General features: G+C 40.1%; 2 protein-coding genes across 7 annotated transcripts; both read right to left on the minus strand.

Annotated features, from left to right (window-relative positions):
• Window positions 1-10,384: 10,384 nt before the first annotated feature.
• LOC131556767 (Y+L amino acid transporter 2-like) lies at window positions 10,385-33,886 on the minus strand. 2 transcript variants are annotated; one of them, XM_058803620.1, is made up of 10 exons: window positions 33,426-33,886; window positions 26,540-27,057; window positions 25,157-25,282; window positions 22,389-22,533; window positions 21,398-21,521; window positions 20,577-20,680; window positions 20,207-20,303; window positions 19,064-19,213; window positions 16,653-16,836; window positions 10,385-15,969 (listed from the first exon to the last, which is right to left on the minus strand). In XM_058803620.1, exons 2-10 carry the CDS (start codon window positions 27,039-27,041, stop codon window positions 15,878-15,880), a joined length of 1,524 nt encoding a protein of 507 aa, XP_058659603.1. In that variant the 5' UTR covers window positions 27,042-27,057; window positions 33,426-33,886; the 3' UTR covers window positions 10,385-15,877. The 2 variants fall into 2 exon arrangements, with proteins under 2 accessions (XP_058659603.1, XP_058659610.1); XM_058803627.1 differs by lacking the exon at window positions 33,426-33,886 and adding an exon at window positions 33,238-33,337.
• A 2,736-nt stretch (window positions 33,887-36,622) lies between these two features.
• On the minus strand, window positions 36,623-57,712 carry RIPK2 (receptor interacting serine/threonine kinase 2). Of its 5 annotated transcripts, none has more exons than XM_058802961.1 (11): window positions 57,488-57,712; window positions 53,721-53,874; window positions 52,393-52,548; window positions 49,963-50,120; window positions 46,906-46,955; window positions 46,430-46,591; window positions 44,953-45,038; window positions 44,663-44,752; window positions 43,729-43,834; window positions 39,653-39,832; window positions 36,623-38,527 (listed from the first exon to the last, which is right to left on the minus strand). In XM_058802961.1, exons 1-11 carry the CDS (start codon window positions 57,679-57,681, stop codon window positions 38,202-38,204), a joined length of 1,662 nt encoding a protein of 553 aa, XP_058658944.1. In that variant the 5' UTR covers window positions 57,682-57,712; the 3' UTR covers window positions 36,623-38,201. The 5 variants fall into 5 exon arrangements, with proteins under 5 accessions (XP_058658944.1, XP_058658980.1, XP_058658962.1 ...); XM_058802997.1 differs by having other exon boundaries at window positions 57,356-57,535; XM_058802979.1 differs by lacking the exon at window positions 57,488-57,712 and adding an exon at window positions 57,122-57,458.
• Window positions 57,713-72,089: the final 14,377 nt, after the last annotated feature.

Below are 72,089 nucleotides of genomic sequence, written 5' to 3' on the forward strand. Positions count from 1 at the left end.
GAATTACAGGCATCAGATTTGACTGTTAAAGCATATTTGTTGTGCTGGTAGTGGAGAGATGTTGGTTAAGTTTTGTACTTGTGAAGGGCCTAAATTCATTTAGTTTGTTTTGGCCACAGGCATCTTGCCTCTCCTAGTGAGTTTAGTGAGGCTGGGGCCTGTGCAATTGGAAGGCAGGATCTGGAGAGCCCTATTTCAAAAGAGGATTGTTTTCTAACACATCTTTCAATGTTTGTACGTGTGTTCCAGCACATGAAATTTCAAGTGGGAAAGATGTAAAAAGGCTTGGTGATGTGCTACTACTATGCTACTTCAACACTGTGCATGTCCAACAGTTAGACCTGTTTTTCTATTTGTAGCAGTCAGTCTAATAAAATATATTATTATAAATAGAAATGTGTATCAATAATTATAATACACACTTGCTTTTAAAAAATAAGTCCTAACATTAAAAAAAAGAGGATAAAAGAGGATAAATGATGCTAAGATTAGCTTTTGTACAGTCTGTGTTACCGTTTGCCAAGAATGTTGATTACACTGTAGTTAAAACACTTAATAATCACTCCGTGGGGGAGGATTTGCTTCTAGTGTTACATTTAATCTTTTCCCTAAATCTTTTTGTTTAGGAAGGAGTGCAACATGATGATCAGTGTGTATGAGCCTTGTTAACGTTTGTTAAGATGAGGTTAACATTTGTTAACCTCATCTTCATCGACCTTTTTCACTTCTGCTACCAATGCTCTTTCTTGGTGACAGTGGTGAAATACTGTGTCCATGCAGTTCAAGTGAATAGCCTACACTGTCCTGTTCACTGTAGGGCATCCAATCTGTGTCCAAATAACCAGAAAACTGTGCCTCCTCTATTTGAGTAATGATTTGCAATCCACTTCTCCCTGGTTTCCATTGTGCTGTCTCATGATATCTTCTCTTTCAGCCAAGTATTTTCCTCAAATCCTTGTTCCCCAAAGCTCCAGTTGTATATTCTGTCCCTACATGACCACGGGTTTCACAAGAGGGAAGTCTCTAGAGTTTCATCAAGTACATAGTATAGGTGGGTAATTGGCTTTTATGATGTATGTAACATAAGTATTTCAGCAAATAATACCAGCAACATTATTTAGTATTAAACATTAAAAAATGTACTGAAGTGATGCTATGAGTACTTGAATTTTTCAGGGTTTGGAGATGACAGTGCTTTTCAGGAAAACTTCTACAAAGCATCATATTTCTTAGGGGAGCAAAAGGGAAAAGAGCTTGTAATTATTTGGCAAAGGGCAGTGAAGATGTTCTCACTGTGTCCCATCTGAGAGAAGGATCTAAGAAACTTGCAGTTGGGGCGGAATTTTTTCTAAGGGTTCATTGGTTGAAAAGAGTGGAAAGGAGAGATTGCATCCAGGTAGACCATGTGTTTTGAGAAGATAAAGGTAGCACTTCTTCATGGGAAAATAAAATAATAAAAGTAAAAAAGGAGCACGGAGCGTTGCAGCAGTTCTTGATGTCCAGTGCTTCCTGAACTTGAAGCTGTTTCTCTCTCTACTTCTCACTAGAAGCCAGACACTTAGAAAGCAATTCATAGTGTGCAACTGTCTTATTTTGCAGCTAGAACAATATATTTCCTAAATGCCTTTCCTTTTTTTTTTTCATCATTCAAAATCACAGGAAACATGAAAAAACCTGCGGTTCTAATAATGGCATCATATGCTGGTGTTTTCAGCATTTAGAGGATACTAATTTAAGGATAAAGGCTCTTGTGACCTGTACTTCATAGTCTGATTGTAAAAGATTGAGCAGAAACCTTTTGTTTTAAAATCACCTTCTTTCATGTCAAAACTTCCCACAGTGTTTTCTACACCTTCCAGCTGGCTGTACCAGAATTGTTCCATTCTCTCCCAGTAGAGATATATTATGGAAAGCCATTTGTAATGGTGTATGTTCAATACAAAGTATAGTGTGAGATAAATTCTTAGTGCTTTGTGGAAGACTAAATGTCTGAATAGCAGCAGTCCTCAAGAACATACCTGCAGCTCTCCCTTGCAGGGTGACACCTTGAGGGTCCTCTCACACTTGCCCCCAGTCACCACCGTGCTCAAAAACCATCACCTCCCTGAGTGATATGTCTCTTCGGTCTATGAAATCATAATTCAGAATATGAAATCATTTTTCAGAATATGTCTGGGTCATTATATCCTACATGGGATGTAGAAAAATGGTTTCATTCCAGATGACCCCTTATAAGTTTATGAAGTATTAGGAGTTGTCATCTGTAAATGTTTTTCCCCATGTTTAGAAAACATGTAATTTTGTTATTAGCTGAGAATACTATGCAATTCTCCAGTAAAGCAACTGTTAAAAATTTATTTTCCAGAGAAATGCAATTTACACTAGCATTTTGCCATTATTAATTAATAATAATAAATAATAATTCTAAAGTAGAAAATGAAGTATTAATCAGCAAGGTTTAAAAGGATTTTGTACATTATAAACATAGAGGATTTAAAAAATAAGGAAAGATTTGTTCACTATTTTGTTTTTTGTGTTTGCAGCTGTAGACTACACATTCAAATATAGGTGAAACAAACTGCAAAACATCCTTGGTGACAAGATATCAGGGTAAGATTTTCACCACAGACACAAATTTTTCAAATGTTCTTTGACCCAGTTTAATCTTTGTTCATGAGAGAATGAGGTGGAGGTAGAGGGCATAAACTCAAGTGTACCATTTCTGTTTTACGTAGCTACATCCAAATTTAGCCGGCATTAATTTATTTCAATCAGCATGAATCTTGGCAGTTGTATTTAGTATATGTGGCTCATAACAATCTGTTTAAAGGCAGAAATCTTGAAGTGCACTGCAGCCACACTGTTCTGTCAACTGATTACCTGAAGAACAGAAGGCTGTTCAGACCTTTAAAGGCATAGCAAGCCATGGAAAACCTTATTTCATCAGTGTGCTTTGGGGAAGCTGATGACTCAGTATTTGACTTTCAACAGTGTTCATCCTGCACACCTCTGTGTGCAAATCCTTCACTCTCCCTGTTTCACCAAGCCAGTCTGGATTACCTGCACACAGCAACATTACTGCTGGGTATCTCAGTCACGGGTTTTCAGAGTCGTATTGCAACTTGTGTGTAAACAGCTTAAGGTCTGCTGCAACACAAAGTCTTCAGGGGACTTAGCCAGTCACCCTCTTTATGTTTATACACTGCTCACACTAATGTCAGTGACTAAATAAATACAACTGACACCTTTTTATGCGACACTTTATTTTTCAAAGGCTAAGAAATTAGCTTCTGTGTGTCTGACAAGTGGGAAGTTCTTGCCTTCACATTTACAACCTGGCAAAGAAAGTCAAACAGATCAAGTGTCTTGTCAAGGACACACCAGAAGAGAGTGAGGTAGCTGGGAAGAGCTATTTTTTGCTATTGAGTCCATGTGCTTTAACCCCAGGATCAGACAAATGAATGCAGGCAGAAGCCTGACCTGGAAATAGCAGACTTTCAGTTAAGTTCACTAATGAGGATTTTAATTAGTTGGGTAAGTCAGCATCAATACAATCAGTAAACCAAGCTCCATGACCTAGCAGCCTACTTCTTTCTGAAGGCAACTGTACTGTAGACAAGTGGATATCAGGCCTTTCTCAGCCACTTTTAACCATTTATTAGCACAAGTCCAGCTTCATGGCCATTCTTAGAGTGTAAATCCATTCTGAATGCTCTCATCTGGACTGGGATGGCCACCCATTCCCAACAAGGGCTGGTATGGCTCTGTGCCTCACTTGTGGGGACCTGCTAGCCCCATGTCTCCTTCTTCCCTGGCAGTTGGACTTTTGCCCTCCCACCTCTCCAGGCTGTCAATTCTTCTCTTCATCTGGTCCCAGCAGTGGCCCTCCCTGGGTTGCAAAGGGAACTTTCCACTCTGTGCCAGTGGTTGTAGGAGAGCTCCCTCCACAGCATTGCAGGACATGGCTGCTCCTTAGGTAAAAACAGCTAAAACTAATTTTCCAGCAGATTTCACTCCTCACTCTGATTCTTATTTTTTTAGCACATTACCCATTGTGAAAAGCTTGGCACAGTCTATACTATCACAGCTTGAAATTAATCTTGACAATGAGTCAACAGAACAGGGTCTCTGTCCTTTTAAAGTAGCATGACCACCAGTGGAAACAGTATTCTTCATCAGGGTGATTTCTTATGTCCCTGGGGTGAATTGATGCTTACAACAACAGTCAGGAATGCTTTTTAGCTGAAGGTTTGTGAATATGCAGCAACACAGTGAATTTTGAATTTGCAAATAGCTAAAGAAGACTGCCTGCATTATAAACAATCACAAGTGCAATGCAACAATCACAAGTGCAATGCTTTGTGGAAACCCTGAACTTCCACATCCCACAGAGCTTGTAAACAAGACTGGGTGAAAGGGGAGAGGAGGGCTGAAATACAGCTGGATAGAGAATGATGTGATGGCTGACAGGCATCAGGGCAAGGAGGAATTAGGAAACCAAGACAGGAATGGTAGGAGAAGCAGAGAGATTTCTTACAAGCTCCCTAGGAAGGGAGAATAGCTGCACAGAAAAGGAAATGTGGAAGGGAGAGCATGGTACTGCTTTGCTGAGCTCTGCTGGATGAGTTGCAGAATGTCTCTGTTATCATTGCACTGGGAAAGCTGCACTAGCCTGTGAATGCACCACATAAAACAGCCACAGGGCAGAGTTAGGGCTGGTACCAAGAACTATTTCACCAGTAGGATTAAATGGCTTGCTCAATAGCAGTGGCTGAAATGTATTTCTATATTTTATTTATATCTCTCTTTTATACAAACAGTACATATTAGTACTACATATCAATAGGAGTGTAGTTCTCACTTATCTTCTTTTATCATTTTATTTTTATTTTTACTTTTACATTTTTTTTATTTTTACATTTTACTTTTATTTTATGTATTGTATTTTAATTTGATGAAAATGGAACAGGCTGCCCAGGGAGGCTGTGGAGTCACCATCACTGGAGTTATTGAAGAGATGGAAGACATTGTTCTTAGGGACAGGGTTCAGTGGTAATGCTGGATTAACAGTTGGACTTGATGGTCTTAGTGATGTTTTCCAACATAAATGATTCTATGATTCTCTCATTCTAAGGAAGAAAAGCCCCATCTGTATCAAATCTGCACAGAACTAAATAAGAGAAACTTGGTGCTGGAAATAATGTGTTGGCAAGTGTTGCAGACATCTTTTTCACTAAAAAATCCTTTCTTTAGGATTGTCCTTTCTGGGAAGCTGAGGCTCCAGAAAAAGAATGTAAACAATGGTTATCTGCCTCTGTGGAATGCAACAGGTGGATTTCTGATTGGGCCATCTTGAATGTTTATTATTAATGGCCAATCAAGAAGGAGCTATCTCGGACAGAGTTTGAGAGAGCTGCCTTTTGTTATCATTCTTTTCTTTTCTATTCTTAGCTTAGCTAGCTTCTGAGGAAACCTTTTTCTTCTTTTTCTTTTTAGTATAGTTATAATGTAATATATATGTATATATCATAAAATAATAAATCAAGCCTTCTGAACATGGGGTCAACATTCTCGTCTCTTGCCTCATCCAAAAACCCTTGTGAACACCGTCACAGGCAAGGGCAATAGAAGGCCTTTGTAGCTCTCCATTCCACTGGCAAATCTGCATCTCCTAAGATTGAATACAGACAGAAATGTGAAACACCCTCAGGAATGAGAATGCAGGGCAAAATTGTCAGGCTAGCTTTGATAAAAGTTTGGAGTCAAATCAGATAGGTCAATGAAGATATAGATACAAAGTCAATAACATTTTAAAACCTTTAAGCTGGTACCTAAGTGCTCTTGTGAATGAAATGGTAATGCACAAGGGGTACAACAAGTAACCAAAGACAAAGCCAAAAAAAGTTATAAATTAAATCATTGTGTCTTGGTTTTACATACTGTTAGGTAGCAAGAGAATAATGTCAATTTGTATTGATTTCTGCCATTTGTAGCAGATGAAAATGGGCTCCTATTTTTACCCATCATCCGTGATGTGCTGGTAATTAAAAATATCACAGCCTAAAATAATTTTCTAATTCAGTAACTTTTCTTCTACCCTTTTACCCAAGTTCAGAGTGAATGAAAGAAAAAAAAAATCTTAAATGCTCACCAATTAAAACTTTAGCCAAATTCTGTGAAGATTACTTGATTAATTTTTCATGTCCTACACTTTTTACAGGAGCATGATTTTTATGAAAAGGAGTGGCAATTTTAATGGTGTTTGTCAACCAGTCTATTTTGACTGTTTCAGAGCCTTCTTTCACTTTTCTTTTCATCCTTTCCTTGCTAGACCAAACTCAGATCAATTTGTATTGATTTTTTTCTGCTTTGCAGAGCATTCCTACAGGTTCTTTAGCTCAGATCTCGTACAGTTCTCTTCATTATGTGGAAGATTTCAAGGAAGCTAAATTACTGAAAGAAGACCTGTACCATCCATCACTCATCTTTCAGTGAAAAGCACTGGATTTATCAATGCAGAAGGCAGGAATTTATCAATGCAGGAAGGCAGAGCTGTTTTTGAAAATATATTTTGTCAAGTTTTCAGGTAACATAGCTCATTTTGACCCCACAAACATTGGTTTGGTTTTTGGTCCATTTGTAATGTGCTCAGAAGTATTTTTTAAATTTCAAACTGTGGTCTAATTCTTACCATACCCAGATAGTACTCAACAGATTCTCTTTTTAATAGTTAATGATATTATATGAAAGCAATAAGCACTTGAAAGGCAAACATATTAACTTTTTTGTATCCTGTTTATTCTTAAAATGTAGCTGTTTTAGCTTCCCTGAGTGCAAAGATATCATGAAAGCTAAAAGGGAGGTTGCAGGTGCTAATTATAATAATCAGTCTGCATGGGTACCAAATCTGCAATTATAATTTACAGGTTAAGTGATCACACCACAGAAAATCTGGGAATATAATAAAGAATTTTTTCAAACTTAATTAGGACAAGTCATTAAAGCAAATCTTGAGGGGGAGGAGGGGAAAAAGGAGGCAATGAGAAGAAATTGCTGTCCTTAATACTTCTGTACAAAGTAAAATCACTCTCATGTGAATTCTAGTTATGGTAGTGAAACGGTAAGGAAAGGAAAAGTAAGGGAAAAGCAAGGGAAAGAAAAAAAGAATTAAACTGTTGGTATATGAAAGGAGGAAGGAAAAAAAACCCGGGCATATGGCATTCTAAAACTGTTGTGGGCTTTCTGCTGGCATAGCTGTTGCAGGAAGGTTGATGTTGTCCTTCCACACCAGTAGCTGCTTTCTTCCCTTGTTCCATATCAGCTCTCTGCATTCTGCAATTGTTAATTGCATTTCTGCTTTTAACTGCTCCGTATTTGTGGTTAAACCCGAACTTGAATCTTTTGATTCTATAGTACTTTTTCCTTTTAAAACCAAAAAGTAACTAATAAAAGAACAAACCTACCTGAACAAATGCCCTTTCCATGCCCCATTATTGCAGTGCAAGGTTTGAAATGCAGCTAAAGAATAAACAGAGAAACTAAAAGGCCTGACAGAAAAGAATTCAGCACTGCTCTGTTAGATCACAGGGGTTTTTTTAGGTTAATTAATTTGAGAGCCTGAATACCAGCTCTGTCCTCCCTTGCTCCCCACAGGCACTGCCCAGCCATGCTGGCTCTCACAGAGGGCTCTCACCACTTACAGGCTGACAACCTCCAGTCTATCAAAGCAGCAGCCACTTCATTAGGATTATTTATATCCTGGTAGATGTCAGGGTGTGGATATTCCTGCTCTGGCTGAAGGATGCTGAGTGTCTGTTCCCTTTGTGCAGAAAGCTACTTGTACCCCTCCTCACATCCTCAGCAATGCTATTGCTCTGTCTACCTGGCTGTCATCTTCAGCTCTGCTCAAGCCACTGTCATTTATCCTCAGATCTCCCTGGCACCACAGGACTGTTCTGATGCCTGTGCTCAGCCAGAGCACAACATTTCTCTGACAGTGCCAATTAGGGATGAGAAATATATATTGTGGCTCTACTTCACACAGAAATCATTCCTGGATGATTATTTCCTAGTGCCCATGTCTGTGTTACAGCCTATTTTGTTCTACCAAAGCAATGTGGTAGAGCCACAGAGCAGCTGAAAAGCAGCATGGCTTGAGCCCAGAGTGTTGAAGCCATGAAGATGATTTACTGTTGAAATCTTTTGCCCTATGTCCTGTTTCCAGGGAACCGATATTGCAAAAGCACCCTGCTTTGAACCATTAGTGGAAATTGATTGGCTGTGCTGTATTCAGGAAGCTGCACTGTGCCACCCTGGCCTGTGCTGATACATCTTCCCAGCCACTCAGGAGGCTGAGCTGACAGTCCCCATCCTTTCTCTAACCAGGAACTTAATAATTTATTGCCATGGATATCAACAGGACAAAAAACATTACAGTACAGGAGCTCCCTCTGCTCCAGTCAGCAATTCAGCCATAATGAAGAATCATAGACTCAGACTCATAGAATCATAAAATAATTTGGGTTGGAAAGGACCTTTTAAGAATCCTACCACCCTGCCATGGTCAGGGATATCTTCAACTGGATCAGGTTGCTAAGAGCCCCTGCAAGCTGCTCTTGAATGTTTCCAGGATGGGGCTTTCTTTGAGCTTCTTTTTCTGGCACACACACCTGCAGCAACCCTTTCATTTCCCTTTGCATCCCTTGCTAAATTCTGCTTCAGCTGCATCTTGACCTTCCTGACCTTGCCCATACAGAACTGACAAGCATCCCCCTACTCCTTCCATCTCTTTACCATCTGGATTTGTAGCAAGCAGTACAACTAATGCAGATACTCTGCCTGGGAGTAAAGTAAGCAAAATGAAGAAAAGAATATGAAATCTGCATACCCTTCCCCTTTTGCTCCCTTTTGCTGCCTACCTCTTACAGATATCTTGCCCACTTTGTGCCTATTGTTTACTTGCAGCTATTACTAGGAGGAGCTGATTGAGAGTACCTTCATGTATCAAGAGAATTACTGGCAGCAGATGAATATCATAAGCTGAGATGGAAGGTGAGGATGGCTTGGTATTCCACTAAGTGAGCAGAGCAAGGGGATTGCTCTAGAAGGCAGTTAAAGTGGAAGTGAATTCAACAGAGTGATACAGAAAAACAACAAATATAGAACAAAGGCTATAGCTGTCCATGTGCTGACATCATATTGGCAGCAGGTCAGCAGGCATCTGATACCAACATTGTATTTTCCAAAGAGTGACTTTATAAATATTTCTTCACTACCAAATAGCAGAGAGACTTGAATATTTCACAAGTTTTATCTGACAAAAAGATAGAGAAGAAAAAATGGGAGTATAAGGATGGAAAACTACTCAGACATTCAAGCAGAACAATTTTTTTCATTTCCATAAAATAGCTAATTTATTATCTCTTAGCTATGATTAGTTTGTTTATTATTTATGGTTAATGTAGAAATTCTGAAAAGTTATTGTAGAAATTCTGATGCTTTTCATTTATGCTGTGACATATTGAAAACAGCCAGAATGAAAAAAATCTGTCTGCTGCTGCAGACACCAAGGCAATCCTGTAAAGAAAGAGGAATGTTTGAACTTTAACCTCATCTTCATTGGACTTGCTGCAGGTTGTTATAGATACATATTAGTCAGAATATGTAGGTGACACTTTACATTGGAGTTAAGCCTTTACATCTCGGGACTTTTGCTGGGGGCAGGAATATGCACATGGCTCTGGTTCTGCTGCTCCGAGCAGAAGATGTGAAAAGAGCAAGCTCTTTTTCCTGAGAGCACCAGGCAGAGGAGTTCTCCCTCTTGTGGAGTCAAATGTGACTCCGTTGGCAATTTAAATTCTGCTTCCATGATCACCCGGTCTCAGAGACAGACAGGACATAAGTCCTAAGACAGCAAGAGAAAGATGGATGCAATTTGCAGGATTCCTCATATGATGGCACAATACAGGCAAGAGGAAGGTCTAATCAGAAATAAGGTAATATCACTATGAACACTGTATTCTGACCTGAACATACATTGTGCATTGCAATAGTTCTGAAATTCTTTTGCACATCAGGCATCTGGTTCAGCAGCTTGTCCTTAACTTATGACCATTACTGTCAAATTTGCCTTTCTTCTGTTTCTAAATTACTCTTTGCACTTGTACAGGGAGTAAGGATTTATTACAGTTTTAAACCAGTACATGCTCGTTTCCTTTTTCTTTCCCCCCCCTGCTCTGGTCTCTGCATGTAGGTAAAATGTTTTCAAATATCATCAAGCAGGTTTTCTTCCAGTGTAAACTCTTTTTGCCCTCCTTCCCTCCCTCCAGCAGGTGTGGCTAGTAAGAGCTTCAGACAAGAGATGCGGGACTTCAGGTGGCTCTTCAAAATGCAGTTTATTGTATCCAAGATGTTACAACAGTCCAGGGTCCTGGGTGACAGAGCCTGTGTCTACAGCTGTCAGCCCCAGCTATAGACAAGCCTGAAGACCCTTTTGTTTTGGCTACAATGCATTATATACTTTTATTTGCTGAGCATCTTAAAATATAAGAACCAATCTATACTTTTACTATTACCTGTAGCCTATCATAACTACTATCATTACCATATGATGGTCAATACTATCCAATCACAACATAGTATGTAACAGTTTAAGCTTAAAGTTGTTTTTCAGTTTTTCTTGCAGTGGAAAATTCTTAGACCTTTTTTATACTAGCCACATTGACATGTCTTGTTTGCCTGTGGTATCTTTCTGCTTGGTAAAAACATCCTTTTGTTTGTCGTCAGCTTATCCTTTGCTCTAAGTCATAAAATCTCTTTCCAACTTGTCATAACCTTTGCTTTCTTAGTTGTCCAGTAAGATCAGCTCAGCAAACCTCAATTTACACATCTATTATTCTTCTATATTGAAACTTGCTTCCATCCCTATTTCTTTCTCAGATTCTACATTCAGAGACCTTTCTGCCAAGCACACATACCTGTGAAATTTTCTTGTCAAATGTTCATCCTTTCCAACATCTCCCCCATTCTGATGAACAACAAAGATGCTAGAAACTGTCTTCTTATTCATCATTCTCTGCACACATTGAAGTGCAGAGGGCACCACTACTATAATTACAATTATCACCACTAAAACAATCAAGCCTACTTTACAAGGTTCCTTCAGCCAAGGTGCAAATCTCCAACCATCAAACAAACAGTCTAGCCAAGACTGTTTCATCTGCTGAAATTTGGTTAGCTAAATCTCTTAAGTTTTGCAGCTGTTTATGAATAGAAGTAGAATGATCAGACAAGTTCATACAACACAATCCTTCAAAATCTTCACAGCCATGCCCATGTGCTAGTAAAAGAAAGTCAATAGCAGCTCTATTTCGTAAAGTGGCATGTCTGACTTCATCTGTCAGCAAATCATTAATCATAGCAGAGTTTATTTCTTTACTGAGCCAACACCCTAATTTGTTTAACTGTTTCAGGGCAATTGAGGACAGCTGAAGCAAAAAAATGCTTGTAACAATTGATTTTCCAGAGTTCCAAGGGTGAAACTCACTATCACAGTTGCTGTCATAATGATGCCCCAAGGAAGATCTTATTTTTCTATTTTTCTTTTTGATTGCTTTTTTGACACTGGGAGCAATTATTGTAAGTTGTCCCAGGGCACAAGAGGCACCATCTGATTTTGAGGGAATACCTTGCCAAGCCCTGTCTCCACAGATAAGACAATTCCTTTAGGAAATTGAATAGGAAGTTTGTTAAAATGATTTGTGTGAGGTTCATTGTATGTAAGAAGCTTAGTTTGATGACACCAAGTCATTCCTATAAACTGGATGATAAGGAGTAACATTTAGATGAGGGCTGTTTTTTCCCACAAAATGAAACAAGTAACAAGTGTCCATTGTTAATGAGCCTAAAAATTCCAATTCTTGAATGTCAGATTTATCAACTTTATAATTACCAATATAAGTTTGGTGTCTCAGGCTGGGAGTTGGGGAAATGTCATGATTGTCATATGGCCAATATTTATCAAAAGTGACATTATCAAAAGTTTCTGGGAAAGGCACTCCAACCAAACAAGTTGAAAGAGTTTTATCAGGGGATTGTGTTGGATAAGCAGATGGTGTCGGAGCCTGTGGACTTGGCTAAAGAAACCCAAACATTTGTCTTTGGTTGAGTTACAGGTAAAGCTTCACTTTCACAAAATAAAAACAAAAGGGTAAAAGCTGCATTCACCCACGCAAATAATAATAAAACTCCATTATTTTCTTGAACTGTTTCTGGCAGACAATTTTCTCTGGGTGATTCTGCATAATTCATATTTGGGTGCTGGTTTCTCAGCTTCCACTCGCAGGGTCACTGCCTGGTGTGGAAGCATCCATGGGCTTTGATGGGTGGTGCAGTTTCACATTTTTTGCTGGCAGCCCCTTGAGTCCTATATCTGTAGAAATTCATGCAAAGCCCTTGCCCCATGTTATAAGATCATATGGTCCCTCTATTTGTCCTGATTCTAGATTTTTAATTAAAACTGGGGTCTACTCTTTCAGTTTTGCTTTTTTGTTGTACATGAAATATCTGTAAATGGGGGGGGAGATCAAGCTCTTCTGCAGAGCTATTCAAAGAAAGTTATAAACATACAAAGCTTTATTCAAACTTCCTTGAGGTGTATCCTGGGCTCCCCACCCTTTCTGATGATCTAAAATGTGTTTTAGAGTTTGATGTGTTCTTTCTACCATTCCCTGACCTGTGGGAGACTAGGGAATACCAAATGTATGGCAAACACCCCAGTCATTTAAAAATGTGGCAAATTCTTGTGAAGCATAAGAAAGACCATTTTCAGTTTTGATTTCTTGAGAGACATCCAGTGAGGAAAATGCTTGTGAAAAATGCTGGCAAACATGTTCAGCTGTTCCTCCTAAATGTGCAGACGCAAAAACTGCTTTTGAAAATGTATCAATAGAGACATGGATATTTTTAAATTTCCCAAAAGAAGGGTACTTTGTGACATCTGTTTGCCATTTTTGAAAGCTTTCCAACCCTCTTGGGTTGGTGGCATATGTAGAAAGGATAGGTTGGACAAGCTAGCAGTCAGGGCAAGCCCTTATAGTGGCTTGTGCTTGCTCTAGGGAAATATGAAAATCTCATCTGAGCGCCTCTGCATTTTGGTGAAAAAAGGCATGACTCAATTGAGCTTATTAACAATGTTAGGCAAGGTAGCTGCAGGAAGCACCAAAGTGGAATCTTCAGTGTCTCCTGCAGTTCCCCCACCACATGCTGCTGATGCCAATGCATCAGCTCGTGCATTCCCTTCTGCCATAAATCCTGGGAGACCAGAGTGAGCTCTAATGTGGGCAACAAAATACGGATTAGTTCTGTGTGACAAAATTTGATAAAGACAGGTGAGCCAAAGACAATTTGTTGTTCCTAACATCTTTTAAAACAGAGCCTTCAATTCTCCTAACAATGTTAGCAATGTATGCTGAATCAGTGACTAAGTTAAAAGGCTCTGGAAAGAGCTGAAATGCTCTTACCACGGCTGCCAATTCAACAGTCTGAGGACAACCTTTGACTGTCTGAACATCTGGTTCCCAGGATTTAGTATTTTTATTTTGCCATGTAACTACTGCCTTGTGTGTTTGTCCTGGCCCATAACTGAAGAGATTCTTAAGTTTCTTCACTGATAAGGGGTTTTTCTTTGTAGCATAATTTAGCTTTGATCAATTTGTGTGCTGGATAATGAATGGAGCAAACACCTGGAAAATCTAACAAGGCATACAACAAATCTGACTTTTGCATGGCCCAATCAAAATAGGATTTAATTATAGGTAAGTAGATGATAGTTAATTTGCAACCTGCTCTAGAAAGAAGCCTTGCTCTGTCTTTGATGATGATTTGAGAAATCATCTCTAAAGATGTAAAGATTGTCTTTGGTGACCTGTAAGAAAGAAACACCCATTCAGTTATTAGCAAAGGCAATTTTGAGAGGAGCCTCATTGAAAGATGAGACCATACAGTCTCAGTGTTTCTCCTAAAACTGCAAGGAAAAAAATGTTTATCTGAAACATAGAGATGTGCTGGTCTATTTGGCAGAGCATCAGTAATTTTCTCTAAAGCCTTGCAAGTTGCAGGCGTAAGGAATCTGGGGGATGATTTAGTGGGTCCCTCAGTGCTTCCTGCTGGCGGCAGCGACATGGTTAAAAGATCTCCTCCAGTCACAGCGGAAGTCCTGGGATTATTTGGAAACAAATCTGGTTGGTTTTTAGGGTTTGTTGGTGATGGATTTAAGGATTTGGTGTTGGATTTAAGGGATCCCCCTCATCCTTTGAGGTAGAGTAGCTTTTAGCTTGGTCTGCCTCTCTTACTGCAGCTGCATTTGGTGTTTTCCTCACCCTCTTCCTCCTCCCCTCTCTCGGCTGGAGAGGCGGCGCGGAGGGTTCAGGTGGAATGGTGGGGGGAAAGGGCACTGCAGCGGGAGTTTCTCAGAAAACATTTCTACAAGCACACAGCAAGTGGGGAGTAAATCTGCTGCTGTTTTGTCGTGGTGAGAAATAGCATTGTGTCATTTGACCCCCACAGAGTCCCAAAGGTCTCCGGTAAACACAGCCGTAGAATCGACATTTGGGAACTTGGTCTCAGTCCATGGTAGAAGCTTTTTAAGCTCTTGTTTTGGTAATTTACTTGGACTGGATTTAATTAGATATTTTAAATGCTGATACACATGTCTCTGATCAGCAGACACATTCTGCCCCATTGATTCCCCAGTGCTCACCTGCTGTCCTCCTTGCTGTACATTGAGCTCCAATCCAGGTACTGTCCTGCAGCAACACCTGTCCAGCCTCCGGTCACCTTCCTTTCAGGTGCCTGTTTCTCCTTGTGGGCTCTTCCTTCTGAGTTCACCAGGAGGTCTCTTACTGCTAAAAGTCCGAGTTTGCCTACTAAAATGTGGGCGCCATTAGTAAGAGCCTGAGACGAGAGATGCAGGACTTCAGGTGGCTCTTCAAAATGCTGTTTATTGTACACAAGATTTTAAAGCAGTCTTGGGTTGTGGGTGACAGAGCCATGCCTACAGCTGTCAGTTTCAGCTATAGACAAGACTGAAGACCCTTTAGTTTTGGTTATATGGCATTATATATTTTTCTTTGCTGAGCATCTTAATACATAACCAATTAATACCTTTACTATTACCTATAGCCTATCATAACTACTATCATTACCATATTATGGTCAATACTATCCAATCACATGAGTTAATATGTTACAGTTTAAGCTTAAAGTTGTTTTTCAGTTTTCTTGCAGTGAAAAATTCTTAGACATTTTTCCGACTTGCCACATTGGCATGCTTGTTTGCCTGTGCTGTCTTTCTGCTTTTCCTAAGACCTATTTCTGCTTGGTAAAAATATCTTTTTGTTTGTGGTCAACATATCCTTTGCTCTAGTCATAAAACACCCTTCCAACACGACTTAACCTTTACTTTGTTAGTTGTCCAGTAATGACTGGCTCAGCAGTTGTCAATTTAGACATCTATTGTTCTTCTGTATCAAAACTTGCTTTCCATCTCTATTTCATTCTCAGATTCTACATTCAAAGATCTTTCCGCCAAGCACACATATCTGTGAAACTTTCTTGTCAAACTTTCATCCTTTCCAACAAAGTGCTTTATAGTTTCAACATGTTACATGATAACTCAATATTAACAAACAGAATTTTAAAAAGAAACCCTGGAAAACAGAGTGTTTTATAAAACCATCACAACTTAACTGACATCAAACTGATGCACAGTACAGTGGTTGGCACTCTAGTATGACTGAACATGTGGGGAGAACTTCAGATGATAAAAATTGTTCCAGATAGGAGATGTCAAGGCACAATTCTCAATGTTGAGGCAACTCTATTTACTCTTGGCTGCGGTGGGTTCCACATCTATGTCCAGGTCTGACAGAGCACAGTAGAAGAGCATCTGAACATACTTCGTTGTTGTAGCTGTAGTGGCAAAAATGTGTGACAGAAATTTAAATGAATCTTAGACATACATCTGGATTTTGAGGATTTGAAAACATTACACAGATAGCAGAAAAATCTTGAAACACATTGATCAATAAAATTAGGCATAAGTTATAAATAGCTAAAAGCAAAAGAAGCCAATTATTAAACTGAAATTCTTGTTTGATCATGTTTTCATCAACATTTTCATTGCTGATACCTGAATTCAAAGTATAATAAACAAAAATATTAAAAATTTGTTTTTCCAGACTGTCTGAATTTGAGGACTAGCAACTACCCTTCAAGTGAATAATTAATTATTTCATTGTTTTTTAAAATCTGTGGACTCCTCTGATTTGGATTTTTGCATTCTTGGATGGAAAGTGAAGCAAAGATGTTCTGGTATTTCTGCCTTCCAGGGTATTAAAAAGATTAGGTTTAGTATTCACAATCCTACGTGGCTTTTATTGAGCCAACACAGTTATGACACCTACATATTGGCTTGTTTTGTACAGGTAAGCATGGTTTTGTGTTCAGGACCATGTGATAAAGCAGATGATCTCAGACATGCCACATACCAAAGCATAGCCAAACTTCATATAAATAAGGATTTCAGGAAAAATTGTTCTTTCCTTCTTCTGACCAAGGTTTTGACATGGTGACTGGGACATGATGTTGCTTACCAGAGAGCCAAAGTAGACATTTAGGTCGTTTTTCAACTGGCAGATAGACTCCCAAATAATATGCAGGAATGCCTGAGAGGGCAATCCCAACCCCAATAAGGGAATTGATTGTGTCACTGTAGAGAGGCACTATAATCAGGAATAGGGAACACAAGCAATATACTATAGGGAAGAAGAGGCTAAGCTGTGAAGACAAAAAAAAAATACAGCATTTGTTAAAAGATGCAACAAACACTCTATTGTAAAAATTCAGGCTTTGCAGATTAAAGTTAAACATGTCAATAATAAAAGTATGTACTGAATCTTTTTGACTGCTTACAGTCAGCATAATTTATTAACTTCTGTGTACACTGCTGAGAGTCTTATTTGGTATACATCTGAGCATCTTTTTTATTTTTTTCAGGCCTGCATAAACTCAGTTCCTTTACAATTAGTAAAAGATCAACCTTTGAAAGAAATACTTTAAGTAATGGGTAGCTTTCTCTCCAACTTCAGTTCAGAATTGTTACTTGTATTTTTGGTTGGGAACTACCTCTCTAGACCTTCAATTACATTCTTGATGTTGTAGAACTAAAGGACTGATTTACAACCCTTTTTGTGGGCACTTAACAAATATCATATCACAAATAAGGAAAGTTGGGCCATGAAGCTGATATGACTGGAGCACCTTCCCTATGACAGCAGGCTGAGAAAGCTGGGGCTGTTCAGCCAAGAGAAGAAAAGGTTGCATGGACACCTCACAGCAACCTTCCAGTGTCTTAGGGGGCCTACAGGGAAGCTGGAGAGGGATTCTTCACCAGGAAATGTAGTGATAGGATAAGGAACAATGGGTACAAACTGAAAGAGGAGAAATTTAGGTTAGGTATTAGGAAGAAATTCTCCACTGTGAAAGTGGCGAGACACTGGGACTGGTTGCCCAGGGAGGTTGTGGATACCCCAACTCTGGCAGTAGTTCAAGGCTAGGTTGGATAAATCCTTGAGCAACCTGGTCTGGTGGAAATTGTCCCTGCCTGTGACAGGGATGGTTAGGACTAGGTGATCTTTGAGGTCCCTTCCAAACCTTGACCTTTTATGATTCTATGAAGGTTTCAAAAACCTCTTTATAAATTTATTTTTCACTTTTTATTTTTCCTGTCTCTAGTAGTGAGCCTTCTCAAGGGTCCAGGAGTTGACATTTGAATTCCAGCTGAAATTGGTGAGAGTTTACTGTTATAAATACTTTTTTTCCCTTTTAAAGGATAAAAATATAAGTTGATGAAAACCAACTGCTGTATTTCAGAAAAGGAAATGGTGTATGTGGAGTTGTGGTGTTGACTAAGGTGGCAAATGCTGACAGGAATTAAACAGTCTTTGTGTAAAATCTGATTGTAATCCTTAGTAGAGTCAGAGGCAAAATTGCCAATAAGGCAAGATTTAATATTTATCTTCTACATATTTTGTGGGAAAGTTTGGAAATTGAGTGTGAACATGCTTCAGGAAAATTTGGTGTGCTGTGGAAAATTAGGAAGGTTTCTATCAGGAAGTGCTTAGAATATTTTATGCCTTTGTTTGAACTTTTTTAAAATTAATCAGGATGTTACACTTTAGTGGAAAGAAAATGTGTTTGTAAAAATGATGGAGGAGTTTAGGAAGAGAGATTGACAAAGAAGAAATATTTGGGGGGTGTTAATTTGTAATTCTCTTGATTTTTACTGCATCACTGCAGAGCCGAAATGCAGGTCATGGAGCCAACATACAGGAACCAGTGCATGGTTTTGTGTGCCTGCTGTGTGTTTCCATCCTTGCTTCCGGGACAATCACTGGATTAAAACTAGAAACAGGTTTTAGGCACACTTTGTTTCTGTGCACTCACCCTTGCCTAACTGATAGTCAAATGCTCTTCTAAGTCAATCATCAAACTTGCATTTTACTGTTTATGACCACTACCCAGTGGGAGGGAACATTCAAAATATATTTGATAATTTAAGCTAACTTCTGTGTGGGCAGAATTCTGGACATTTATGGGCTTTGGAAGGATTTTACTGTGCTTGTTAAATCATGTAGGTTTGATCAGAGTGTTAACCTCTCTGGAGCTTCCATCACCAGCTGAGTCTGCTCTTCTCCCAAGATGGGCTAAAACCCCAAGACATTTATTTATTCCTTATTTGTTTTGAAACAAAAATTATAACAAGTCTGAATGAAAGAAGAATAAATGGTGTATATCATTTCAATCTCTCAGCAAAACTACCAGAACAGATGTTCTTGTGGGCTCTTAATGGGTTTTGCTCCTTCATCTTGTATTTTGAAAGAATTTCTATGGCTAATAAATAATCTATAATATAACTGGTACTGTTATGGTTGTGATATTAAAAGTCATATAAACACATGCATTAGCTGGCTTTTAGAGCTTTGTTCCTGACTTTTTTACTTACTTTAACAGGCCGTGGTCTATGTGGCTGAGTATATCTCAGATAGATTAGTCCTGCAATAGATAGACCCACAAAGAGCCAGTAGTTGAAGCAGTAGTAATTAATAAGGAGGAAAACATCTTCCACAAGGAGATAAAGCAAAGTCATTAAGCCCTAGAAACAATAAAAGACAAAGACTTTTTAATGTGAAAACAAGGACAGAGTAAAATTATAAACTGACCGGTTTCCAACCTATTTGTATGAGCTTAGGATTTAAGTCCACTCATAAACTGAAACCATTAGAGAAAATTCTGTGCCCTGCAGGTGTGCTATACTGCCTGCACAGAAAGACCTAAACCACCAGGAATTCCATGTCTATTTTAACAGATGGGCAGAAAAACTTCCACTTTCCACATCAAAAATGTGAATGGTGGTATACCCAGAGAGTATAAATCAACTTGCTAGTGCAAACAGAGTCCCTGTGAGAAGAATCTTTATAATGAGATTATAATTTTTAGTAAATTATTTGATGTCAAGCAGGGTGAGTATGATAATCTATTCATAAACGAAATGTAACACATGGCAATGGCAGACATCAAATAAAATGCATGCTTAAATACATAGATTATTTATGAAAATAACTTCCAGTAATTCTATAACACAAGATCTCATCTGTATAGTGGCAACAGAAAAAAAGTCAATAGGACTATAGGCATCCAATGGTAGAAATTTAATTTTAAGAGCTTTGTCATTCCTGTTATAACTACAGTTGTAGAACATCAGCCTACAGCAGGGCCGAAGAGATGCTCCTGACATGTTCTCCTCCAGTGAAACTTTAAAAGCTCACATAAGAGATATAAACAGCTCTTGTCTATACCATTACATCTTTAGCCATTCTCTGTTTTCTCAGCAATACTATTGTACTTCTCACTAATATTGTTTGGAGAGCCCATGAACGAATCAAGCCATTCTCTTTCCACTGAAAAAAAACCCCTCAATCAAACAAAACAACACCCCTCCCACCCCCTCAATGAGTTTAAATTGTGGGCGTATGCAGAAGATGTCTCCAGGGCAGGAGAAGTGTGAGACGTCCAGGGCGGAGCAGAGATGTTTTACCCAGGCGCAGACCCCAAGTGCCAGGCAGGCGCGACGCGGGGTGTCACTTACGTTGAACAGGAGAGCGGGGACCGGTGTGAAGCACTTCACGTGAATCAAGCTCAGACTGACAGGGAGGTGTCCTTCCCTGGCTCCAACATAGAACAGCCTAAAAAAAGACTAGGGAAACTCAACCATAGGAAGAGCTTTTTGCTTCCTGACAAAGCAAAGAAACAATTCTTTTATTACTCTGTTGTAAGTGCTGTTCTCTTCTTAAGTGGCTTTAGTTTATCAAATGTTGCTAATCATGAGAAGACATCTGACTGTAACAACACCTCCGTCATAAATGTATGACTTGACATGGCAAAAATTACCAAACTAGTAAAGAAGGCAGATTATAGATTCCTCTTCAATTATTTAAAATAAATCTTCTATTCCATACCGAGATGCTGCAATAATTGATGAGTTTAAGCCACTATAGCAAGACATGGCCACTGCTATAGGAATTATCCACTTGGCATGACTAAGGGTTTCACCTGCAAATGTCTGTAACAGAAAAAAAGATAATGGTGAGGCCCACTGTGTTAGGAATATGGATAATTCTGAGAAACTCTCATGAAAACACATTATCCCAAATGTAGTGTCATAGCCCATGCTTTTTGATGGCACCCAAAAATGACTTAGGAAATTAGAATTTAGAAAAGCTGATCAGCATCAAAATAAAATTGGCAGATACATTAAAAATATTTTTTAAAAAATCTAAGCCTAGATTAATTCAGCGATGGAAAAGAGAATGATGTATTTGCTTTAAAGTATTCTGACAAATCCCAACTGTAGTAATCCATGAATTATTATTTTATTTTTGTATAAAATATTGATAAGGTTTAAAAAACATTTCAGTGCACATTTCTGCACTGAAAATATTGCTGTGGTTGTGCAGCATTAAACATTACATACTGTACATTAGAATGATAACAAAAAAAAAATGGTTCTCCAACAACCCAGACTTTCTATAGCTCTTTGGTCCTGGCAAAAGCATCTTTCCTATGATGTAGTGTTAAGAGCAGGATTTAGAGAGTATAAAAGACAATTTTTCAAGAGCATATTTATTTGATATATTCTTGATATGCACCTTCTGGTACTGTTACATGAAAAAAATGTTTTAAGCAGCCTTCAACATGATAGTATTTCATCTGTTTGCCAAGCATGCTACCTGAAATTTTCCTGCAGTGTCTTTGGTTTGAGTTATGTTCCACAACTTACCACAGCCACTGCATCACTTGTGAGGAGAGCTGACATGTCCAACACTACATAGTATGCTATATTAGTCAACAAGTAAATAATAGCTACAATAGGCATTGAAATTGCAATAGAAAGAGGTAAGTTCCTGCAAAAGGAAAATGGAAAAATTAGTCCATGTTATTTAAAAAAGAAATAATTAAATAGAAGATTGTTCCCAGAATGGATACCTCCATCACGTCTTGTAATCCATCATTTTGAATCATGGTGTTACAAAACAACAAGCAGCTATGTGTGAAACAATGCCATAAAGCCATAAAAAGCTTAGTTTGTTGCTTGTGTGTCTGTCACAAGTTTAAAAGAAAAAGCCTTAAAACATTCATACATGTAAATTTAATACACTGTCTGTTATATGCAGCAATGTAAGAGAGCTCTGAAACAATAAGATTTAAGCACAGACTTAGGTATTTTCTTGATTGTGGCATTTTTCCCTGACTGATAACCTATGCACGTCCCAAGACAAGATGGACTATATCAGCTTGAGTGGCTGACTCAAGCCAACTCCCACAGGGCTGGCGTCCCTACAGAAGGAGGGAGATGATATTTGCCCATAAACCATAATGCTGAAGATCACATCATAAAAGCCACAAATCGAACACAGTCTTACTCTACTGGTGGCAAAAAATGTCTTGGGAAAATAATTCTGCCTAACTGAAGAGATGCAGGGAATTTTAGAGGGCCAGATGCACCTTTGCTTTTCCTTGCTTTCAGCAGGGATTTGTTCTTCTTCTTTAAAAATTGTAGTCTGAAGTGGAAGATGTAAAATACACATATACAGGTAACTGATTCATTAGTGTGATATAACTGATAAATGAGCACAATAATCAGAAAGAGTTCTCCTACTTACTCCTTCATTTGAAGAGAAGAGAAAATAATTTGAGTAATCAGAAACAAATACAGAGTGGCTTGTCCTGCCATCACCTGTCAGAGGTTCAAAGGGAAAGCCTGTGTTTACCTCTCAGGATTCTGCATTTCCTCGGTGACATAGTTGAGCGTGTCCCATCCTGAGTAGGAGAAGAGGGCAGAGTAGAGAGCCAGGGCAATCATCCCTGGGTTTGTTGCTGAGCCCTCAAACGGAGCTCTCAGGTTTTCAGTTTCCCCTGTACAAATGGCAGGTGCCAATTGACTGTTACATTTCAAGGATTGCAACTTAGACGGGCACTACACCTCAAGTGCCAGCTAACCAAAAGGAAATAACACCCCACTGCATCTGGGTTTCATTACTGTTTCTAAAACTGCACAACTTACATTTTTAATTAACAAACAAGAGAGTTTCAACCAGATGTTCAGACAGCTATACTTGCACAGGGAGAAAATAGAACATTTTCACATGTTTGTTGATGTGACTTTTGTAATTCTACCAGAATTCACAGAGTCCCCTCCTGACATTACTGCTGACCCTTCCGAAGGAGGGAGCCATAGCGAGGGCATGCAGTGCCCTGTCAGCCAGGATGAGGCGCTTGGCAAACCCAGTTTCAGTTCCTGAATCTGTCTCATATTCCTTCCTAACAGCTGTGCTTTTATTTTCCCCAGATGAATTAGTGGCCACTAGAGGGGGACCTCCTTTACTTTTCAGTGGGATGCTCTGACCCACAAGGGGCTTCCCCAAAACTAAGGGATGAAATTAAAATTTTTTCCTTTAAAAATTCTGCTTTCGTTAAGCTCCATTAGTTGAGATGAGAACCTGCAGAGTGCTGCAAAATAGGCCAGATGTTAGTGAAACTGCACAAGCCTTCACTGCCGAGCTGGAAAGTGGAAGAAAGGCCTTACTGAGATTGCAGAAGGAAAGCCTGCCATCTAATGAAAATGGAAGCGGGTTAAGTATTAAGAGAGGACAGAAACATGCTGAAACTTCAATTAGAAAAAAAAGTAATGTCTTTTGGTAGTCTTTTTTTGTAAAATGAAAGCACTGATTCAACTAAGGAGTTTTTAGATACTACAAATGCAATTCAGTCACCGAAGAGCAGGAGACTGTTTGAACCAAAGAAGAGAAGATATGGGATGTACACATACTTTGGAGAAGAAAACGGTTGGAAGGTAAAAGAAAGAAAAATCCAAAATGTTCAAGAAGAGTTTTTTGAGTTGTTTTTTTGGTAAAGACAGTTCATATTCAGAATCAGTTATATTTACAGACCTTTAACACAAGAAGTGTATCTAAGCACATCAGAAAGAATAAGGCAGGGCTAAAACATCATAACTGTTCTTTTCATTAAAACAGCTGCTGAGTTTAAAAGGGTCATTGACCTGATCACAGCTTCCTCCAGAAATTGGCATCATTCCTCCTCCCAGACTTTCCCATATTTAAGTGCTCAGTTCTGCTTAAGCAAAGCAGAGATGAGACCTTTACTACCAGTAAAAGCCCTCAGCACTTCGTGTGCCTCACCATAATGTTCCCTTTATGCTTCAACCCTCCCTGAGCCCACAGAGCAATGCAGAGGAAACAAAATGGGCAGTATGTGGGGCCAGAGGGAGCAGCCCCTGCCCCCAGCAGCACAGCAGTGAGCAGGAGGGGAGGCAGTTTTGAAGGAGGCAATTTGAAAGCAGGGGCGGTGCTGCTACAGAGGTGACACCGCAGAATCACACTTTTGCAAAGCTGCAGCAGTTTCATGAGGGGAACTACTCCTTCATGCAACTGTGACCCTTAAGCAATGCTTCTTCTCGGAATGTTCACCTCTCTGCCCTTAGGGCTGGGTTTGGTTGTCCAGGTCCCTTTAGACTTCAACCAGCTGGTGACAACTGACATGCAGAGGTAAGGGCTAAACCAGAAAGCTTTCCTAAAGTCTAATGCAGCTTTATGGTGTAACACCTGATGCAACTGCAGCAAAGGAAAGGAGGAGGCCAGCAAACAGAAATGGAATAGAAAGCATGCTTGTTAGGTTTTATAAGTTAATTTAGCAGGAGAAAAAGATAATTCCTAAACTGGAGAGGGAAAACCACCTTTATTTCAATGGAATAAAGATAAAGGCTATGCAATTTAAGAATTTCAGAGAAAATGAAAATGAAAACCCTTAGTAATCTAAGCAGCAGAGCTAGAACTAGAGGAGAATTCACTGTACCAGAGGCCCAATTAATAAAATCAAATCTATTGCTATATACAGAGCTCTGAGGTAGCACCAGCATAAACTGCTCTCCAGCTTTGCAGTGTGTTCACTTCAGTCCAGTTACTGCTGATAGGAGGTGGCTCATCTGCCCTGTGATGCCTTACAGTAACACCATGCCACAGTGATTCACACAACTGCACTGTTGCAGTCTTCTCCTCTGTTTCTAGGAACAAAGATGCCCTCCCACAAATCCCACCTATGATTTACCCTCTCTGGTTCTCTTCCGGCAGGGTGCTGTGCCTGGGGGTGGTGCCAGTAGGGTGAGAATGGTGGTGGGGGGAACTGTGAGGAGCAATGCAAATTCTGTTCCCCTGTCCTGTTACAGGACAGGTAGTAATGCATGAGTCAGACACCGAGGCTGACTTTAACTAGTCAGCAGTAAAGTGATGTTAATTTAGCTGCTATTTGCTATTCAGACCAAGCAGCACAGGACTTGGCCTGAATAATTAACCCTCTATTGCTTAACAAGCCATGAAATACATCTGATCTTCCTATGGCAGACTTTTCTTTGCAGAATAAACAACACTTCATATATAAGTGTTAAAGATCTCCCTACATGGATTTGGAAATCATCATATATGATTAATTTCATAGAATTTAGGTAAATGAAAATTATTCTTACCTTTGCCAATTTTGTAAAGGCCAACAGATATCACCAAGATAAGAGCCATGACTTTGGCATATGTGAAAATATCTTGTACACGGGTACCCCACTTTACATTAACACAGTTAATAAATGTTAAGGAACCTGCAGAGAAATAGAATATGCATGAAAGGAGCCCTGGATGTTTAACATAATTTAAGTCATATTTCAAACCCATCTCTCCAGATACTACTACTCTTTCAAGGAGTAAAACTGAATTAAATTTCACCACTTCAGGACCACCCAGATTTACTAAAAAGAAATACCTGGTTTAAAATTTACACAATGATTTTCTGTTTTCATGACAGTGAGTAGGACAAAACACATCAATCTTTGAACTTTAGGACTAGCTCCTTCTCCTTTTAAATAATATTTAAATTTTACTGAACTCAACAAGAGCTATTTACATACAAATGATAGTATTTCTTTATATCCTGTATATCAAAAATTTCTTCCTGCTGAGTTAAGCTCCAGTTTTGGTATAGAATAAGGACAACTTCTGCACAAACATAGTTTGCATGCTGTGAGAAGATACTGAATTGAGCCAGGCCAGCATGCTATTACTCTGTGCTCGTGGTTTTGAAGTTTCCTCCTTTTCCCAAATTCTCTGCAGTCAGGCTTGTCCCTCAGCTGGCAGCAGGTCCAGCCAGGGCCTGAGCCATGTGCCCATCTCCTCTCACTCCAGCACACACAGGGCAACACAGCAAACTTCTCCCTCTTGCCACCCCCTGATTCAAAACAGAGATAGATGAGGAAAGGTGATGGTGTGCATTGGCACCAGGTATGAAGCCCAGCTGCTGGAAAAGAGAGCAGAACAAACATGGCATGGTCACATAGAGTGCTCTCAGGCATGGATCAAAGTGGGCTTTTTCTTATCTAGAAATCTTTTTGGTCTTTGCTTCTGTTTCCTTGACTTGCCTATAATCTATACTTCAGTTTTGAAAGGAAGAAAAAGGGTTTTGTAATTCTCAAAATGAAAATAATTTAGAAATCATTCTATATAGTTAGGGCACTAGCATGCAACCACACATGCTCAAAGAAATTCTTGCCTTCATTTTCATAAATGAATCTGTGCATGTGACAGTGTCCTGTCAGCCAGTTAGGCCAGTGAACCCATAGACATTTGTGTACCTTTAATCAGCAGTCACAATTTCTCTCTGCCAAATTGTTGTAATTCTCCTCTCCCCTCTAGTAATACCAGCTCCAAACACAATACATCTGAATAAAAGATTATTAGTTCTTAAGAACGTGTTTTTGATAGGTAATAATTATTTTCACAGAATACAAAGAAATAGAAATTTAGAAAAACCTTCTCTGACCATGCATAATTACAGTTCCTAACTTCTGGCAATCACTACTTACATATACAGGCAGCTGCAATCAGCCTGACTGCGTCATACGGCGGCTCACAGTGGGGAAAAATTGGCTGAACAATGTAGTTAGCAAATGTGATTGCTATCACTGCCTGAGTTGTTGGTTCGATAATTAGCAAGGAAGACCAGAGTCTGATGAAGGCCACAAAGGCCCCAAATGCCTCCAGAATATAGGCATAACTGCCTCCAGATTTTATGATGGATGTTCCCAGTTCCACGTAACACAAAGCTCCAAACAGGGAAAAAATCCCACCAAGTGCCCAGATGATCAGTGAGAGTCCATAGGAAGCACTATACATTAAAACCCCTCGGGGTGATACAAATATACCAGAGCCAATCATGTTCCCTACAATTAAAGAAACTCCATTTAGTAATGTGATTTCTTTTTTCATCTGCATTTTTTCACTTGTCTCTGCCATATTGTCCATTTCAGCTTTTGCATTCTCAGTTCTGGACTTTTTATTGCAGCATTTTTGCCAAGGGGCTGGCATCTTCAAGTCACGTTATCTGAAAACAAGAGGAGAAAACATTTTTGTATTATTATTATTATTATTGATGCATGTGGCATCAGAGACATGGATAATAAAATTAACATACAAGGCATAAATGATACAAAGAACAACTATTTTGCCTGATTTTATCTTGCAGTTCAGGAACAGCACACTAGTGAAGTTTTTTAACTTTCATGGTTACATACCTTTTTAATGCATAAATATGAGGCCACTGTCTTTGGTTATAGATTCTGAAGTTTTTGTTAACTCTCAGTTCACTATTATTATTTGTCTTGAATTGCAATTCTATGTTATGTTATTGAAAATATTTTAAGGAAGGAAGAGACACTGTATCCCGGGAAACATGTTCTAATACAGCTGGAGTATCTTCTACAAGAATACCTATTCCTAAAATTTGTTCTTATCTCACAAAGAATTTCAATTTCATTATTATTTGTTTTATCAAATGACATTCACTTGAAAACTGTTCTGCTGGAGAACACCAAAGACAGAAAAAGAGCCTCAAAACCTCTAATCTCACAAAATAAATGTTCATATGAGGGTAAAAAAATCTTTTACTGCGGCAGCGAATAATGCAGCTTGGTTAGCTATTAACCTCACTTAACTCAGGAGAAGCCACTAACATTCAGAGGGATTGAGTCTGGGACACTCTGTCCCTGGAATGCTTCTGCGTAAGAGAGTCCAACAAAACATGTCTGTAAAAGCATTTCCCTCTGCTGCTCACAGGACAAGATCCAAGTGTGCTGGGAGCTGGGAAGCAGGACCTGACTGCACAGGATCAGCCTGCCTTGTGCACACCTGCACAGCTCTGGGGCTGAGGAACCCAGGGCTGCAGGGACTGCCTCAGCTCTTGAGTCCTGCTGATGTATAAGGTGGCTTAGACCAATGGCTAATTTTTGGTATCTATCTCAAAAGACATCTGTTTCTCCTTCCCTTCTCTCCTCCACACACACTCAAAAGCACTTCTGAAGGTCATTTCCTTAAAATCCTATGATCTAGATCCAAGTTCCCTGAGTAGAACAAAGCTCATCCATGCAACACTGGCAAAACAAAACCCATTTGATTACAAATGTTTACACATTACATTTACACATTACATGTGATTCATAAATTTGTGTTGTTAAACGTGGGTCAATGGCCAATTTAAAACAATCGACCCTCCCCAAACTTCCTGAAAGGTTTGCTTTCCTGTTAAAGTATGGCTGGTTTAGCAACCTTGAATATATTATAATTCTATGTCTTCCTTCCCAGCTTTTTTGATGCAACTTACTTTCCTAATTGATCAAATAGTGAACAAGGCCTGATGAGTACTAAAAATTAAAAGATGCCAAACTCTCTTTAAAGATTAAATGCTTTTCTCATCCCAATGGCACTTTCCCTAACCACAGGAACACTGTGGGAACACAGGTATAAACTTAAACATTAACTCTTGTCAAAAGTGTCCAAGCATGACTGCAGTCTCCCTTTTGACTTTTTGGCCTCCTCCTCCTCACACACACAAGTGACTCCTGTTACTTGTCACATCATCCCTCTAGGAATAAAAAACATCATCCTGTTTTGCAGGGAGAAATTTCATGCATCCAATACACCATTCATATATCTTCCTTCAGATTCCTGATGAGCTTCACCTGTTACCTTCTGTGTGACAGAAAGGAGGAAAAAGTCACCCTCCCCACCCCAAAATACAGGCCAATAGGCCAATACTTCCAGAACCTCCTGTCTCCATTTCTGTTCTTGATGGCTACATAAAATATCAGCAGAAACCCTTCCCATGATGGCAGCTGTTTGGAGTGTTCATCATGATAGTAACATGCTAAAATCTGGACATATTTCTGTATTAATAGTCCTTTTCTAGCATAGCTGATTTAAAATGATTGTATGCTTCTTGTACTTGATGTATGATTTTTAATTTTTTTTTCAGATTTTTAAATGTGAGCTCTGGCTGGAAGCTGAAATGCCCAACTGTTTCAATCAGCACAGCTCAAAGGGTGTGGGAATTCAAAATTAACCTTTGTTACCCAGGTGATGTTAATGTGGAGCTATGCAAGCAGTGATCAAACCCAGGGGCTATCGCTTTTCCTGAAATGAAGTCTCCCTGGTAAGGAGGATACAGTTATTTTCCTGTAAAAAAGAATACATCAAGTAATTGGTAGCTATGGGTAACCTGCGTACATGGTATCAAACCTGAACTCGGATGTCTAGTACAGAGGGCCTGCTAGCTAAAGGAAATTTGATCATTTAAACTGGCAGTGCTACTGAAGCCTAGTAGTACTTTTACAATCTGCAGCTTTCATGAGAGCACTAAGGTAAAGTTTAAATTATATTCTTAAGTAACACAATGTTTTGCATATTTTCCTCTTATCTCTTGTGCTACCAAAAGTTTATTTCCAATTTCTAAAAATTTGTAACCGGAGCTGTGTAGGGAAGTATTTCTTCCATAAATAAGTGACTGCTGATTAAACCATTATGAAAGAAAAACAATTAGAAGAAACAGTTCAAAATTCAGTACTTTGAGACATGTCACATTAGCAGAACTTTTACCCAGACCCTCAAATAAGTCCTCAAATAGGTGTGGCCCGAGAATCAAAGGGAAAGAGATTCAGTTTCCATAACCAAGATGTGCAAGTTCACTGTAATTAATTTATATAATATGAAAGTACAAATTTTTGGACAAAATTTTTTCAACAGATTCTGCCTGTCCTTCTCCACCAAGACAATAGTAATATTTCTAGCAGCTTTGACAGTGCACTGATTTCATTCAGTGCCATCACATTGTTGGAGCAGTTACTGATTTCTTTATTCAGGACTATGTCCTTAAATAAACAAGATTCACTGAGTCGTGACTGATGCTAGTTCTCAGCAAAGTTTTCATGCTATTAAGAAAATTAGTGGGATATAGGACATAATCTGCTGTACAGATCTCCCTGTATAATAGCTTAAGAATAATTTTTTTGTCAAATGTTTAAAGAATGCTTTTACATTCCAGGCAATGATGAAAACTATTCAAAGATTTGCCCAGTGTCTGTTGTCTAATTCTTTACCTCATTATAGCTTCTGCTATTTTTTTCCTACTGAATCTGGTCAATAGTCCTGTCCTACTCTTGTCACTATCACCTCATCCTCATGCCACCATGTTCCCTTTCTGGGACCATCACCGTTGCTTCCGCCTTGAACTGGTGTGCCAAGAAACTTCAGCTGAGAAGCTTGCACGTTCAAGAATGCTTCAATAGCTCTTCTCCACCATTTTGAAGGTGCACCAATCCAAGTGAGAGACAGCAAAAGCTACTAACTGAGAGAGCTTATTGGGGACAACCATCAGACCTGTAATAAGGTGATTTCTTACAGAGGTGGCCATTTTCAGTCATAAAATCCTGCACTATAATAGATGAAAAATATTTATGGTGAATCATCTAGCATTCAAAGTGGCTTTCTGAGACCAGAAAGTTTTAATTTATGTAGTAATTAAAAAGCTGAGGTTCTTCGCATTCAGTTTTAACATGGTTGGGTGTTGTGATGATAAAACTTTATGGCAGCGAAATTACCAGTACAGGCATTTTAGTAACTCTTGAGTATGAAGTCTGAAGAGCAAAGCATAAAAGCTTTCTGATGCTAAAGAAGGTCCTTGGTGTCTTGGTTCCACAGAGTGGGACAAGCAGAAGGAGGTATTGCTTTCTGGAATCAATGTGCAGGCTGAATGACACAGCTGCCAGCACTTGCCTCTGCCTCGTGTCAGCAAGTGAGCTCTGCTACACAGCTTCAGAACCTATTTTCATTCAGATCTTCCTTTCTCTTAGGCACTCTCTCAATAAATGGAGGCAAATTTTCCTCTCAGGGAAATACAATGCCTTGAGAGTCCAGACAGCCATAATGGCCCTAAATCCTTTGGAGCTTCATGTTTATCTCACAGCTGGATATGTGAAGAGCAAGAGAAAGGACCTTGGAGACCAATGCCTGAGAAGTTAAGTTAATTACATACAGGTAATTCTTAAAAGGTCGTTTCTTACTTAAGCCACTGCCAAAAGTCATACACAAAAGTGAAGGAAGTGGCAAGTAGATAGTAGTTGAAAACTAAAGCTGAAATCAAACACAGTTCCTCCATAAATTACTGTAGGGCTGGTGTGGTAGGGCAGGATTTTCTCTTCCCATTCTTCAGGGGTCTACATTTCATGAAAGATTGCTTCCTTCTTAAGGAGGTAATTCAACTTTGCCAAATGATTCAAGAAGGCTTGGCCAGGGAAGTGCTTATGTACCTCCATAGGAACTTACGGACTTGTGCAGTCTTACAAACTGCTTCCAGAGGGACTGAGATGCCTCTGTTTAAGAGTATTTAGCAATTCTCATCTTTTAATTTAAGAAATATTAGTAAATCAATAAGATCTCAGAGATGAATTATTGCTGCCTTCAGCAGCTTCCGTTGGAAGCTGAGGAAAGTAATTTAAAAAGTCAACTGCTATGAAAGATGTTGGAACATGCTGGCCATCAGATTTACACCTCATTTCATGGTCTTTTGTTTTGGTGAATTTTGTCTACCTCCACAAAATTTCTCAATAATGAAAGCGCCACCAATGTACCAGGCAAAGTCAAACCAGCTAAGAAAACGGATAAACTCCCAATATTTTCTAGTTTCATTCAGAAAATTAGTGACATTAAGAATAACATTTAAAATTAAAATCTAGCACATTTTAATTATGTGTGTATTAGAAATCAATGTGCATGTAGAAAGCACATGTAAAAGTCATGAGCAATCTCTTATTTTCTCTAAGTACATTCTGGGCAATTTTCTCCTGCCTGTAAAAGTTAAAAAAATCCAAACATACACATTTATATTAATAGCTATTGGAACATGAAATCAGAGGAGCAAGCAGTTTTCAACATGACCAAAAATGTGTAGCTCAAACTTCAAAACTCTACTACTGAGTATGAGCATCAACAGGTCTCAAAGGGAGTATTCATAACAGCTTGTACTGTTGGACATTTCCCAATGAGGAAAGCAAACAAAACAAGATTATGCAGTATGAGGAAACAGCATAAAATAAAATACTCTCAGAAATTATAATACTAAAAACTCAAACAACAGCAACAAAAAATCCACTTTGATCTCATCTGAAGCAAACATTTCTCACTCAATAGGAAACAAGCATATTTCTTTTTGGATTTCAAATTCTATGTTTATAAAACATTTAATGAATTACTGCTTCACATGCATTACCAGGGACACGGACTGCCTTTCCCACAGAAGGGACTTGCTCCACCCCCAGCACTACATTCCTACCCCAAAACAAATCACAGAGGAGATTTGAGAGAAAAGCTACTGTAGCCCAAATCTAAGGAAAGTATTAAAAAGAGAAGCTAGCAGCTTACCAGAGGGTAGGTGACATGCTTGCTTCCTTTAGCAGAAGGGCTGCTGGAATAGAACAGTGCCTCTCTAGGGCTGCTGCTCTAAATAAACACCTCTGTTTAACCAGGATAGCTAAGTTAATACCCATATGAATAGCCACTTCTCTCACTCACTGCATTACCTGCTATTTTTATTACAGTAGCATGAATATTAAAATCAATGAGAGCTTTCAAGAAAGATCTCAGACTCTCCTGGAATGTGGTTTCCCCAAACAGCTTCAGCTGAGGTCATTAGCAGGCAGAAGCAGGCAACTGCTGCTCTCTATTCCTAAGAAAGTTGTGATAGAAGTAAAAAAAAAGAAAGTTGGGGTGGAAAAATCCTTCATCCATATGTCACTGAAACCATGAATAACTAATGCAGACTAATTCCTTCTTGCCGATTTAGAAAGCCTCAGTGGAATTTTTACTAACACTACACAAAGATGTTTATTCTGGTGGCATAACTTGCTAAATCAGAAAGTCTTTCAGAGGGATAGACTAGAAAGAGTTGTAAACTGAAATTAATAGACATTATTCAATTTCAAACTACTAAATGTTTTTCTGGGGTTTTTTTTCCAAATTTTCTTCTAAGTTTAATCTATGCTTTGTTAGATATTAATCAACTCGATTATTTTTCTTATTTTCAGAATTATAGATCTGTGTCTTTTATAGTAATTTATGACATGATGCATGAGACACAAAACAGGCTGATCTGGCATTAAGATCTTACTTTAATTAAATAAGCTTTAAAAAAAAACCCTAGGATAAGAATAAGCAAAGAAAGAAAGAAATTATTTACCCAGTGTATTCAGTTAGTCTTCTGAAGTAATAGGTTGTCCTGTGATGTCCTGTAGCAAAGCCAGTATGGTATACAGCATACAAGTAAACATCCAGAAAATAAAACTCTGCTTTTTTGGCAGAGTGAAAAGTTAATAAATGCAAGATTTAACCGGGATTTTTGTTTTCCGTGAAGAATGATGTACTCACGTGCCAAAGGGCATCAGGAAGGAGCTGATCCAGCAGGTCAAGAGTCTTGTCACTAGAGCTGAAGCACCAGATAACAGCACTTCCTCAGACTGGACCACTAATCACACAGAAAACTAAAACATTTGAATCCAAGCACAGATATTCCTCCAACACACCTGAGCAGCCCAACTAGAAAACAAGCAGGAGCATAAAATCTTGTTGTACATTCCACCCTGTAACCCATGGTGACCAAAAGGAATAATAAACACAATACAAATCTTTCTTTTTAAAGCCAGCGCTCCTCCTGCTTCTTCATTTTAAAGTAACATCTTGTATAAACATGCTTTTTATGGTAGATTGAGACAGCTATACAGTTAATGTTTACACAGAAATGGCTGTGTTTCTTTTAAACCCTATTCAAAGCAGGTGTAGGACAAATTCTTTGAATAAACAGTTTTCAAGTTGTTTTATCTACGAAGGATGAGAGCTCTCTAAGTCTGCCTGCCTGAAAAGATTGCACAATTCCAGCTGCCTGCAAGTCTGTGGTTACGTACATTATAATGTAGCAATTTTGGCAATGGGTATGTTTTGCAGGGATGTTTTTCCTTGTTGGACAGACAGAGGCTGAGCCCCACGTTCCTTAATCAGGGCCTCTGTCATCTTAAATTCTTTTTCTTCTGTCAGGGCAATTGTTCACAAACTAAAACCTGAAGCCCAGAATGTATATTTTCAAGAATGTATAATTATTTTCACTCTGAAATTTGAACTTGAGTTTGTCCTGTTTCTGATGTGGGGCACCAAACTGTTTTTCTGATTGTGTGTTATGTTGAGGGACTTTGCTATCAGACCACCTTTACACCGTCCATTTATCCCGCTCCTGAGCCAGCCTCAGCCCTTTGTTTCAAGTCTGTAGAAGCTGCATGTTCAAACACGAAACAGACTCTTTTCTTCATTAATGTCTCCCATATTTCTATTGGTCTGACCCTCTTGGTTACACACTACTGGACACTTGCCATAGATTTACAGGAACAGCACATAAATCAACATTGAGCAATCATAAAGCATGCACTGTGCACAAAAAGGATTTTTCCTGAACATTTATTCTGTAAACACAAAATCTAGTTCCTTTGCCAAGGAAGATTAAATGTAAATCTTGCATTTTAATGTAAAGAAGTGAATGTGAATGCCTTTGTAACAAGTTTTTCTTACTCATTTTTACAGTATTTCAGGACTTGATAAGAATGTTTGCACTGAAGCTTCTCCTGTACCAACTTACTGTTCACAGTAATTCTTCTGTGTGTCTCAGTTACATATAAACACACATTTCCTGATTGAACAGCAAAGTAAGGCATGCTTGCCTGACTAAACCTGTGGCATTTTCTGCCCACGCTTCCATTACTGTTCAGGAAAGCTTTTCATACTTGCACTGGAAACAAGGCCAGTTCAATTATTTCCAGAGCCCTCTTCATTCATGCCATTGCTCAGCTGCAGCAAACAGCTCAGTGGTGCCCTGCCAAGTGCTCTGCTTCCTCCTGTTCCATAACTCTGCCCTCTGTGCCTCAGCCAGCCCAGGCCCCTACAGTGCTCATCCACAACAGATGCACTTACACTGACCCCTGACTGAAAACACACTGCCAAACACCCTCTGCCATCAGCTGCAAGACTCTGAATGGCAAACAAAGGCCACCATTGGTGTCATCTTGGTAAAACCAGAGTTTTACTTACTTTGCCATGAAGTTGATGCAGGAGAGAATGTAGCTCACAGACCAACAAACTTCTTCCAACCATGTTAACTTCAGGTATGGCAGCAGAACACAAGGAGCAGCAACTACTCAGTGACAAGGTGCTAAAATACCATACAAAATCTAATGCCAACAAACACTAAATAATATGTGTACTCCCGTGTTTCTATTTTTCCCTGTCTACATATAAAAAGACATTTCTACGTGCACATTTTAAAAGGCTTTCAGTGAGCTGTTACAACTCAGAGAAAAGCTTTTACTGTCAGTCTGAAACATCAGCATCATTTCCCCTTGGAGTGAAAAAGCAGGAAAATCTGTTAGGAATTGCAATGAAGAAATGAGGAATGTACAAACTACTGTTAAAACAACAGTAAAACAACAGAAGTGTCAGACTGCGGCTCATACTGACTCTCACATGTGTCACCTCCATAAACCCTTTACTCTGTGTGAAGGCCAAGCACAAAACCTCCACCTCTCTTCCCCCATGCTGACCCCAAATCATTCTCATTATGTCCTTGTCTGTATCTCTTGAGCTCCAACTGTGGCTGCCTCCTCCTCCTCCCTTTCACTCAAGGAGATTTGTGTGTTAGAGGTGTTGTTGGAGAGGGCTGGTTGATGTTGCCCAGAGTGGTAGTGTCTGACACCCTGGAAACATTCAAGGTCACACTGGCTCTGAGCAACCTGATCCAGCTGAAGGTGTCCCTGACCATGGCAGAAGGGCTGTCTCCTTCTAACCAGAACTATTCCATGATTGTATTCCATCATGGGAATCAGGGTCCAAGGAAAGAGGAGGGAGATTGGCCTGAGTTTTCATACTGGGTAGCCTCAGGGTTTCCTTGGAGGGCTGGGTTTTGGCTGGAATGTTCATGGCCTTACAGACATGGGGGTATAATATATTCAGAGCTGGGGGTAGAAAATTACTCTTTCTGCAGCTCTGCCACCTCACAGGGAAGGCACACAAAGAGGAGCAGCCCATAGTGATTGCAGCAGTGTGACAGCACCATTCCTGAATGTGACTCCATAGGGCCACATTTAATTGTAATTAAGGGAAACCAAACTAGTTCTGTACTGACAGGCAGGAGTCAACAGGGAGACTTTGAAAGCTGCAGGATGCTCCTTTCCTTGACATAGCTGTCTTACAGTGGGTTCTCAGGAAAGTTCCTAATACATGAACAATTTTGGACACACATTGAAGAAATCTTACTTCCCAGCTTGCAAGACACAAATATTATTTTAAGGACCAATAATAATGAACAATGTGGCTTAAAATGTGATGTGCAGTGAAACACACAGTTTTGGCACCAGCTTTCCTCAGACCTCTCCCTGCTAGACATCATTAGGTCTACTCTGGGAAAAGCACAGCCACTCATTGCACCATAGCCCTGATTTCAGCTATTTAACGGGAATTTTTCAGCTTCCAGAGGGAAGCAGGATAAAAGGCAAATACCCAGTTTATGTCAAAAACTTTCTTTATTAAAAAAAAAAAAAATTAAACCTCTCCTATTCAATAAACTATACATTGTATTCTTGTGATTCAGTTCACAAAATCATAAAGATATTGAAAAAAGTAAGCTGTTGGCAACCACTAATGACACTGAAGCTTGAATCATTGAAATGGGGCAGGTCTCACATCTCCATAGGTTTTGAAACAACCATTCCTTAGGATTTTTCATTTATCTGCTCCTTTTTATGTGGTAATTTAGGTATATTTCACCATTCTTGTATGAATGGTGAAATACCATCCAATCTTGTGGAGATTGGATTTTCCCAAATTTTAAATAGCCTGAGCAGAAATTGTAATTATTTATTAGTGCTTGCAAAAATAATCTGCCTGTGCTGTGTTCTGACAAATTAAAACTAGTCATTTTTTACTAGTTTTGAAGTAATCTAGATAAAGTCACTAAGGTCTTGTGAAAGTAACTGAAAAAATACCACATACCTTTTCCTCTCAGGTGGCCCCACCTGTGCCTCAACATGTTACCATCCTTCAGACAAACAGAACAGCAGAGATGTGATCCAAAGGAGGTTAAGGCAGGTGATAGCAGAAGATACCCCTGCACATTACTTCCAGCATGGCAGAGCAGGACATGATTGATCTTTGTACAGACCCAACTACTTATGCAGCTCATCATGTAAATACCAAACATAAAATTGAGTTAGAAGTTTGATCTAGCAACATGACATGAGAAGTATTTATGGCAGATGACAAAGGTAAGGGGTGGTAAGATGGCAGGTGACAAAGGCAAGGCAGATGACCAAGGAAATGTTAAAAGGTATTAAGTGAGGATGCCCTTATGTAAGTTCTTCCTGGATCTCATCCTACAATGATTTCAAGAATAGCTGAAGTGTTTATAACCAAACAATGCAAAATGCTATAGCTGCAGCCTTTCTCCTATATCACTTCTGAGCAGAACAAAGATGACAAGCACAACGTCCCCCTTCCCCTTGGGCTCCTCTGTGGACTAAAATTCTTCTTATGCTGTGGTCTGAGGCACTTGCTCTGGCAACAAAATGGGAAAAACAAAACAAAACAATAAAAAATCCTGCAGAAATGCAATATAAACTTCCTCCCACCTACCACTCCTCTCCTGTATGCACATCAGCATGGCTTAAGGAAGGAAGTTTATTACACACACAGCAGAACAGCCCTGGAAAAGAGCACCTAGGTGTTTTTTTTCCCTCCTCTGTGAGAAAGAGCAGATGGAATGAGAAAAAAATGTTAAGATTACATGTCTCAATCCTGTGAGATGAAAGGAAAGGATGTGTATAAACAGCAAATATGTAAAATGGTGAACCTTTAATGTTTTTCTTTGTCATGTATAAACAAAATACTTTTACAAAATGAGTCAGCAACTGTCAAGTGTTTGGTTTTATGATTGCACTCCAAATTATTAATTGATTACTGACCAAATGCAGGCTAGAAGAACTCAGGGTCATTTCTGATAGTCTTACAAAGGCACAGCAAAGACAAAGCTAAACATAAATAAAATACTGTATTAGAAACAGGAATCATGTTGTAAGAAATATTCACATGGTTTCATAAAGAAAGAAAAATTTAAAGATGCAGTCTTTGAGAATTAGATACAACATCTGGATAAGGCTGAAGTCCTAGCTGTTTGTTATCTTTCAACTTCTGTACTATAATTCTGGCAAATTCCTCTCCTTGGCTGTCTGAAGTATCAAGCAGTTGTCGTACTTTTGATGTCCTTGTAGGTTTGGTGCTTATAAGTTCATAATCTTCTTTCATGAGTAAAAATCTTGATAGAAGAGCATCCAGTGATTGATTCAAACATGCTTCAGTCATCTGATCAATAATTTCTTCTCTTTTACTTTGGATCCACTGATGAGCTACATTCTTTTGTATGGTTTCCAATACAAAATCTGAGATTGGAAAGGATTAGAAAAAAGGAAGGGATGGTAACTGTCAACAGATATTGCCACAGAACAAAGAACAAGCTGAAAAAAACCTGTTAAAATGATCCAATTTGACAAATTTAATGGTTAGAGTATTTATTCTATCTGAATTACAGAATAATTTAGGTTAGAAGGGACCCTCAAGGAAGTGATCTGATGTAATGGCCTGCTCAAAGCTGAGCCAACTTCAAGGATAACTCAGGTTGCTCAGGGCCTTGTCCAGCTGAATTTTGAGCATCTCCAAGTGTTGGTACTTCTGCAGCCTCCATGGGCACCCTGTTCCAGTGTTCAACCCGACCTGGTACTAAAAAGAGACAGGTGGTAAATTCACTTTCCAGGGGGATTTTTATTGAAGATTACTGAAAACATCCCTGTGGTTTCCTGGAATTTTTCTTAAGGTGAGGTTTCACACAGTGAAAGGGTGTTGATTCTCATATTTTCAGGAGAGGGATGATGCAATAGATCTTTAAAAAGTTGCATGTTATTGTGTGGCCCCTCAAAAAATATACCTGAAAAATTACTCATTGAAGTTTCCTCTTGTTAAATTTTGTGTTAACTTTTAACAGGTATTTGATACATAAAAATACAATGTAGTGGGCTCCCAACTAACACGGAGTATCATTACAGGTAAGATGCTGACACAGTTGCTGCTTCTCTCAGCCCCACCATTGCTAAATGGAAGACTGGAAAGCCTAAAAAGTGAGAAGTGACAGGCAACAAAGTGACTAAGTTTGAGCTAAGTTTTCCTCCTGTTCTGCTGGACTGTAGCACTGCAACTGCAGTAGGAAATAGAAATACTATGAGCAGAGGGAATGGGATAAAGAAGACTGATGGCAGCAGGAATCTGATTAGGAGGAGAGAAAAAAAGCTAGAAGGTACAGGTACCTGTACTTGGCCACATTTTACACTGTTTTTTGCTTACTTTGTAATGTAAGTCTACAAGGACAGAATTACTTAATTTTGCACTCTTAATTTGCAATGTTTTGTTTTCATGTGCTGGTGGGTAACAGTTCCAGTTTCCATTTCATACAGACAGACATTCAATGTCAGAACATTTATTGTGGGTGTTGAGTCAAACAGTGTTTGCTGTACCTGGAGGAATCGGCGATGACCGCAGCACATGGGATGCAGAACTTGGGGCATCTGAAATACCCCTGGCAGGTGAGAGACCAGCACTGTATGGATGCACAAGCAATTTGGCACTCTGAGTTACAGAGAGATTTTCATCTGTGCTCTGGCTGCTAAGAGAGTGTAGACATCCAGAATTTCCATCTTAGACAAAAAAAAAAAAAAAAAAAAAAAAAGACAAAAAAAGACAAAAAAAGACAAAGAGAAAAAGAACAAGCTGTATTACTTCTGTGTACAAATAAAATACTCCCATCGGAGACTACTTAGAGCAGTTTCACAGAAGTCATAAACCAACTACTTTTATATCATATGCAACAGATTAGTCCTTATACTCAAATTCTGGATACATTATGTCCCTCGTATTTTACCAAGGCTTGACTATGTTATGGGGTCCTGCTTTATTTTAAAGAAATAGGAGTATATGGGAGTATAAATCTGGTAGATGTGAACTTCAACAAAAAAGCTCTTCATAGGGACTAGAAGAATAAAATAAATCCTTTGAGTATTTGGAAAGGTCACTAAAAGTCAGCAGGAAAGCAGACTAATTTATTTTGATGAAGTTTGGCAATGTAACAAAGATGAAAATATTAAAATAAAGATTCAGATGGGGGAAAAGGACATGAAGAGCAGTGGGAGAAGGTAACATTCAGTGGGAGGCCAATGGAAGCTTTTTGTAGTCCATCAAAACAGGATATGACTTCATGAAAGCTTCATGTAAACTTTTGCAAAGAAAAGTAAAAAGGATTTCTATTGGGGGGAAGTTGAACAGTTTCTAGCTTTACAATTTTTTATAGTGGAAATGGTGATGGATATGAAAGCAGCAGTTGCAATAACACAAGGAGCAGGTAACAAAGAGCTGGTGAGAAACGAACTACAGGACATGTGCCTAGCTCTGCAAATAGCTCTGATTAGACTTTCACAGTGTCACTTGATAAAGATACAGTAACTAAGACGTTAACCAAGAACCAGAGATGCAAAAATTCACATGAGCATCTAAACACAGTGAGGTAGCCCCATGGACAACTCGAGATTACCTGTCCAATGGGGATATCTGAAGTTGTATTCCCAGCTCTTTCTTGACCTGTAGAAGAATATGTCTGTAAGTACACAGAGCAGGAATAGGAAAATGTGGAAGAAACTCCATTCCCAGTATTTTAAAATGATGGACTAGAACTCATAGTAACTAGTATTTTATTTCATGAACAAGGCAGAAAGTTGGGCAGAGCTATGTACTGTGAAGCAGCAGATATTATCTACAGCATGAAAAAGGGATTAGGAGACAACACTGTGAGTGAAAGATCATTTCAGGAAAGAATCCCAAGCAGCTGTGCTGGCATGGTATACATTTTTAGACGCACAAATTTAATTTCATAACATAAAGACAAAACTACAGGGTTTGTACTGGTATGAGAGAATGAGACCAGTGAACACAGCATAAGAAAATGCAATCATAAAATCACACCATCGTTTCCATTGGAAAGACCCTGAGATCATTGAGTCCAGCACTGCCAAGTCCACCACTGCCCCATGTCCTGAATGCCATCCAAAAGGATGTCTATACATCCTTTAATACCTCCAGGGCTGGTGACTCAACCACTTCCCTGGGCAGCCTGTTCCAATGCTTGACAACTCTTTCCATGAAGAAATTTTTTCTAATATCCAATCTAAACCTCCCTGGCACAACTCAGGGCATTTCCTCTTAGCCTACTGCTTGCTGCTGTTGCTTGTCAGTTAAGAGGCCCCCACCAGGCCATAATCTTCTCTCAGGTAGTTGCAGAGAGCAAAGGGGCAAAATTTCCTCTCTGAGCCTCCTTTTCTCCATTCTAAACAACTCCCTCAAAAAAAATGCTATTGAGAGTTAGTCAAATGTTATTCAGAAAAATCCAGATTGACTCAAGTTACTCAAAAAGAACCTACATGACCTAGAAGAATGGAGTAACAGAAATAGAAAAAGAAGGAAAAATATGAGATAAAGACTTTCTGTTTCAAGCTGGGGCAAATGATTAGAAGTGAGATGAGGAATAAAAACAACCCCTAAGTAGATTATTCTGTAATGAAGGGTCTTGTGAGAAAGGAAAAATAAAATTCTTAGGTACAGTAAGTAAGGGGGATTTTGAAGACAAAAAAAGTTTGTCATGTCTCTCATAATACTACGTAGCCTTAATTCACTTAAGTCAGAACATTTACCAGGACTAGTTAGGATATTGCACGAATAAAGAAGTTTATTTTACAAAAGGATTTCAAAAGAGTGCATCCTGTTCATCTAGCAAAACAAACTATATTAAAGGATTACTCTGTATCAGAAATGAAATGGGAAGAGGGAAAAGAGCTGTTTAAGGAAATACCCAAGAAAAGCTCACTAGGGAAGGGGGAAAAAAAAGTAAAATTGAAAAGAAAGGCTGAAGGCTAGAAGACAAGTCTTAACTCTGAAGAAGCAATATTCTGAAAAAGTATTCTAAATGTATTGATGGAAAAAACAAGAATCTATAGTCATTAACTCAGCTAGACTCCATAGTCATTAACTTCTGCCTTCATGCCATGCCAAACTCCTCTCTTGCTAACAGCTACCTGGAATAGAATTTTCACCTAAAACAATTGCAGGTGAGTTTGAAAAGCAAGATGAATGTCAGTCTTGCTTCCCACTACAACACTACCTGCTGCAGCTATTGGCAAAGTAATAACAAACTCTCCTGCAGTAGAGTTTTGTAGGCACCATTTTTACAAGCTTTATAGTATCTATACATAAACACAATAAAGTGTGAGCAATGATTCTATAAAACAACCACCAGCTGACCAATCAGATTAATTGTACCAATAAATCAATAAATTTTCATTGATTCCCTCCACAGGCAGACACAACAATTCATAAAAGGAACCAGCAGCAAGAAAGGCTGATATTTATCATTATCTTATGTAATTACCCTTACAGTCCATGCTCATGCTCAAAGTAATATTCCATGTTCTAAAATTCATCACAACACACTTATTAAGCTAGGTAAATATGAGTTATTCTTCATCTTTGAGGTTTTTATGCTGTATAGATAAATGCTTAAGTTGAGGTACAGCCAAAGGACCCTGCTCTTGCTTTCTGCAGTAACTGGAAGTCTTCAAGGCTCCTGTAATTTTTTCACCCAAGTTCCTCCTGTATTTATACCTTTCTAGTACTCTGAGCAGAAGTTGAAAAATGTGTATGTGTTCAAACAGGAGCTGAAACAGGAACTGCCCGTGCTCTCCTACCTCTACCAGAGTATCTCTGGATCTCTGGTTTTGCAGCACTTCAGAATACTTTTTGATGACCTTTTTTTTAGCAGTGAAGTGAAAAGTCTTGTCTGCTTTCATACCCTTGGTCCCTGTAATGCCAGAGAACACTCTATTCTTTTGAAATATGTTTACATTCTGTCAAGGGAAGAAACTTAAATGCAGTTTTAGTTTCACAATGTGTTGCTATTCCACCTGGGTTCTATTGTATGCTTCTGATATCAGCAAAACCTCAAAACTGAGTTTTCTCAGGGAATTTTGCCAACTTTTATTCATTAAAGGGGACATCTACAAAAGGTCTGTGCAGATACTTTTGCAAAGCAGTCTATTAAAGACAGTTTTACTTACTGAATTAAAAATTATCTAGAAACTTGCACTAGAAACTTTGAGTTTACTCAGCTTCTAGAATGCCTTAAAATGTGTAGCCTTTTTTATATTCAGAACTAGTTAAAACAAAACAGAAACACCAAATAAGAACAAAAACAAACAAACCCAGTTAACTAAACTGCCAAGAGCCTGAAGAGACAAGAAAATGTTAGCTCTGCACTCACAACTCTGAATAGGAAAACTGAACCTGTGAGCTCTAAAGACTTCTCAGGTGACAGAAACAGAAAATCAGAGCTTAAAAGGGCTAGTTTTTTAACCAGAGAACAAAGTTTACAAAAGACATTTTTTTCCTGACATACAGAGACCAAATTTTCTACTACACAAATGCAATGTCACAGAGTGAATGTAAAGCTGCAATGGCAACTTAAATTTACACAAAGTCAAGAGTATCTCACCTGATGAGAGGATATTACACTGGGGAATAGACTTGAATTTTGATGTATCTGGAGGGATGCTCCGAAGGGGAAGTGCATCACACTCTATGGAGCTAGAATATGTTGGCTGAAAGAAATCCAGGTGTATATTGAACAGGCACATTAAACAAATATGAAGTTGCAATGTTTTTACAGAGATCTTTTCCATCACCATGTTTTCCCTGCTATCTAAATGCTCAATAGACAGCACAATTAAGATATGCTAAATCGGAAGAAAGAATGTAATCCCAATACTTATATATTTTCAAATATGACAGCAATTTTTTATACAAGGTTAACTACTAGTAAGAACCAAAAGCAACAGCATTAGGAATCAAAATATAAATACAAATCTATATTACCCTTTACAAGCAAGCTCCATAGAGGTGTAAAGGAGTAGCAGACAATCTCTTACTATTGGCAGGCATTGTGTGCATTCCTCTTTGAGGGGATCACAGACTCACAGAATATGTGGAGTGGGAAGACACCCACAAGGATCATCAAGTCCAACTGGTGGAGCACCCCAAGAATCATTTGCCCAATGGCACTGTGCAAACACTTAAACTCTGCTGGGCTTGGTGCTGTGACGAATTCCCTAGGGAGCCAGTTCCAGTACCTGTTTGCCCTCTGGGTGAAGAACCTTTTCCAGATATCCAACCTAAACCTCCCCTGGACAGCTCCATGCCATATTTAGAGCTTTCCCATATTTAGATGCCCTTCTAATTTCTGCATACTCACCCTTTTCTATCTTCAAATATATGGCTTTGCATTTGTTACACGCTGGCTCAAGTAATGTATTTTATGCCTTTCCTGACTGTACAGGAAGCTAAGTGCAGAACAGCTCCCCTTACCACCTTAAACTTCCTTTAACCTCTCAGGATGCTGACATTCCAAATGCAACACGCAAAGTATTTACCTTTTCAGGATTCAGAGGTATATTTAGAGGTATCTGCTCCACATTTGCTTTCTTTCCACTCTTGTAAATACTTTGTGATTCATATAGTGACTGGAAGAGAAATATTTTCCTGTATTAAATTTCTGCTGTAAGACGACAACCCCACACAAATGCATGTTTCAACGAGATACAAGATTAGAAAAAGGAAACTCACAAGAAATGACAAAGGAGATAAGACTCCTTTTAGAAAGTGAAAGTCACCAACTAACTTGACCAACTCAAGTTAGTTGACTGTGACAAAAGCCACTTACCTTTGATCTCTTTAAGAGAAGTACTGCTTCCAGCATAGCTATTTCATCAAATGTTCGCAGAACTGGCTCCAGGTCTATTAAACATTCTGAACAAAGCAAGAGTACTTGGTGAATGGTTTGAAGTAGAAATCAAGTTGTCACTGTACTGAAGTGTCTTTCTTACATTCACAAAAATAATTTTTCTATTGGCACATATCAAACCACTTATGCTGCTAAAACAGAAGCTGCTTGCTTCTCTTAGAACAGTTCACACCGCCAAAAGAAATGTGTACCACAAGAGATCCAGAATAATGCTGGCCTGGGATAATGCAAGTCTCACACTCATGGAATGGAGAGATTGGTGGTTTGCTGTGCTTTAAAGTAGCCCCATCACGCCTGATTAGCTGAATAGGACCCAAACACCATAAGACCTCAGAGTGGGCTGCTGTCTTCTCACTCCAGAGGAGGTGTTAAAGATTTATACCAGAAAAATAAACAAACACACCTCCAACACAGCAATATCCAGAACACATGCCTAAGGCATGAGGCAGGGCCAGAGAAGATGGGATAGTCAAAGCACTGACTTATCACACCCAGTGAAACCAAATGACACTGGCCTCAGTGTGTCTGTGTTCCTATGCTACAGTAATTGCTTAAGTTCCCCATCAGTGAGCTGCACTTCCCCTAATTTTGCAATAGTTTTGCAACTTCTTCTTTCCTTTTATGATAGTAAAGTAGTGGCAAAAGCAACATGGTTTTTTTTTTCAAAGACCATCTTACTACACACATGGCACTAAAAAGAGAATCCAAGTTAGCCCACACTATAGTACATAGGCCAGATAATTTTCCCTTCAGTATGACCACATACTTAAATTACTATTTTTTTTTGTTAATTGGCATAGGAAAACAAGAATGCATATGGAAATGTCAAAATGTGTCTATTTTTTATTTTAGAAAATATTGTATTAAGATACATTTCTTTGCTTAGAAAAAAAATCCAGTTCTTGCTTGATAAAGGAGATGCAACAATTAAAGTGTCAGTGAAAGATTTACACTGAGATGCAAATACAAGCTGAAGTCACTACAACTAATCTGATGTGCAGTGGTTCATTGGTCTTGGTTGGATGCTCATAAATCCCACAGTACTCATTTTATACTTCACTTCTCCCATCCCCTCTTAAAAAAACCCCAAATTATCTTCAACAATAAACAAAAACCTCCAAACACAAGTAGTTAAACAAAACATGCTCCTTTTTTACAAGTAAATTAAGAGATGGTAAATACAAAAGACTCCAACAGCCAATCTGGTTTTATGGCACACACATAATTCCATTCGTAAAAGTTTATTTACAGACATGAAGGAAGCAGCCAAGCACTTTATGATGTGCAGCAGGACCAAGCACATAGATCTCCTGACATCTTCAACACTTCCCTTTCAAGACTATAGTCTTGCACTATAAGTACTATGTTCAACATAAACCTGGCAAGGTAAACTCACTTGAGAAGGATGGTCTTTCATCAGGGTTTTGTGCCCATCCACTTTCCATCAGCCTTATGATCAGCCCTCGATGAGGAATGTCCATTGATAGACTTCCCTCACTCAAGTCTAGTCGCTGTCCTTGTGACACGCTGTACATTATCTGCAAGGGGTTTATAACTTCTGTCAAAACAGACATTGTGAAGTCATTAGAAATATATGCAATATAAAGACCTCACTGTATAGGAGAAGTAATTCCATTTGCACACACAGAATGTAAATAATAAGGTTACATTTCTTGATTAGGAAAAGGTATTCTTAATTTATGAAACAACACTGTAATTGAAAAAGATACTAAAAATATAGTCTAATTTGAAAGTGTTCTTCAATAAGTTTAAAAGTTGAATTATTAGAAAGTAACCCCTATAATTAAGTCCCCAGGTTTCATGTTTAACCTCTAGGTAAGGCATGAAAAATAAAGGAAGACATGGTCTTACCTTCAAATGGCTGTTTCCTTGACATCACTTCCCATATGATAACTGCATAGCTGTTTACAGTATAAAAAGTACAGAAGATGTTATTTTAGACTACAGACAGTTAACAACACAATATACTCAGCTTTACATTGTATTTAAAACATTTTGGTAAAATGATCCTGTAAGCATGCATGGGACTGACTATAGCTAACTAAAATGTTGACATGAATATATGAAAACTAGCAGGTGAACTCATCTTGAACTAAATAATACTATTAGGTACAGACAAAATCCATGGCATATAAAGTCCTATTCCAAATCTGTATCAACTTGGCTCTGCTAATATATTGTGAATTACGTACATGGAGTTTAAATCTCTGCACACAAATTAAAGTGAGCCCCAGAGAGCCAACTGCTCTGTCCTAACTGCAATATTCTGGCATCTTCCCAGTATGGACTGACATTCCCTGACATTCCCAAGGGAAGCTGGATATTAGCAGGGAGGATGGCTTTGAGCCACAGCTCTATCCCAACACATCCTCACAGAGGCAGGCAAGATACAAACTTGCACTTGGGACACCCACTCCAGCTTCTTCCCTCCCCATATATGCTTTCAACACCTGCAATCTTCTCCATAGGGAGAGATGTCACTTACACACAGCATTCACTTTCCAAAAAAGACACTTGGGAAGACTACTCTGAACTAATGCCACAAGGTGTAACACACATGTGGCTTACTCAGTGACCTTCTTTTCCATTCACACCAACAGGAATGGCAAGGGGTTCAGTGAACACAAACTTGCCCCATCTTTAGTAAACTAGTCACTTCAGTCATCAGGATATATTAGAAAGTGGTAACTTTAAACAACTTTGTAATTTAAATAAGGTTAGCAGATTTCATATAAAAGCAGCATTGAATTCTCAGTCCTTCTCTGCAACTTTTCCTTACAGACTCTACCATATCTGAATGAAGCTCTATTCCATGAAAAGATCCCAGTATTAATCACAGCACTGCATTCAAGTATCCGGTTCTGGATTTAGAAAGGACAATCCAGGCTAAAGCTTCAGTGCTTCCATAACTTCAGAATGCACTCAAGGTGCTGACAAGGGTGTATTTCCATGTTTTCAGTCCAAGTCTTTATAAGCACTGTGGCAGTGTCATTCCAGAAAATAACCACCATGATCAACTGCTGCTAAGGCTTGCTCCCCATCCTTGGTATGAATGTACTGAGCTTCCTTCCTACATCACTAAGAATACCAAATTTTGCATACAATTACATTAGTTACATGAACTGCCTTAAAGCACTGTACCATTTGACAGCTACCAAATAAGAATTCAAAAAAATAAAGCAAAAACAAATAACTGATGTCTAAAATCAAATCATATAAACGGATTTTTTCTATTTACCCTTTTTCTATTTACATTTTAACATTCTTCAGTGATAAAATTTACTTATGTAGCTTTTAACAAAAGCAGTCCTCCTTGTTAGAAAAGTCTGCTTTTGATGTATTCCTGGCAAATCCATGCAATTGGTATAGCAAATCATCCTTTTTGTAGAAGTTAAGGTGATTGATTGTTGTTTAAATAATTTGTTTCTTTAAGAAAGTTCCTTTCTCACAAGTTAGCTTCAGTATCTCAGCAACACTCAGCTATGATCAACTAATTTGACATCCAGAAAATATCCAGCTATTTAACAATATCTTTCATTCAGTTTGGAATCTCTCTACAGTTAAAGATTATTTTCTCAGTTCTACAACACTGCAGCATTCCCTTTTACACTATTCCTGTTTTCCTTTCTTATTTCTGCTTTGTAGCATCTCCTGCTCATAGTGAGCATGGAACCTCCTGTGTGGTGTTTCTGGTGGTTCTTCACTGTCTCTACACCTTCATGTCTTCCTGCCTTGAACACCTCTCTTTCTAATGTTGTCTCAGTCTCTCTTCTTTCCTCTCACATAATCTCTTTCCTTCCTAATTTATCTGGTTTTTATGCCCTTCTGATGTGTTCTTATATTTTCTCCAATTTGGTTGTTATTCCTCTGAAAATATTATTTTCTTTCTAAGAAATATTTGTCTTCTTCCTCTCCACCCATTCATTAAAGCTGTCAGTCACCCTTTCTTTCCTCTCAATACACCTTGTTTTCTTTTCAATGTTTTCCTTATCCATATCTTCTCATCAAAGGGTAAAGAAAGCAGGTGTGTTGTCATCTGGATGGGATGTCAAGGAACTTCATGTACTTCTTAGGGTTAAGGGATAATTAAGGGAAACAGTGGTTTCCCTGGAAGTCAGTAGGACCCTCTGAGCCTGAGTCATCTCTCACCAAGATATAACCATGTCAGAGATCAGTGAAGGTAAAGGTGGCAGACTGCACCAGAATGATGTGACAATATGACTTTGTCACAGTGATTGGCAAGTTCATGCCTTCTCAATCTTCCTTTACACATGATAATTCCTCCCACAATTCTTAACATAATCTCTGAGCTCCCCAAACCATTTTAGACCAGCCTATTTTAACTCCAATATCCTCAGAGAGATTTCCTTCTGTTACATGGGTCACCCCTACTCTATTTACTATTCTACTACTTGTACTCAGCCAACACAAAACTACCACAACTTTCACAAAGTAAATTATTCCTTAACAAGATTACTGTAACTGGTTTCTCCAACCCCACTATCCTGTTTTTATCTACCTCCTTTCCAAAAATACATTTTCTTCTTTCCCCCAAGTACATTCTGAAATTATGTTATTTGATTACACAAATTTTAAGCGTAACATTAACTTGATGGTGTGAATGGCTTTCTTCTTTTCTGATTTGTATGTGTATGTTCATTTACAGAAACTAGTCCCCCACCCATTTCTGTAGTCTCAGCTTAGTTTTGGAGCATTACACTTGTCACAGCACAAAAGTCTTTAAATCCAGCTATCACTCAATTCTTCATTTCCCAATTCATTCAGCCTATATAGCTGTGATATTATCATTGAAAATAATAGAATTGCTGAGAATATGCTAAAATCTAAGTTCAGTGAATCATATCTGAGCTCAGATTTCAAGCCCCACTAGAGATCAACAGGAGTTACCTGTAGATGTCATGTTTCACACTTGCCCGGGTTTTCAGACTGGGGTTGTAATCCTCAGGTGGCATGTAGACAATTGTCCCTCCTTCCGGCAAGGAGGACTCGCTTCGGGACTGGGATGTGGATATGACACGCCATTTGGACATGCCAAAATCTGCAATCTGCAAAGGTCAAATCAATTGTTCTGAGAAGAAAAACCGGTTTTATCTGATGACAGTTGCTAGAAATTCCTGAAATACACCCAAAAAAAGGGGTCACCCAAAGCTCTTAACCTGACACACAAAAAGTATGTGGTTCTCCTAGCAACAGGGAACATCAACTCCAGTCCATAAAGCATTCCCAGGTCCTGACTCATGCTATACCTATAGCACAGCCCTAACCTGCTCTTTTAAGGAAGGACTCGTGTACACTATGGATGAGGAATCTGCTGTAGATAGCTGTGCCATATGAAGAAAATCCCTTTCTTATGATAAAAAAAGCAAACAAAAAAATCATTGATTACTTGTAGCTCCCTGGTTGTGAAGAAAGCACAAGTTTAGTATAAATCGCAGTAGTTGTACATAAGTCAGCTTGCTAATATCCAAAGGCAGTTCTTCTCACAGAACAATTTTAGGGCACTTCACCTCACTCCCAAAACTATGTATTAATCCTGAATTAATAAATTTGATATTCTGAAATTCTGTGCTGCAAAAAGTTGCTGAATATTTTCTTTACTGTGCACTCTGGAGCCTTGCTCCTTTCTACACAATACAGTGCATCTACATGAAGAAGTAACTGACTTCCCTTTACATCCTCAGACATCCATAAGCCAGGGCACCAGATGTCTGATTAGGTTATGGATAAGGAGAGAGACACTTAGCAGAATGCCCCTGCTGACTGAGCTGCAGTGTCTGGCATACATGGGAGATAAGCACCCAGCTACCAGCTCTGCACTTGTCCAGCATCTGCACAACAGCAAAAACATTTTCAACAAAGACGCCTGTCAAGCACTAAGGCAGTTAAGACAACAGAAACAAGCTTTCTGAAGAGCATACATCAAAATCCACAATGAAAAGTAACCTTTCTTCTCTACAACTCATTCTCATCAAGCCTTCCTCATTGTAATTGGTCTTAAGTCTTGCTCATTCAGTAGATCAGAGACAGTCAGAAGCACCCTGCAAACGCTGTGACTTTTATACATATGCAGTATCTCTTCTGTGTGGCATGCATGATAAACCTTGTTTGCATTTCCTGTCACTGTACTGGCTTAGAGAATCTTGCTTCACTTAAAACCCCAAGGACACTCCTTACAGGAGGCAGGGCAGGTATGCAAGAGTTCACCTCTTCCCTTCCAGTGCCTCAGCAAAGAAACTGTTCAGATATGATCAGGCAGAGCACCAGGCCACACCAAAGCTGTTAGGGATTAAAAACAGAGTGGATAAAAAAATGACTTGTACTAGCTCCCTGATCAGGTTTATCAGGAAGCTCGGGAGATGGCAATACCAGCACAACTGAGTGGGAGGAAGCATGACCAGCTGAGGGTGTGAGCAGAGACAAAGTCATGTGAGGCACTTTGCTGCCAAGAAAAATTTCTGTGCAGTGGAGAAAGAAGAAACCAGCAGTGGATCTTTGCTCAAAGGAGTCATAAAGAGAGTCAACTTACAGTAGCAACTAAAACATTCACTTTTCAAGTATAAATTTAGTGCAAAATATCTTATTTCTATTTACTTGAGTAACATATTCTATCAGTTATAAAACCAGATCTTTTTAAAATAACAAGAAACAACAAAAACTCTTGCAATTATGGAAGCACCTAAACATTTTGTCAGAAGTACTTTCAGTCTCTTTTTCACACCACGACAGTGATATTTTTACATGCAGAATTAAAGTTTGTAATTACTGATACTTCTGCATGTATGTTTGCTTGTTCTAAGGAGCTTCACAAAAGCCACCTTGAAACATAGTAAGATTTCAAAGTTTTGCTCTGCATGTTCTGTTACTACCCCTACAGAACAGAAATGTCCATATTGCATGGTAAGTATCAAATGGAGCATTAACATTTGAACTTGACCTACTGCCTATCAGAAGTAACTTGTCAGAGCATCTCAGGCAAGAACACTTTCTGTTTTCTTCTCAGGAAGGGCCAGATACAGCTAGCCTTGGAAGGCCGACAAACAAGAGTGTCACCACTATTGAGTATCAGCTACTGCTACAGCAGAAACAGCCTAACTTCTGTCTTCCTGGTCTTTTCAGACAGATAAAATCCACAACTGAGTAATACAGAGTTTCCAGAAGAAATACTCCAAAGTTCTGTCTGCAAGGATAGAAATAAAAATCCACCATACAATTACATCCTCTCTGTAAGGCCACAACCTCACCCTTCCTCCTCTACAATAATAAAAACACTTTCACTCATTCTGCATGCCGAAGAACATAAGAATTAAATAATCCTACCTTGACATGAAACTCATCATCCAACAAAATGTTCTGTGTTTTTAAGTCATGGTGCAGCAATGGAGGATTCATGTTGTGCAAATAGTTTACTCCCAAAGCAATTTCATAAAGAATGCGGAATCTCAGGCACCAGGGAATGTCAGGATATATATCTTTCTGCCAAGATAAAACCACAAAACCAGAATATAATCCTCTCTTCTAACAGCACACACAAAGACTTCTTTTATAAAAAGAAGAAGAAAATTACTTGGGCAAACAATAATCTTTTAAAACATACAAACTCCTGAAAAAATTGTAATGCTCAAATTGTAATGGTCCATTAAGACTCATTAGCTGTTAAAGAAACATTATCAGCCTATTCAAAAAAATAATAATTATGCAGTGCTATGTTTCCGTTCCCTAGCATTCACATAGTAGTTCATGATGTTGAACATTTACTACACCACGCATTCCTATGGAAATATGAATTACAGATGAACTTCTGCATCAAACTTGTAACCCACAATTTATGACTCCTACACAAAGAATGACAAAAATCATATCTGCAGCTGACACCGGGGAACAAAAAAAAAACTGTATTGAAACTATGCACAAAATACTACCTTTATAAATAATAATACAACAAGAAAAATGTTGTAAAACTCAACTGAGGTCTCAGAAGTTATATTGACACTAATGCCTTTACTAAAACCACAATTGAGCTCTCTAGGCATGAGATGTGTATTGATTAAAGGTAGAGAAGAGAGTTTAGTGCTATTGAGACACAACTGCAGTAGCTTTGCCTTAGCAACACTGCTCAGGCCAAACTAATGGGAGCAACTGAGAGTTCAGCACAGGAGAAGTTACTCAAAGAATAAGGTCTGGTAGAAATAATCATACTTGTTTATATTAGCAATATTTAGCTTCTATAATTGAAAGTAAAAATTTTCTTTTTTTTAAATATCCAAACTCATGGAAAAAAAATCAATATTTGTATTGGCAGTAATTCAGAAACCCAGACTGAAACAAGCATAAGTATTTCAGAATTTAATTAGAGAACAACTGAGATTTTTAAACTGTATGTAATAATTCAACATAAAAACTTGTTATAGGTCACAACATTAAAGAAAAAATATCACAACATTAAGTCAGCTGAGTTTAGTTGTGGTTTTGAGATACAGAAGGTCTATCTGAGCACCAAAACTACTAGGGATACTGACTGTCTTCTAGCATGAAATATTATAAATAAAATATTTTACTATATTAATTAAGTATGAAGATTGCAATCTACTTGGAGTAGCCAGATATCATATTTAAATATCATATCATATCATATCATATTTACTTACCCCATGCAATAGCTGGTTTAATGACCCATTGGTCATGTATTCTGTTACTATCCCCAGAAATTCAGGCTCGTTGCAGATTCCCAAAATTGGCAGAATGTAACTAAACCTGGCTTTGTGTAATATCTCTGCTTCTTTTAGAAGGTGGTTTCTATCGCTTAAAGAAAACAAGCAAACAAATAAAATGCATTACCATACCAGTACTATGAAACTCCAAGCAAATGCTGGGGTCACTATATTCTCTGTCAATTCCTTGTATGCACCACATCTTCACCACTGGATTTCTACCATGCTGCTTTGAGAATAACACAGTGTAAGACAAATCAGAACCTGCAAATGCAGACAACACAGCTTCCCTGGTTTTGTTGTACCACACAAATTTATTTCCATCACACATTTCATCCATGTTTCCGATAAATAAGGATAAAGTTAGAACTTCCAGCTTCCACCATTCCTTGGAACCATAATGGTAACAACCAGCTGCATTTCTCCCACTTTACTGAACACCTTCAAACCCAACTTTTCACTCAAGCCCAATATTTATCTCCTAGAGAGTGGAGATTTTAATACACGATTCTCCAACCATTTAAATCTAGTCGACTCTAATGTACACTAATATACAGGGGCTAAAGGCTTTTGACTTCTGAAGGAAAGTAAGTTCTGTTATGAAGGAAAAAGAACAATTAACTATGCTTTTGTTTTCACATAAATTATCCCCTCAAACAGGTCCTGCTTTGAATTGCTCTATGGAAAAAACATCCCCTAGATGCACAGGAAGCAGGAATAGACCAGCCTCATGATGGGTGCCTTTGTATGCATGACTTTCACTGTGTGGATGCACTCTGTTACCTCAAACCTCCTCATAAATGTGGATTTGATGCATCATTACAAATTTAGGCCTTGCAGCATGTGGGTTTGAGAGGGTCAAGTTTTATTTAAGATTGAGTATGATTCCATCCCTGAAAACAGAAACCATATGGTATGCCTTATATCTCAAACAGTCTTGAAAAAAATGGGTTTGTTGTCAATGAGGATAGTTAGACCATAAAGCACAATTCAGTGAAAAAACCATTTATATCTTAGTGGAGACTGGTACAGGTACAAGTATATGACTAGGATATTCAAATACAGGACATTTATAGCACACTGATCCTTTGGATGTGAGCCCGTCTGACTCAGAAGCAATAGGGCTGTGCTGGGGCCAGGGCTATGCCCACCACGATTTGTTCAGCAGAGCACTGTGCTATGTGCACAGCACAGCTCCAGGGTGAGAGCTGGCTCAGGGCACACCCAAAAGCATCCAGGGCAGGCTGGAGCCATCAAGGTGGGTTTAGCACTCACAAAGAAAAGGCTGTCAGGATATATGGGGAAAAGAGGAACTCTTGTGAAGTAAAGCATGCAGTAGGAAATTCTGATTTAGACAGATATGAAATTAAGGTCCTTTTATCTGTGTGATGGAAAAAGACTTATAGGAAACCCCAGGAAATGACAGAAGTAAAAAAGCAGCCTTTGAGACAAGCATGGGATCAAAGAGACAACCCTACACCTTCCTCCCTCTCTCCAGAAATGACTAGGCCTGAGAAAGTTTGGGGTTTTCCAAGACAGGAAGGCACATTAGCATGGGATTCAGCTGTGGCTGGGAAATGAATTGCGCCATCCTGCAGTCTATTCCTGTGCCTGTCAGTCACTTCACCTTTGTCTGCTCCGTGCCAAAGGGCACTGAGTAATGCCTAAATGAGCACATTCCCACAACAGCTTCCCACCTGGCTTTGCTCTTTGGCTGGTCACATACCATATTCTGGGATGCACAGCACATGCTTCCCACTCGGGGAATTAATGGCATCATGAACTTATCCCTTTTCCTGACAACACTTACAGACTGGCATTTCATATTGCCTACTGCACAGCCAACAAAGCACTTGCTGCTCAGACTCGGGTATAATGGTTTTTTTATAACTTTCAGTCTTCTGACAGCATTTCTGGGCTTTGTGTGACATAGGGTGATGCTTTATCAAGGCTGACCTAGACCTAGAGGCTAGACAGAGTTAAGGCAGGTACTTATTAGAAGACCTCAATGGACACACCTTGGGCAGTACAAGAGCCCAGCCAGGGCTACATCCAAGATGAAAATGGTCACAAAATGGACAACAAGTCATGAGGTCTCTCACTTTTATAAGTTCTGGTCCATTAGCATACTGGAGTTAATTGTCCACTTATAGCTTTAGGTTATGAAGTCTGATCCTTTTTGTTTTTCTCTCTTCAGTCCCCGTTGGGCCTGAAATTTGGGTGGTTGTTCTTGGTTCCAAGCTAGGAAAAGAACTGTTTTGTCTAGCTTCTCTGTGAAGCGAGAGCTTACTATTCCTTAATATGAAGCTCAGAATTACATCCTAAAGCAGTACAGAATCTGAGAAATATAAAAGCTAAAACCTAAGGCATCATGGTAAGTGACTGAATTATTCTGATTACCTCACTTGGCCTTCTAATCATAATTTCACAGGTTAGATGTCCCACTAATCCAAATTCTTGAAAAGCTAAAATTAGCCTTGGCGTTTTCTTCTAGCTGTGTTCTGAGGATAAATGCTGTATTTCCAGCTGGGATTTAAGCAGACATTAAAAAAAAAAATCCCAGAACAAAAAATCCCCCACAACACCAATCAGTCAGTTCCCTCCCTCCCACAGCTTATCAGAAAACACAACATAACTGAGATTCCACTTCTGGCAAGATTTCAGAGATAAAGCCTGTGTATACACAAACCTGAGCAATAAGAGGTGAAAGACCTTAAAACAACTTGCCTTGTATTCAAGTATATTGAGTCACAAGACTAGAAGCCTTTCTGGGTGAAGCTGTCCTACCTAAAGGCCTAATACTACATCAAAGAAACTTGAGGCAAAAGCTTGAAGACAGCAAGATATGACTCAGAGGCAGGTTTACAGTCAGGTAGGCTTCAGACAGCCTAAGAAGAGGCAAATTTGCATTGATTCATTAACAATTTTAACTATGGGGACTGACTAAGACAATGACGAATGAAAAAGTACAACTTGCTGTGTTCTTGCATGGAGTGACAGCTCCTGTAATACACTGCCACTTGGGTACCTGGAAAATGGGGAACCCAAGTGCTGCATAGAAAACAGCAGCTTTGCAGGGGGGTCTACAAGCCTATTATTTTAAAACAGCTTCTCTCAGTACTATGAGATCTGGAGAAAAATAATAATTTTGCGTGGTCTCAGAGAAGTTTCTTCTAGAAGCAATCTCCAGTGGATAGAACAGTATACTCCCGATTTGCTTCTCTCTATGTAAACACCAAATCTACAGTAATCGCTGCACTTTAATATCCTGTGGATACCTCAGCAAAATGGTTAGCAACCAACAGACCCAGCAAGAAGCCAAACTCTGTCAATCTCACCTTGAGGAGGGCTCAAGGCGCACAGTGCAGAAGGGAAAAAACTCCAAAAGAAACAACTTATTGTCGCAGAGACCGAGACCAAAACCAGCCCTTTACAATAATCGAGAGTGAGGAAGCTCCGGGGCCGGTCCGTGTTTTTTCTTGGCCCAAGCTGAATCATCCTCGTGAAATCCCTTCTCCCCGTGGAATTAAAGCAAGGCTGCCTACCGAAACACCAGCATCTAACCCACAGACCTCAGAAACTCACTCCGGCATCCTGGACCGCCACCTCGCCCCTTTCTGGGGGCTGCCTCAGGGAAAGGCGGCTCGGCTCGGCCCTGGCCCCGGCGATGCCCCAGGCCGGCGGCCCCCTGCCCACCCCGTTACCTGTCTAGCAGCGGCCCCTGCAGGCATTTGAGGGCCACAGGGACCCTCCAGTCGGCGTGGCGGGCGGCGGACACGGTCCCGTAAGCGCCCCGGCTGATAAAACGCAAGTCCGGGAGTTTGCTGGAGGGGATGGAGGGGAGGCCGTAGCTGAGAGCGCCCGCCCGGCCCCCGCCGCCGCCATCCCCGCCGCTCATGCTCGCACTGCGCCGGGCTCGGCGGCGCCCGGAGCGCCGCTCCTCTGGCCCCACTCCCTCGCTCCCCCCGCACTCCCTGCCCCGCCTGCTCTCCTGGCCAGCGCTTCTCTCCTCCTTCTACCCCACCGACGAGCCACTTCCTCACGGAAAAGCGTCCCACGGCTCGCGGGTCGGGGAAGGCGGAGCAGCCGGGATGGGAGGAGCGAGCCGGGGGAGCGCGGTGCCGGCGAGTCCCGGAGAGCCGCGCCGGGGCCTCGCCCTCGGGCACCGCGGGAGCGCTGTGGCGGGCGGGCCGCGGCCCTCGGGCCGGGCATGGAGCGTTCCCCATCCCGTCAGAAGGAGCGGCCCCTGCGCTGGACAGGAGGAGGCATCCCGCTCCGTTCGGGGCGCGGGCGAGTTCTGCGCTCGAAAAATGATGCAGGATGCCAAAGCCGAGCGCAGATCGCCGCGGCGAATAGCTCACTGCGTAGAATCATAGAATGATGAGGGTTGGAAGGGGCCTTAAAGATCATCTAGTCCCAGCCCCTCTGCCAGGACAGGACGCACCTTCCACTAGACCAGGCTGCTCAGAGCCCCATGCGGTGTATACTCATTGCTCAAGAGAAGTGAGAAAAGCTTTGTCTCATGCAGTTGCTTATCTCCTCTGCTTTTGTCCTAGGAAGATTTTTCAGGATAGCGGCATTTCAAAAAGATAATTTCGAAATTTCCAGTAAGTGCAAGTTCATCCTTGCCCATGCTCATAGCGAGCTGCCAATGCTGATGCTCGGATGTATTTATGAGATCTTTATGTGAAGGTTGCGCAGGAAGCTTTTCTAAATAAAGCCTGTTCACCAAACCAAGTTCTCACAGACTAACAGAGTAATTTAACTTAAAGGTAGAGATTTGTAGCTTTCCACAAGGAGTGACAGTTCCACAGGATGAAATACAGGTAAATAGAGCAACTCACTTGCCTTTCCATGTGTGCGGATTGGGGGCTGAGCGCCTGTGGCTTTCCACCTCTCTTTTCTCCCACTCATGGATATGGACCAGAGAATGAGGGAAAAGACCCAAGTTTTCAAGTTACAATATGTTCAATATTTCACAGAATTTATTTTAAGACATGGCAACAACTCTTCAGCTCTATCTAGATCCTAGCACTTTAGCTTTATGACTTTTCCAATTGTCTTGTATTTTGGATTATTTATATCCTCCAAATGCGTCAGCATTATGAACGTGTGAGCAACCATGTAAAGCAACCAGTGACTTACTCTACTTTCAGTTTTTAGTTACTTACTCTACTCTACTTTCAGTTTTCAGTTAGTCTGTGTCCTTTAGACACAGTAGGTGGTTTCCCAAAACTAATCTTGAGGCAATGTTTACAATATGCATGTTTTGGGTATCTGCATATTATGCATATTCCTCTCTGTATTAATCATGTGGGTAGTACCATTAGTCATACAATTTTAAATTTGGCGTATAAGGAAGATTTTGTTTCCAAAAGAAAGTAATATGCAAAGGACAATTACCATGAGCTTGCATTATAAAACCACTGTGTAAATACATACTTACAGTCTTTGCCATTAAAATGTCACTATACTGAAGACTTATTTGTGCAGCTTGTTAGTGTGTGCTGTGTTGATTTAATGTATACTTATATGTTAAGTACACTGACTTAAACCCCAGGAAAATTACTGTAGTTCTAAAAATGGATGTGGAGGCAGGACTGTTGGAGCAGGGCCATGCTTCTCTTGTCATGCCTATCCCAGGTACAGTGTTCCTTGAGCTGCAGTCCTTTTAACACCCCAAACCCGAACTCCAACCCTAATGGCAGCTTGGGGGTGAGGCTGAGGTCCTAAGGTAGACTAAACTTTTGATAAAACTAAAGTTTTGGTTAAATAGTTTCTAAATGATAGAAATAGTATTTATAGCATAATGCAGATAAATAGCTGCCTGTGGTTTACTTCTTTGAAAATTTTAACTGCTGAGTTTCCCCACATAATCCTTTTAATTTTTAAGAGTTGGATCTGACTCGTCCTTTCACATGGAAATTTTCTGAATGTCCCCACTGATAATGAGTAAGCAAAGTCCACAGCAAAGAGGATACTTTTTCTGTGTGTGGTATTTATTTGGTGGTTTGATTAGTGTTGTTGTGACTGTAATTTACTTGAATTTAAACTGGAAAGAAATGGTTCTGAAAGTGTGAAAACTATGATGGTGGGCTTAGTCTTCCTTCAGCCTGTGAAATCTAGGAGGGCAGCTAGCTACTATGTGATCAGTACATCACCATGCTGGCTTGTAAAACACTTTCCATTCCTTGTATCTCTGTAAAGATCAAGTAAAATAACAACTGAAATTAAACACACTTTCCAGACTGAGGTGGTATTTGCTTTTTGACATTCTTCCCTGTAGGCAGCATAGTCTGGAGAGAGCTTTTACATTTCTACTGTAAACAGGTATTCACATTGATGTTGAGAAAAGGGTACAAAATACATATCTCTCCCTGTGCATCTCCACCTGAAAACCAGACCTCTTATACACAGATATACGTGCACCCTTTTACAGTCATGTGTATGTTTTCAAACATTTACGCTACCTGCATGTCTTTACTAGTATAAAGTCTTTCTTTTTTCAGTTTGTTTCAGTCTTATCCCTCCACGAAAAAATTTTAGTGCCTTCATTTTTATGGATATTAAGCACCAAATCTAGTTGTGTTTTTTTTGCAGTTCACCAGATTGACTATATTTCCACAATGGCAGGAATCTCTTTGTTGTCAAGACAAGATGTTCAGATTGAAAGAAGCTATGGTTGCATGATGATGATTTTATATCTCAGACAACTTTCCCATATTTTTGCTGTTGGACTTAAACATGACAGACCCTGTTACTTACTAAATATTCTGAAAAATTTGGGGAAATGACACATTTTTTCCCTTAGCACTTGATAGTCTCTGATTCTTAGTTGTGTCTTTGGAGCTGCATAAAAGACCTTGTTTTAGAAAATGAGTTTTCATTCAGTAATCACAATGCATTTGTCCCTGCTTCTTATTTTGTGGATTTTTTCAAGCTTTTACATTAAAAAATAAGGGATATTTGGTTATAATAGCCTTTTTAAAGGAATATTTTGCCTGAATATTTTGTACTATCTACATTGCAGGAATGAAGACTTGGGCAGTAACCTCTTCAATTAGCAAGTATTTTTTTCTGAAATGCATCAGGTGCTTAGATTCTGGCTGAGATCCTGTTTTGCCTGCTGTCACACTGGCAATGTAATGATACACTCACTCAGATCTATTGGTAATGAGTGCTACAGCCATGGAAACCAACAGCCCTTGAAATCCTCTGTGTATTCTCCTGCCAGCCTCAACCAACCCTTCTTTGTTAGCATGTGCCACACTCTAGGTGGGCTGTTCCTGAGCATCTGAGCTCTTTTGGAAGTTGTTACTTATGGTTTTAGATGTCTGTTGACACAATTTTATATTAAGAGAGCTGCATGAAAGTACTTGTATCCAGGTATTACAACATGTTGACACTAGCCAGCTGACTGAATGGAGGAGCAGAGCTGCTGAGAGCTTTTCTGGCAGTTTGAGGGAAGGAGGGAGGGAGGGAGTGCCTGGAGTTTGATGCTTCTGAGTCACCTGGATTTTTATTTCAGTGTTGTGCTACTGTTGGTGCCCATGTGGTGATGACACATCATGAGTGTAACACCAGGATAAACTCTAGTGCTCTTTTGAACGTAAATGACATTTATTTTCAGCCCTAGCAGTTTAACAAAGCCACCCCACACCTGAAACATTTCAATGCTTATTTGCTATTTTCACTGAGCTTCCTATTTTCTCCACTTGCTTGTGGGACCTGAGCAACTTTATGAAGGTGGTCCTCTTCCTAGCCCCTCGCTTTGCCTGGACCCAGTGGAGCTTTCTGTGTGGAAGAAATGCAGAGGCAAAAGTTTGGCTGTTGCCTTCTGATGCAAGACAAGGCGACCTGGTTCTGAGGAAACGGCACGGTGACCCAAACTCTCCAGGGTCTCTTGGGCCAAGAAGACATGCAGGCACCAACGTGGTGGACGGTTCAAAGGCCTTTATTGTCCCGTCTCGTCGGGTTTTATAATCGGGGAGGTTTTTTCTCTACGTCAGGGGGTCTTACCTTACTGTAATTGGTTAATAAGGAGTAGAAAGTTACTAATGTTAGGGGGATCTACATTCTTGGGTGATCCCTTATCACTAGGCGTTAGGGGGAGAAGAATCCTGCTGCTTTCCGTGACATCGCGAGATTTTCCGAACGCCTGACCCTATCTACTACATCTCCCCTCCCTTTTTCACAAATGAACGAAGTAGTCATATACATAGGTACTGAGATGAGGCATGAGGTTGTTGACAAAGAAAGGGGTTTGGTAAACCTGGGTAGAAAATCTTGTTACTGGCAGTGTTCCCTGGTCGAATTCACAGCATTTGTTGCCAGCCTATGAACAGGATGTTGGCCCGTTCTAGGCGGGTCTGAACGAATGAGACCAGCTTGTTCAGCAGGCATGGTCCGAAGGTGATAGCTAAAAGTAGCATTGCCAATGGACCTATTAGGGTAGAAATTAGGGTGGTCAGCCATGGTGATCGATTGAACCAGGACTCGAACCAACCCTGTTGGGCTTCCCTGTCTTTCTGTCTCTGAGTCAGTCTGCTTCGGAGTTCTGCCATGGAGTCTCTCACGACTCCCATGTGGTCTGCATAGAAGCAGCACTCCTCCTTCAAGGCGGCACACAGGCCCCCTTGCTGCATGAACAGGAGGTCCAGTCCTCGCCTGTTCTGCAAGACTACTTCTGAGAGTGAGGAGACTGACTTCTCTAGAAAGGAGATGGATTTCTCGATCCTTTGCAGGTCCTCGTCAATTGTTGCCTGCACCTGTGACAGTCCTTGGTGCTGTGTCGCTAAGGCTGAGACTCCTGTGGCCGTTCCGGCTGCTCCTAGGCCCAGCAGCATTGCAATAGTTATACCTGTTACTATTTCTCTTTTGTGGAGCTGGCTGGGTTCCTCAAAAAGGTGGTACACTTCTTCATCTGCGTGGTACAGGACCCTAGGAACAATCAGAACTTGGACACAAAAGTCGTTAGAGTCATCGAATTTGGCAAGGAACACACAGGGACTCACTCCAGATTGCTGGCAAACCCACATCCCAGGTGCGGATGGGACTACCCACTTATTGTTTTTCCTGTTGGGTTTGACAACTTCGGTGCAGACGTTGCCTCTCTGCCTAGCTAGGGTTGCATTGCCAAAGCATCTGCCCTGGCCTGTGACTTGACTCAGGTGATTCCTTTGCAGGGGGTGTCCCATCTACATTGGTTGGGTGCATCTGCTGTGGAGTAACTGAAGGGAGTGTTTAAAGCGACTCCTGCGTAAAAGGGAGGTTCGACATCGTAACAAAGCCAGCAGGATTCGGTTAGGTTAGGGTTGGATTCGTTCAGGGATAGGAAGGTAGCTTCTAACATATGAAGGATTGGGTCTGAGTCTGACTCGGCTGGACGGCCTATCTGAAAGGCTTCCGCATGGCCGGTTGGGATATCAGCGACCCTTGAGGGCAAGGCTTTGGGGTGGGTCGCGTTTCTCCCTTTCGGTACGCTTTTAATCACTTTGTTGGGTCCGACCGCTCGGGGTGCTGACGGTTGGAGCCTAATAATTCGCACATTCACCCTCTCTTTTGACCCTTGAAGGACTACTGTCCATGTTCTGCCTATGGCCCAGCTAGGGTGATCTGGCTGCAAAACTGTCCGTTTTTCCCACATGCCCAGCACGGTCCCCTAAATCCCCCTTGGCGTGGTGGAGCAGCTGCTGATAGGCGCCTTGGGGGCAGTTTACTGCCTAGTGGCCTGCCTGGCCACACTTAAGGCATGCCATCACACTGGTTACTGCAGTGTGGACTGCTGCTTGGATGGGAGCAAGGTGTTCCTCCTTTGCAACGTGTCTGATCATGTCTGCTGTATTAGACCCAGGTGGCAGTGATCTTAAAATGTCCTTGGTGGCTGAGTTGCATTGCTGGCGTAGGCAGTCTGCCAGCACGGGACCCTTCGCCTCTGAGGGTAATGAGGAGGAGTCTAATGCTGCCTGAAGCCTGTCCACAAACTGAGTGAAGCTCTCACTTTCACTCTGTTTTATAGTTGACCATGGTGAGGGTTTGGCTACTATTTTGGCAGTAGCATGGATGGCTTCCCGGGCAGCACGGGTAGTTGTCATAACCTCATGGGCCCTTAATCCCTCAGCCTGGGCCTGGGGGGTGATCATAGTGGGGTCTCTGCCCATCAGCCTTTGTATGCTGGACCCGTGCAGTGGATGGTCAGCCCCCGTTATCTGGGCTAGCTCCTTTGTGCATTGATCCTCCCACTCTTGTTTGAAAACAATCATTCCTGCCCCATCAAAAATCATTCTGCACGTCTGCTTGATGTCAAAGGGAAGCATGTCATCCCCCCCAAAAATGCCATCAATAAGTGTGGTAACCATGGCAGAATTAATTCCTTTGTCTGCAATTGCTTTAATAATTGCCTGTACCTCTTTTGGATTCACTGGAGAATAGGTCCTTCTTTGGTTTTCGCCTGCCCCCCCCCACGCGGACTGGGAACACTAGCTTGGCTGAAGGGGTGTACTTGGCACAGGCTATCTTTATTTTTCACCAGTCTGTAAGCGGGGTTCGGTCTTTCTCTGATGACCCCTTCACCCATGCGGGAGCGCTGCGACTAGAGACCTTATGTGCCTCTGCTCTCCCTCTGTTAAGGCTAGAATCCGAATTGGAGTCCTCCGATTCCCTCTCGGACTCGTCCCGGCTCGAGTCTGAGTCGGAGTCGGAAGTCGAATGACCGAGCCCTTCCGGGCTGCTCTGCCTTTTTCTCGGGCTCCGACCCCACCCCCTCCTGCGGGGGGCGGACCGTTCCCTCCCCCTGGGGTCTCCCCGCCCCCTGCTGGGGGAGGTCCTTGCCTTATACGGGCTTAATTTGAATAGAGCGCTCTGATTGGTCTTGCACCCCACCGCGGGGGCCGCCCCCCTCCCCGCTCGCCGGCGCAAGCGATGTTAGGCAGGCTGACTGCGTTTCTGCCCTTTGTCCCCTCTTCTCTTCCGCCCTGACCACCCGGTTGGTCGCCATTTTCAAACCCCTACGGCGGCGGAGAGATTTTATTGATCTGGGCGATTTCTGACCGTCCCGCCACTTCCCGCGCCTCCTCCACCAGCCCCCCCCAAAAACATTGCGCCCGTTGCTCTGCCTCCTGCGTCGGGTCGGCAATCGGCGGGGGGGGACGGGTAGAGGAGCCGCGGTTTTGCGAGAGGCTCCGAGGGGGGGCTCAGATCTGGCGGGCTCTGCTGGGGGTTGGGGGGTCTCCCGGGGGTTTTGGGCTGGGGCTCCGGGGGAGGTGGGACGCACCTAGCCCCTGCATATCCCCATCTTCAATCTGATCACTTTCCAGGGTGGTCTGTGTCGTAGCTCCCATCCCCAACTGTGGAGTAGCTATTAAACAGCTTCTCACAGCTTTCCAGGTTTCTTGCTCTTGTCGAGCTTTTTGCAGAGCCCGGATGACTCTGCCCCACGATTTTAGGGCTTTCCCCGAGCCTGAACACATGATATCCTCGGCCAGGGTTTTCGTGCAATTATCCCACACCTCAGGGTGTAAAATATCCACAGGGCTTTCTATAGCCCCCAGCTTAATCAATCTCGGCAATGTGAGAGTCATATCTTTAAGCTTACATTCAATTCCCCATTGTGCATGCACCTCACTTACGACCTTTGCGATTGCTTCCATGATTCGAGGGCGTCCCCTCCACTGCACTAGACCAGCTGTGCAGCTGCCGTCCTCTCTCCAGGCGAATCCCCATTCCCCGGGCGCTGGTTCGATCCCGGGGTTTTCGGCGCCAGTTGTTGCCTTCTGATGCAAGGCAAGGCGACCTGGTTCTGAGGAAACGGCACGGCGACCCAAACTCTCCAGGGTTGCTCGGGCCAAGAAGACACGCAGACACCAACGTGGTGGACGGTTCAAAGGCCTTTATTGTCCCGTCTCGTCGGGTTTTATAATCGGGGAGGTTTTTTCTCTACGTCAGGGGGTCTTACCTTACTGTAATTGGTTAATAAGGAGTAGAAAGTTACTAATGTTAGGGGGGTCTACATTCTTGGGTGATCCCTTATCACTAGGCGTTAGGGGGAGAGGAATCCTGCTGCTTTCCGTGACATCGTGAGATTTTCCGAATGCCTGACCCTATCTACTACATTTGGCAGAGGAGGAAGGAAAAGAGGGGGTGATTTTGAACTATTCTCCTTAGACACAATAGCACTGTGCTACTCTTCTGTACCTTTCTTAGCATGTGGATTCTCTGGGGCCAGGTGAAGCCCAGGTCCATCCTAGGTGCTGAATCCATTTTTAGCAACAAGGATGACTATCATGGGATGACTGTCATCCATCTGAAACAGAACCTGCATCAGAAATGCCTGTTAAAAGTAGCTCCTAGCTCTAATTCTTGAACCACAGAGATTACTGGGAGAGCAGTATTTCTCACGAGCCAAAAAAGATTATTCTAATAGAATTCTTACAGAATTATCTCCAGTTGGAAGATGAGTGCCAGGCCTAGGAGTATTCCCTGACACCTCCAACTTTACAAGCACAGGTAGTATTAGGTATTCAGTGGTCTGCTGCATTCAGGATTAGTCTATGTGCATTTTTTATGTTGGGTATTTCCTCTAATATTTCAGCTTCTAATTTTACAGCTTCCCCCTTCCCCATACTCCTAGGTTTTAACCTTTATTTTGGTTTTCAGCCTAAAATGATGCTGTGTTTCCCATAAAATTAGTTCAGCTGAGAGAAAGCTGAAAAAATTTCTTTCAGCAGTGAATTAGAGCAAGTTTTTCTTCCCTTTTATTTTCTCTTTCAAAATTTAAACTATTATGCAAGTGCAGCAGATTGATGCAAAGCCAACAGGTCAGGAGAGGGGATTCTGCCCCTTAGCTCTGCTCTGCTGAGACCCACCTGGAGTGCTGCATCCAGCTCTGGGATCCCCAGCACAGGAAAGACATGAACCTGTTGGAGTGAGCCCAGGGGAGGCCAGCAAGATGATCAGAGGGATGGAACACCTCTCACACAAGGAAAGGTGACGGAATTTGGTTTGTTTAGCCTGGAAAAGAGAAGGCTTTTTGCTGTTTGCAGCCTTCCAGTACCTGAAAGGACTGTACAAGAAAAATGGAGAAGGACTTTTTACAAGAGCATGTAGTTATAGGAGAAATAGAATCAAATGGAAAGAGAGTAGGCTTAGATTAGATATCAGAAAAAATTCTTTACTGTGAGGATGGTGAGGCACTGGAACAGGTTGCCCAGAGAAGTTGTGGATGCTTTGTCCTTGAAAGTGTTCAAGTCCAGGTTGGATGGAGTCTGAGTGAGCTGATCTAGTGGAGGTGTCCCTGCCTGTGGCATAGGAGTTGGAACTAGATGATCTTTAAGGGTCTCTTCCAACTCAAACCATTCTATGATTCCATGATTCAAGGCAGCTCCTGGAGTGTAACAAATCTGCTAGGTCTGTAATTTCAGTTCCCAGAAATACATAATGTGTTGAAGCTCTGTCCTCTAGCTGGATTAGCTACAATTCTTTCCAAATAGCTGTCAAGCTGTCATTCATGACAGAGTCATAAAGGAGAACAACATTCATTACTTAACTACAAGAATGCAAGGCAAGGTCTAGATAATCAAGTGGATGCACAGAACCAGGTGGGAAATGTGGGAGTTAGAAATGTTATGCATTTACATTTACTTTTTTTGTGGTTTGTGTTGGCACTTAAATAAGGGGAAAATTGGCATGTTTATTTGACAACATCTATGTGTTTTGAAATCAAATTAAGGTGCAGTCTATCTCTAAATGAAATGAGGAGTTAAGACTTGTAAGAACTCAGCATACTTAGTAACGTAGAGCATTGCATTCATAACAGGAAAAATAGCCCAGATTTCCAGCTCCAGGTTTGAAAACCTTCCAAGGAAAAATTTTGCCTAGATTCTCTAATTCTGATAGTCAAAGCCTCAGTAACTTTTTTAGTAAGTGCAATTATTTATCATTCATTTAGGAGCAGGTATTTCCTGATAAGTATTATGTTGAAAGTCTCTGACTTTTAGCAACAGTGCTGACGCTTTGAAGAATTTATAGTAAGCCAGAATGAATCAACGTGTTAATCATTTTTTCAGGCATAAACACATGGCCTTTTCTTCCTGTTTGTATAAACAAGTAGCATGTGTCATCTGAGAATAACGTAAGGCATATTTTCGTCACAGATGTAACAGTTTGCAGTGGGGTAAATTCTAGAAAATAGTCTAAGAAAAAAAAAAGCCAAAAAAAGCCAAACCAAACCAGACCAAAAAACCAAAACAGAAATGAAGGTGGAATATTTTCTTGAGCAATATATATGCAAAACCTGTATTAAGTGAGGGCTCTGTTTACACAGGGTGCAACACTCTTACAGTTTCAATTTGTCTGAATGCCCATAGGTCATTAACATGACCCTTTCACAAGTGTTTACAAGAGTGGAGCAGAAGGAACTTTTCTGTGGCTGTCTTCCATGAATGCACTGACACTTGGTCAATATAGGAAATGCCTGTAAAGAGTGAACTGGCCTGGGGTCACCACAGCTCACCTTTGTACAGGGTAAAATAACCCAGAAGGGCTGAGATTGTATTTGGGCTGGAGCAGAAAGATTTGGTTAGGAATTTGAAGTGATCTGAAGAATGAAGGTGTTTCTCTGGGGTGCAATTCAGAAAACTGGACACATCAACATGATTCAGTTTTTGCTGGCAATGGCAAAAATGTAATATTATCAGCTTGGGTAAAGCACATGAGAAGAAGATATCCCAACAATCACTCCTAACACTGTTAGATTTTTGGTGTCCTTTAGGCATCCCAATGGCATCTCCTGAATCTGTTGAATTTAGAAGTATGTGAGATAAGTGAAAAACTTTTAATTGTACTCAGACATCAGTGTGAACAGGCTCAGAACTTCCATGGTGTAGCAAAACAGTACCAGATTCCATATTTTTCCATTATAAAATACAGTTTTATGCTTAAGAAAACCTCCTAATTAATTTTTCACTATAATGAAGCTTTAGCACACCACAGCTGCATGCATGATGGTCATCTAGTTCTTATGGCTAAATGGAAATCCTGGAAGAAATTTACTGGAGTTCACTCTGATCATTCTGTGGGTAACAAGGCCCACTGTCTCTTAGAATGCCTTGATATAGTTTTACATTAAAAAGAATAATCTCTTCTTGTTAATAAGAGGCTTGAACATCTGGTTCCTTTTCCAATGCAAAGAGCTTGGACTGAAAAAGGCAAACTCCTACAAAAGACTTAGACTGGTTCTTAAAACTGAGTATTCATGTTGTGGTCCTCTGGTAGAACTGCATAGCACTTTTCTACTGTATTTTTTCAAGTATGTTGTCTACTACTGTATGTTTCACATGCCACCTTGTGGTCTTCAAGGAAAAAGAGAAATTGGGTATGATTTGGCACACTGAAAATGCATTTCTGTGTAGATATTTTCAGTACATGAAAAATTCTAGTATAGATTCATATCTCAGTAAATTTATTGAAGCCAAGTTTTCAAGAGTTTTATAGAGTACCTTTTAAGAGTATCAAACACAAATTAGTTTAGAACATGACCTTCAAGCTGAAGGCATTTCTGTTGTAGTAGTTGTGCTGTACATATATGCAAAATAAAAGAGGAAGTATGCAGGATGTGAATCCTTTTCATCTCTAGCATAGAAGCATGGGCAAGGAAACAGCTGTGATTTAGTCAGGAGTACTGACTTTCCAGGAGCACTGACTTTCCAGGAGCACTGACTTTCCAGGAGCTGTTGTCATGAGAAATTGATTCTAGAAAATCTATCAAGTTGTTATGATTATAGAAGATTTTCATTACCTAAAAAAGAGTTAGATTTTCAAATTGCAAAACACTGTAGTTTTAAGACAATTAAGAGGTTTGTTTTCCTGTTGTACCTTGAGTGAGTGTCAAAATGGGAAGTTAATCTCATCTATGTTTCAGGTAAATGAGAAATTCTGAGACAAGTTGAGATTGGAAAATTTAGTCTAACCTATTTCTGTAAGGCTAGAAGGGTTTAAAGTTCTTGTAGGAAAATACTCGATAATTTGTTTTTATTCATTATTTCTTTAGGATTCAAAGATAATAAGCTTGTATTAGAAATATTTTTACTTCAAATAACACAAACAACCCAAAAGATATATTCTGTTTCCTTAAATAGTGTCTAAATTGATCAAAGATAATTGAAGGACAGGTAAGATGAGTTTTATGCATCTGATATTTTTAAAAAATCTGCCAGTGTCCTGATTATTCACTTATTTTGCAACTGTCCAATTCTTTTTAGTAAGACCATCAACTTGGACTGACAGGAGGGAGATAATAGCCTTAGGTTGGCTTATGTAAGATGTTAAACTCACTAAAAATTTCTGTGCTTATGAATGTATAATATCATACATTGCACTTCTAAAAGTCTGCTTTTTATGTGCTATGTCTGCCTGACATTTAAAAAAGAATTATCAGCCTTTTCTAATATCTAAGTGTCTCATACTCTTTTGAAAACCATGATCATTGTACATTTTGGAGTACAAACTGAGATTTTCTTTTTATCCTGTTGTAGAGCAGATGCCCGCTTCTAAGTTTTTGGATACTTTGCAGCAGTCTGATTTGGTGTTAGACAAATAATACAGATGATTAATTGCTTTATTGATGGAAATGGCCAGGAGACCTAGAGAGACACATCTAGAAGAATAAATTGGGCTGTAATTGGTCTGTGACCTTTCAGAAGTTCTTTTGTGTAATGTTCTCACAGGGAAGGGCTGGCTGGGAGGAGCTGATTTTGTGCTGTATAAAGTAGTGATGGGATGACCTTTATTCTCTCCAGGTGCCCATCCAGCTGCTCTGTCACTCCTCAGCAGGGCCCAGGGGAGGAATGTAGAATGAAGAACTCATGCGCTGAGATGAAGGCAGTTTAATAAAGAAAAAGGAAAGGATGCACAAGGAAGCAAAAGGAAACAAAAAGATCTATTGTCTACATCTCATGAGCAGGTGATATCCAGCCAATGTCTGGGAAATAGGGCTTTGGTATGTGTATTTTATTCTCTGGAAAATAAATAATTAAATGCCAAATGCCCCTCTTTCTTCTTCTCTCTCTTAGTTTTATTGCTGAGTACCATGTTATTTGGTATGGAAGATCTCCTTGGTCAGCTTGAGTCAGCTGTCCTGTCTTTGTCCTATCCCAGCCTCTTGCCCACCCCCAGCCTACTGGCCTTTAGGGGTGTTGGAGAAACACCTTGATGCTGTGGAGCAGTGCTCAGGAGTAGCCAAAACACTCCTGTATGACACTGGCACCTGCCTAGCTACAGGTACAAAGCTCAGCACTGAGAGCTGCTGTGGGAAGGTTGACTCCATCCCAGCCACACTCAACACAGTCTCCATGCCTTATTCCATACCATTTGCATCATGCTTATGTCCCACATAATTTAATACAATTATACATACTTTGTCCTTTTGTATTTAAATCTCATTACTGAAATCTCTTCTTAGCAACACAGCTTATGCTACATTATTTAAATGATCTTTATACTCAATGTACAGATTTATACATTCTCATTAAGTATTATCCTGGGTCCTTTAACAGACACTTATTCTCCCATTCCATGGGCCTCCTCTGCTCCTCCAAATGTTTATAAATACAGACTATGTTTTGGGCCAAGCAGCCATCATTTTACATCTTTGTACATTCTTTGGGAGCTTGAGAGACATCTTCCTTGCCTGCTGTGCTGTTTATCTGTGTCAGTGCACTGAGGTGCTCCAGGAAGGGCACTGCTGTGGGTCTGTGCTGGAATCCTGTCAGCTGCAGAAAGTCTTTTGATACTTCAGCCTCCTGTTACTTACCAAAGTCTGCTGTGTTTTTCATCTGCTTAAACCCCATTGTAAAAATCCATTACTTTAGTACTCTCAATTAGTTTTCTTACAGAAATGCAGTAGAAATAATTTATTTCCAATGTAGCATATCAGGCAATGATGACTTGGGAACATCAGAACAAGAAAACAACAAACAAATGCAACAGGGTGTTTTGTGCATACCATATGAATTTGAGAAGGGGGTTGCTTATCCATATGGGCTATTATTACAATGGCAAAAAGGTTTTCCTTTTCTGAATTATTCTTCAGTTCCTCCAAAATCTCACACCATATGCAGAAATTGTTACGTGTCATGCAGACCACTCCCTCCTTGAAATCTGAAGATCAAAGTCTTTGCATTGGACTCTTAGCATGTTCCCCCACTATAGCTCTAGATAATGATGAAAGCTTCCCGTAGAAGGCACAGCCTGCAGATGCAGGGCATGATATGGAAGTGTGTTTGAGCAGAGTGTATGTTATTGAGATGTGCT

Source organism: Ammospiza caudacuta, chromosome 1 (assembly GCF_027887145.1).
Source record: "Ammospiza caudacuta isolate bAmmCau1 chromosome 1, bAmmCau1.pri, whole genome shotgun sequence".
In the NCBI taxonomy this organism is placed as follows: Eukaryota; Metazoa; Chordata; class Aves; order Passeriformes; family Passerellidae; genus Ammospiza; species Ammospiza caudacuta.

Excerpts from the sequence above, each read along its gene's own strand:
- RIPK2 (XM_058802961.1), bottom strand. The coding sequence starts at position 57,681 with ATGAGCGGCGGGGATGGCGGCGGCGGGGGCCGGGCGGGCGCTCTCAGC. Across the intron at positions 46,956-49,962 it reads GTGAAACATGACATCTACAG|CTATGCAGTTATCATATGGG; the intron begins GTAACTCCTGTT and ends TACTGTAAACAG. Across the intron at positions 46,592-46,905 it reads AAGGAAACAGCCATTTGAAG|AAGTTATAAACCCCTTGCAG; the intron begins GTAAGACCATGT and ends CTGTTTTGACAG.
- LOC131556767 (XM_058803620.1), bottom strand. The coding sequence starts at position 27,041 with ATGCCAGCCCCTTGGCAAAAATGCTGCAATAAAAAGTCCAGAACTGAG. Across the intron at positions 20,304-20,576 it reads TCAATTATTGCAGCATCTCG|GCTGTTCTATGTTGGAGCCA; the intron begins GTATGGAATAGA and ends GTCTTTTTTTAG. Across the intron at positions 15,970-16,652 it reads ATGTCTACTTTGGCTCTCTG|CTACAACAACGAAGTATGTT; the intron begins GTAAGCAACATC and ends TTGCCACTACAG.